The following is a 72,089-nucleotide window of genomic DNA, read 5'->3' as shown; positions in this document are numbered from 1 at the left end:
TGGTCTGTGCAGTGTCATGTATGAGGTGGTTCTGGGATGTGCACAGCAAGCCATGAGGTTATCACTTTCTCAGCTCTATATCTTCATCATCTTCTTTGGAAGCCTCTTATGAGCCCTGAATGTGTGCCTGTCTCTTTCTCTGACTTCTGCAAAGCTGGTTTCTGCCTCAAAAGATCTGGGAGATGAGATGATGGTATCAAACAACACAAACATTTTAATGCTGGCAAGGGTCCACATCAGACTGAGAAAACAAGGCTGTTGTTTCAAGGGTTGTTTGAATTCTTGCTTCTTCACCCTCTCCCTGCTTAGGTCCCCTCAGGTGCATTAACTGTACCAATAAAAATCTGTTTTGTCTGTTGTCCAAGCTATTGCTATGTCACCATATTTTGAAAAACTACCTCTCAAGAAAGGTGAAAAGTCACCAAAAAAGTGTAAAAGGCTCAGAAAAACATGTCTTGTGCTGGATCTCCACTTGCTTGCCCCACCAGGGGAAGGTCAAAAGGAAGCTCAAGAGAGGTAGAAGTTTGTCCTCAAGAGAAAACACCCAGAGGCAACAGAGCCTCGTAGTCTACCTGAGGTCCAAGGCTGGAACCTAAAAGCAGACATATTTCATTTCAAAATGAGGCCCAGAGCTTTAACAATGGGAATGATTAAGTGTTGAGACAAAATACCAATGAAAGTAGTAGATTCTTCCTCTTCAGATATTTTCAAATTGTGAGCAGATGCCTGCTGGAACAGAGGTTTTAGCCAAGCACAAGTTATTGGGTTCCTTATTGGAGTATGCAATTTTATGGTCCATATTATATGGAGCTCAGAATAGATGATCTTACGGCCCACTGTGAATTTTAAAATCTATGAAACAGGTAGTTCTGGATCGAAAGGAGACAGATTTCCTCTGGATTTGTGTCTTGAGGCTGACTGACTTTGCTTCCTAAGAAGACACACAAAATATGATTGAAGCTTTTCTCCTTGAACAGACGCGCTGTTAAAAATGCAGACTTCGTTTCCAAGTTGAATTTGTCTGGCCTCAGTGTGATTGTTTATGGGTCTGCTTGACTGGCTAGCAAGTCTTGCTCTCAGAGGAATCCCAAGCAAAGTCTCTTTGGCCTCTGCTTTCCATGCAGTGTAGTTGAACTCAGCCAACGCAGTCGAGTACTATTATAGAAGGACAGACAGATATGAGCATACAGACATGCCCACAGTCTGGTAGAGAGGAGCATGCAATAGCTTCATTTCTTCAAGCTGAAAATAGAGGATAACGGAAGTTAAAATTAGATGAAATGAAAATTGATTTCTAAAGATAGAAGTGGATACATGGAAGAACATCCTTAGTCAAAGCAGTTGCCTCTGGTAGTGGCGGATGACTCCAGAGATCTTGTCATGTCCTTTGGGGTTACAGAATACATATTTGTGTCAACCTGATTTTATATACTCTGGGATCTGTAAAGTGCAAGAGTCATTCAGTGCAGAAATTTGGTCCCTACTCAGTTTTCATGAGGGACGGGCAGCTCACCTTCTAGAAATAAAAGCTCACTAGGTATTCACTGTCCACACTGTCTGAGCCAGTTAGGATTCAATTAAGAGCATTTCTAGGCTGTATTTTAGGAGCCAGTTTGTCAAGATCCCCTTGGGGTTCTTGGGATAAACCTTTCTGTCTCAGTGTCATGCTGGGTGGAATAGCTTTGCTCTCTGAAGGAATCCATCTCCCTGTCTTCTTGCACCCACCCTCCCACAGGCACAAGGACTAGCTGATTTTTGGTATGTAGCAATAACAATTTGTCAGGATGCCAAGTTCAAAGCCTCTAACCTGCTGCCAGTGAGGAGCCCAAGAGTGAGGTCACAACTCATCTCAGACTTCTGACCTCCCAGTCACATCCGCCATTACTGGATCAGAGAAGAGAAGTAGAAGGGCTTATTTTGAAAGGTTTTAGGTTTCAGGTGAGGTCAACAAAAGATTTGCCCAGATGGAAGAAATCAAGGGGACAATATGGAGCATATTAGGGAAGATGAAAGGCGTTGTGTAAAGCAATCTCCTCCTTAGCCTAGAAAAGAAAGTCTCACTACCAGTTTAACATTCCGTTAATGACAACGAAGTCTGAGCCATCAGGAGAAACCAGGCATTGTCCTACAAAAAGTACAGAATCATAAAGTATCCCAGGTTGGAAGGGACCCATAGGGATCACTGAGTCCAACTCGAGCTTAGAAAATCAGTGATGTTGCTGGGATTTTCAAAGGCTCCTACCCAGAGTATTATCCAACCTCTTAAGCCATTGTGATTTAGATGGTTTTGAAAATCACATGAGTCTCTCTGCACTTTGAGGATGATAAACTCGTTCTGTGGGCTCTACTACTACTGCTGTGTACTCAGAAATTTTGTATAATGTGAGCCACATGGAAATCAAACCTGTTTGCACAGCCAAGGCATTCACACAGCATCCAGGCAGGTTCCCAGCCCAGCAGCCACCTAACGGACCTGATATCATTGGTTCACTCTGCAGAGGTTTGTCCACAGCCAATTATAGTGATCTGGACATTTCTCTAGCAGGAGGTGAAGCATCCTATCAGAGATGTGACTGTGCTCCTGGGAGATGAGCAGAGTCATCCTCTCCCCCAGGCTTCTCCCTGGTGTGCTTTGCCTTCATGTGCTTTCCTGCAGCTCATTTCCACCCAGACTTGACCCATTCTTTGTGTCCTAGCAGTGTTGGAGCACTGGTGAATCCAAAGGTGGGAACATGCCACTTGTATTAAAAGAAAATTATGTTGGTGGTCATATCTATATATCATCTGTTAACAAGGTTACACTGATAGATGACTTTTTCCTGAGATAATAAGATAAACTGCGTGGAAAAAAAAGAAGACAGAACACACTGATGGTTGTGGATGTTGTAGAGTCTCCCTCTATGGAGATATTCATGATCCATTTGGATTCCTATCTGTGCAACCTATGTGTACCTGCTTTAACAGAGGGGTTGGACTCAACGATCTCTTGAGGTCCTTTCCATTCCCTGCAATTCTGTGATTCTGAATACGAATAAGACAGAAGTCTTATTGATTCAAGATAGATGAGACGTAAGTAGTGATGAACATACAGATCCTGGAAAGGGATCCCAGCCTTGAACTTAATTTGCTGCTCTGTATCCAACATACCCTGAAGGGACATGTACCATAGGTCCATTTTCCATTCCCTGGCCTCTGTGCACCAGACTGATCTGTACGTGTCTCTGCTCATTGAAGGAGAGTTGAACAAGAAGATCTTTCAGGGTCCGTTCCAACTGGAATGATTCTATGATTACACAGCTCTCTGACAATTTTGTTAAGTGTTTTGGACACAGGCAAATATGGGGAGATGTGCTGTCACTTTCTCTGAACATGGTGTTATCCAGGCTTCTCTAGCTCATTTTCAGTGTAGAGGCAATAACTGCTTTTTATGGGACTCTCGTATTTGTGTTGCCTTTATCAGTATAAATGCAGATGTTGTTACAGGCATAAATCAAATTAAAGTTTTGACTTCTCCAAACAAGTTCAAACGTGTATCACAGCCATCCTCACAGCCAGTTGTGCTGTTTCTTGGAGTTTTCACAGGTCTGGATAAGATAAATCAAATCTTGTAACAGGCGGAATGGGATATGCATGAAAACAATCTTTCATATGCAAGGAACATTGCAGGTGGTTTGTGCTCAACTCCTTCACTGAAAAATGCCTCCCCCCCCAGTAGAAAAGCCCACCATGTCTCAGGCAGACGACCACTGGACTTACACCAGCAAGATAAGCATGTTTGCTATTGCAGTCCAAAGAACCTTCAACCCGCTGTAGAAATAAGACTACAAATTATCATGACGACGAGTTTTAGCAGGAAATGTGGGTCGCCCTGTCCAAAAATAACAGCAATAGCACAGTGAAAACAGAGCATGGGAGGGGAGTATTATTCGAGATGTGGATTTTTTAATCCCATTTTACTAATCTTATTGGATTTCAGGGGGAATATTAGCAGCACGAGGCACGGTTTTTCTTCAGGAGCTGTTTGAAGAGCCATCTGAATCTCAAATATTTCCCCAGCCAGTGGCACACTGCTGTCTTTCCTACATATCTTGTATTAGCAATGAGAAAGGCACATATTATTATATGTGATTATATGATATATGAGATTTCAAGTACTTTTTCTGAATATCTGATTTCTCAGGAAGGAATTGTGCTTTGCACTCTACAGAAACGCAATGAAAAGATCATTCCTTCCATCACTAACTCATCCTGTTGCACTTGAATTCACTGCTTCCTTAAAACAACAAAAGCTGTTCTTTACTCTCTTCCCATTGCCAAACAGTTGTTTGCTAAAACACTGTCAACCACTGAAATGATAGCTGTGATACAGGAGATGGTGGAAGAAATCCAATCATAGATAATGATTCAGCTAATATCCCAGTGCAGAGTAAGAATGGCAGCTGATGTTCCCCTGAAGTTATGACCCTGGAGGTGTTCAAGAACTGTGGAGATGTGGCACTGATGGGCATGCTGGGGTTGGGTTGGGCTTGGGGATCTTAGAGGTCTTTTCCAACCATAGTGGTTCTATGATGGTACGATTCTAAATCTTCATTGATCCTTCTCCATTCCCTGCTGCACTGATCAATGAAACAATTCAAAAATATTGATATTTCTCATTTTCCTTCATATCTCTTAAGATGAAGAAGTAAAAGTAGGGTTTCCTACATTCCAGCTCTGTATTTGTGCGTGGATTTGGCTGAGGAAATAATTTTCACTCTTCATAGAATGGCAAGCAGGGAAAGATTTACATTTTCCCATTAAGAAAATAAAAGCAAGTTACTGAGTTTTTCTGAATCAGTTTAATTCAAATTTTAAGAAAAACAAAGCAGAAATTAGGATCTGTCACTTTTCTTCTCCATCAGATTTGATGGATGACGGAAATGACAAAATAAATAAAGAGATCCGATATGATATAATAGAAATACTGACAGAACCAATCCTTATCATGCTGGTTACTTTGCAAACACCTTTAACACTCTGGGAAAAAAAAAAAAGAAAGAAAAAATAAAAAGACTACTATTTTTTTTAACTCATTTTTCAAGTTCCAAAATGTTAATAAAAAAAAAAGTAAACCATAAATGCCATCCCTCAATCACTTTGTCTCCATGGAAAACCCTGAGCAATTCAATTGACTTTGTTGAGTGCAGCTTTTGAGTCTGTAAAATCACATTTCTCCTCCTCAAAGCAAAGAGTTGGGCTTAAAAATAGCCCCACTCCTAGCTCTGAAATACACAGTTTGGGGATTGTTTTGAATTCAAATCTGTTTTCTAGAAATATTACTGAACACAGATCGCTCTAAAGACACAGGAGTGGGAAGGACTGTGAGAAGTGTGCTCAGTTGTGTGTTACCATCTGTCTACCCCCACCGACAGCTCCATTTATAAAGGTAAAATTACTCATCCAGTAGCAATACATTTGGCATGAGCAAGAGAAACTCACGCTTCTGTAACCAAATGCCCTGGCAGGCAGCAAAGGTATTGGGAAGGCTCGACGGAGTGATTTTTGCTTGGCTTCACTTTGGCTCCCATCTCCAGTTCATGCTGAGCCCATATTAAATGGAGCAAAAAATATCAAACCGTTTTGTACCCGGAGTGTGTTTCAAAGGAGGCAAGTGTTCACACTCCTGGGTCATTTCCAACAAGCTGTGCTTACAGTTAGGTCCCTTCTGATTTTGGCACAATTGCCTGTCAGCTCCTCCACCAAAAACTAGTAGCCCATGACTGATGGTGTATAAAATGAAAGGTTGCCCTCCCTTCTCCTTGGTGTTCCTTGCTGAGCATGAGGCCAGCTGTAGATCCTTTTGTTCTGGGCAAGAATGGGGATTAATCATTTTTAAAGTGAAAGGCAGAGGTCCAGCAGAGTTTGGAAGTCACCCTTGGAGATAGCAAAGGTGGTTGTGGGGTGGGCTGTAGGAGCAGTGGGCAAGTAGGATTTTGTTCTTTTTCTCATGGCTATTTGCTTTTACTGTACAAAGCAGACACTGGGGTCTGTACGTGGCAAATCACAGCCAAGCTGAAATGAAAGTGGTTTCATCACCAGAATATCAAGTTGTGTCTACTGAGGATGAGTGTTCAGCACTGTCACTGTGCATTTCAAGGCACATTAGTTAATCCAGAGATCCAATCAATACATCTCTCTGTCCTGGCAGTGCTGCCCATCTGAACCTGAACTTTCTAGAATGAACTATTCAATGCTTTAGCTGCTTGCATCATTTCAGGCTTTCCAGCATGTGTCTGTGCTTCAACAAATGGAACAATTCAGGTTGGATATTAGGAAAAATTTCTTTTCCAAAAGAGTGGTGATGCACTCAAGGAAGTGGTGTCACTGTTGAAGGGAGGTGTTTATGAGCTGTGGAGGTGCAGTACTGAGGGACATGGTCAGTGGGCATGGTGGAGATGGACTGGGGTTAGACTTGGGGATCTTAGATGGGATTTTCCCATCTTATTGATTCCATCATTGTATGAATTTGATTTCCTGCCAGTCTTCATACCTGCTGTTGCCTGGGTGGCCATAACTACAACCCTTGGGCAGAGCATCCACGAGTGTGTTCCTAAGTGGTGGAAGACATTACCTGCCCCCTCTGTGCCTCTTTATATCTTGGGTTAATACCATGAGGTCAAATCCTTGTTGGTTTTTTTTTTTGCATGATCCTTCCAGGGAGTAGGTGGACTAATGTGGGTGACCCATCTAGTGATATTACCATCACAATCTTGTTATTTTTTCTTGGCCTGCAGTCTGCGGGAGGAAAAAGCTCCAATAAACCAAATTTGATTCTCATCCTGCTCATCTTTGGGATTTTTCATGCATCAGGTTCCTTCATTTAATGGGATGGGACCGATTCGTGGGAAGTTTTGGACTTCACCTCAAGAAGTGATTCAGCCTTTCCAGTCCCAGGTCAAACAGCTGCAGCCTTCTGTGCCAGTAGTATTAGCTCACCTAAACCAACCTCCCACCCCCAACAACCAGCAAGTGCAAAACAATGACATTTTCTGATTAAAAAAAAAAATAGCATTCAAAAACATCTCATAAACCATAAAGCACTGCATTATCGTCCTCTAATTGCAGTAACAGGAGCTGCAAATGTTTTAAACACTTTTCCATACACAAAGTCAAAATCCTTCACAGCCTACAGCGATTGCAAAAGTCAAATATGGAAAGGCAAGTTGTACATATAGTACCATTTAAATTGTAGTTTCAGGTGCTCCTAGACTTCAGCATTGCTGTGATGGTGTCAAGGTATCCAGGTTGGCCATGGCTGCATTTGTACCAACCATGGGTGTTATTTTCATGGCAAACTCACAGGTTAATGGCACAGAGGGCAGAGTTCTGTGGGAATACAATTAAATTTGAAAACTATTGCACGTATTTGGGCTCTACATCTTGTTTGGCCACACACAGGCCTATTTAATGTCTTTATGGGCCAGAGTCCGCTGCGGGGACAACCCCATTGAGATAGCTGGTGATTCAGGGTTTGCAGTTGCACAACCAAGATTCAAGCCTGAAGGCAGCAATCTAATCTTGCACATTTGGGATATAAAAACCTAGAGAAATGCAAAGCAATAGCTAATAGTGGCCACTCGAGGTTTTTATGTTCAAATGTGGAAAAAAAGTAAGGGTACACCAAGAGCAAAGTTATTGCTCCAATATGGACTACCTCAGGTGCTGGCTGATCACATGCATCCATACTCTGCAGCGCCAACTCCATCTCTTCATGCAGGTGCTTTTCCTTTTGGCTGTGCTCCCCAGTGTAAATCAGGCCACGGTCTGGCTTGGTCCTGGTGTCAGGTATCTGCCCAGAGCTTGGTTTCATCCCAGCTCCTGGAAGTTAACCATAAATAAAGATAGACTGACACAAGAAGCAGCAGGTAGACTGTATTTTTCCCCCAGACTCTTGTGTGATAAGTCCTTCAAATACTGTTTAAAAAATCCCTCCTAACTACATTAATTTTAATTTAAGTATCTGGTTGGGAGACTATCAGAAGACTAAGAATTGAGATAGCAATGGGTAAAGATATTTTAAAACCCAATTAAAATGCATTTAAGTTTCTATGTTTTGACTGCTGTTTTGTTCTGCACCAGTGTGATGTGGGTTGGGAGGCTTCTTCCAGGGAGGGAACCCTATGTATGACTCAGATCTGGGAGGGAAGACAGCGCAGGACGAGTTTCTCTTTTCTGTTTTCTCTTTTTCAAAGTGGTTTTTGTTTTTGTTTGTTTGTTTTTCCCACTAAGACGAATCACAGAATCACAGAACGCTAGGGGCTGGATAGGACCTCTGAGGATCATCCAATCCAAACCCTATGTGAAAGCATGCTCCCTACATTAGGTTGCAGGTTCCCTAGTGTAGGTTGCAAACCTACAGCCACAACTCTCCTCCTTTCCCAACAAACCATCACACCCTCCATGCCCCAAAGGTAATGAACTCTATCTTTCCCATAGGAAATACCATTTGATTACCTCTTCCTTTCCTTACTAAACAACTAGCACTTATTATTTTTTTCCTTTCAGATAATTAGCACATCTTGTTCAACCCCAAACTCTTGCAAATGAAGTGTAGCCATCACATGATTCTCTTGCTTCTATTTCAGAGCTGCAGAAGACCTGCTTTCATGGAAACCTTGTCTACTAAGCAGTAGAACACTGGTGTAATAGCAAAGATGCCATCTGCAGGGTTTGATAACAGCTGATGTTTGGGTGCCATGCTTATACTGTCACGTCACCCTGTCTGTCCTGTTGGATGGAAGCTGTGTAACCCTGCCAGCTCTGCAGTTGCTATTCAATGGCCCATAAGCACACTTGCAGGAGGATTTATATGAAGCTGGCATCTAATCTGTAAGGGGTCTACTACATTAGGAGAGTTGAGGCTTGAGTAATACCATCCCAAAATACCTTCAATTGGGCTTTCTGGATCTGGGATCTTTGATCATCACAGAGCAAAGAGGAAAACCTACAGCTTTGAGAAGGTAGGATTCTGGTAAAGATGACCAAAACCAGTGCCAAACTAATCTAGGATTGAAGGCAGTGCTTTGCAGCACTGATCCACCTTCAATATATTGTCCTCAACACTGATCACCACTGACTGTTCCCAAGGAACTTATGAGAGACTCCATCATCATGGGAATTGCCCACTTTACAAAGTTACAACAAGTCTGAGATGCTTTGTAGCTCCTAGGCAAGAAGAGCTCTATCTGTTCCAAAATGCTGACGATCTCTTCAAGGAGACAGTCACTTACCTCTAAACTTTGCTGAGATCTTGCAATTAGATGATAGGAATGTGAAAGAAGTGTGGAATTTAAACATCTGAAATATCTTTGCAAATTCCTGCCCCCAGGCAGGTGCTCAGTCAGGTCTCTGTTGCTACTTGTCAATTGGATTCTTTCTTGAATTATTTAGTTTCTGAAGTTCAATTCCATAGGTTAAATCCTCTCAAGGCTTTTAGTGGCTAGAGTAGATAGGACAAGGGAAAATGGTTTCAAACTAAAAGAGGGAAGATTTAAGTTGGATATGAGAAGTATTTTACGATGAGGGTCGTAAGGCACTGGCACAGATTGCCCAGAGAGGTGGTGGATGCCCCATTCCTGGAGACTCAGAATCAGGCTGGATGGGGCTTTGAGCACATGATCGAGCAGTGGGTGTCTGTGTTCACTGCAGGGGAGCTGTACTAGATGACTTTTAAGAGTCCTTTCGTGAGAATGATGATCCTATGATTCTATGAAATGGAGTCCCACAAGAGTGGCCTGTGCTGATAAGGAATAGAATGAGGCAGCAAGCCATGAGAAAGTGGTAAGCAGGACTGATAAGAGGAAAGCAGGAAAGGAGAAAATGTCCTGAAATGGAATAGGTTGAGTCACGGAGGTTTCATAAATAACCTGTCTGAGTTTGTTAAAAGAGTCCCAGGTCCTCCAGGGTGGCATTGAGAAAGTCTAGGGCCATGTTGATCGCTGTGACTGGTGGGCATTTGATAGGAAAAAGTGAACACTGCAGCAGCTGGGGTCAGGAGCTGCTTCCTCATAGGGATTTCCTGGGATCTAAGTCCCGGCTGCTCTGTAAAACATCACACTTACACAAAGATCAGGTACCTGACCAGGCATCCTGACACATCTGTGTCTTTGTAGGGCACAATCCTAAGGGAAGAGTGATGGTGACAGTGCTTTCTTGACCCACCAGAAAATGAATTGCAAACCAAAAATCCTGTATAATTTCAGGAACAGAAATGGAGCGACGGGCTCAGGGACCTCCACCATTCATGTGGTTAAAGTGCAGTTCATAGAGCCACAGGATATCCCAAGTTGGAAGGGACCCATAACGATCATCAAGGCCAATCCCTCGGTTGCTCTCCAGACCTTTCCCCCTCTTCTCAGCCCTCCTTTGGGTGCTCTCTAATCTCTTTATTTCCTTTTGATACTGTGGCATCTAAAGCTGCACCCAGAGCACGAAATGAGGCCGCACCAGTAGAGCAGAGAGGGAATAAGGGAGGAAGATAGCACACACCTGAGTGGTACAGAGAGCAAGTGGTAGATGCAAGAAAGTTAAAGAGCAGGTGACACTCATTTCCTAGCAGTAGCCCAGGGATAGAACAGAATAGCTGTGAGATGATGGCTTTGCCAGCCACAGCTTTGCAGTGCTATAACATTTTTGCAGCTGAACAATCTGGTATTATGGGTAGTTGTCACAGATGTAAAAGTTAAACCTCCTCACAGCCCTTCTCTCTAATTCAGTCTCATCCTTGTTACCTTTCAGGAAACTTCTGCTTTCTTCTGTTTATTCAGCTAGCTTCTGCTGCATGTGTTTTACAAATGCGTCCCTGCCTAAATGCCAGCTGTGACTATTTGGGAGATTATTGGCCTCAGGAAGAAACCAAACACACTGCTATCCCAGCCATGGCTCTGGTGCATTCTTAGCATGGTGGTAAATATTGAGGTAGATAATGAAAGCATCAGGAATTGAAATAATTAGTTTCCATGTAACAAAGAAAATAGGGATTTCTTAAGGGAGATAAATCTTCTTCCTCTAGTGCAAATCTGATGTAAAACTCCAATTGTGCTCCTGCAGGGGATGTTGATTTCCTTTTAATGTTTTGTGGTGTTTTTTCTTAGAGGGCAGTGGTAGTGTTTCTGAACACAAAGTAAAAAAAAAAATAAATTAAAATACTTGAGCTTTCTTTTCAGAAGAAAAAAAAACAACAACAAAAAAAAAACAACCCAGAACATTCAAAAAGAAAACCAAACAAAAACAGTGTAGATTTTATTTTTTTTTCCCATTGAAAAGACACTTCTAATGTCCTCAAAAGGACTGATAAGACAATATTTGTCCACGTCTGCACTGGGGGTTTAAATCAATATTTGCTGGTGGTTAGAAAGAGATTCCTGCTATTCCTGCTGTCCTGCTATTGATCCACACTTGCTTATTCTGGATTTTCTTGCAATTCTTCTGACACATTTGTTCCTTGCCAGAGCCTGAGACAGGACATGGGATTGCTCAGGAGTCTGTTCCCAACAGGCAGCCCCCTCTTCTTAAACACATTTTGCACAGCTAAGAGGTCAAGACAGGGTTCTGCTAGAGAGAGATGAGTAGAAATTTGGAGAACTGTGGTTGTGCTCAGACGAGAGTAGAGCTCAGTTCACACTGCTCGTGGGTGAACTGCAAAGTCTCATCCCCACTTGCTTCATGGCAGACCACCTGGCTGGTTCCAATGGTTGGACTGGGCACTGCCCCATCCCATCTGCATGCTCTCAAGTCTACAAATCATAACACTGAGGCAGTCCTTTATAGATGGTTGCCAGGAAAGAGTTCCACATTTCTAACATCCTTGTCCCTGGACTATTTCTTTCATCTGCCACATCTTTCAGCACCATCTTCTTCCATCATAGTGGTACCTTGGACTTCCCATGCAGAAACACATGTGTAATTGTGAGAGCTGGAAAAGAATCAGACTGGACACACTAAGAGCTCATTGCAGAGGATGTACTTGAGACACCCACCCTGAAAATCTAAGAAAAATATCCACTGCCTATGCCCCCTTGCTTAATGCTCTTCATCTGGAGAAAGTTAAAGAAATCCCAGACCTCTCTTAATAATTTTGCAAAAGGTCAACACTGATTTATTTGGGAGAAAATAGCATGCTCCTCACATATGAGTGATTTTCTTCCCATCATTTGAGTGCTGGTTGGACTGTGCTTAGCTGTGAGCTACAGCTTGCTCCTGTGTTTACACACAGTGAATATGAACAGGTACATACTAGATGTACTCATGGAACTGATTTGTTTCCCCTAATGAAGACAAACCAAAAAGAATGTTAATTGGTATACAGCAGCTGTGGGAGGTGGAATACAGCCTTGGTATGGAGAGATGAACATACAGAGTTTTGAGCCCGTATATACAAGACAGTGTATCTCCTACGTTGAAATATAGGGTTTTAGGACCTTGCTAAGAAATGAATGCTCCACCTGGCATGGGTAGGGGCAGGCAAATGTAATTCAGAAGCCACAGATCTCCTTGAGGTAGGGTGTCAGACTACACTGTAGTATCTCAAAAATAAAAGTGTCAGCACATGATGAGCCCCTTCTTCTTCTTTGGCTGTGTTCAGGATAGCTTGGTGCCATTCAAATCCGACCAAGTGCCCTCTTCAATACAATCCTCATACATACATTTTCAATTGATTTAGACTATCAAGCTTGATCTGTGTCTAAAAATATCCAGCTAATAATCGACATCTCCGTGTCTCTCAACAATCCCTGTATAAAACAAGCTGGAACACCTTGTCTGAGGATGCACCTCTTGAATATTTCTAATTTGGCAGGCATGAGGGAACCTCCTTCGTTGTCATTGCTGTCTTGAAGCATGTCTTCAGTCTCGGATCAATGACTGCATCTGGAGGTAACTCTTAGGGTTTGCCCATAGGGTGGATGATGGATGTGATGGAGTCTTCACATTCAGCTTGCCCTTCTCTTAGACTCTGGGGGTAGCCAGTGAAATCCCCACTGAAGGTGACTGCACAACATGCAATATCCCTGCTGCTCCCATGAGTTATGGTGCTGGTATATCCATCATCAACATACTGCACGAAGGAAACAAGACTCAGATTTTACTGAGGACTGTAAGTACCTGGTGGAGATGGACAAGGGCTGCCTCTGATCCCTGACTGTGTCCCACTCACAAGTTGTGAGCTGCTTTAGGAAGGTACACATAAACTCAGCGGGCCTGAAACAATACTTCCCTCTTAATGAGGTACATCAAAATTGGTTCAGGCCCAGCTTCGTGTCTGTACAGGAGTCAGTCAGATGAAGAGAGACACAGGTCTGCAGTGCCATATTTGAAAGAAAATGCTTCGTGATCCCAAGCTGAACTGGAGCCAAGGGCAGTGGAACTCATCCAGGACGTGATCCATGAAGGTCAAGGGATGGCTTTGTTGGCATTTGGCTCCGTACCTCATGCGCCATTTACTCTCCTCCTGGTTCACATGGGTGAAACTCAGGAGCAATGAGTTCACACAAGACTTTGTGTAAATAAATGCAATAAGCTGTATGCAAGGAACCGCCCTTGCTCTTCTCCGACTCCAGCATGAGGCTCAAGTCTTCAGCCAAGGCAGATCAATGAGACTCCGTGGCATGGGAGACACTGAGAGTTATAAAGCATCTGTGTCCTAGGCTCGAGTTTCTCAGCAGTGAGGGCTGAAAAGGACTTATAAGAATTTCAATCCATTTATCTTGCTGAGGCGGGATTGTTCCTTACAGTATATTTTCTCTTTCTCTACCTTGTCTTCTTTTAAAAACAATGGGACATTCCCCAAGGTGCTTTTGGGGGAATTTTTTTCAGCTTGCCTTGTCATGGCTTCTGAAACAGATGAACAGAGCAGTGTCAGTGGCTGGGAAATCAATCAGGCTCCTTAGGTGTGGAAAGAAACACGAAGTCTGATCCCATCCAAACCCATCAGAAATACCAAGCCTGCCTCATTGGGTTAGCCTAGGATAGATATTGGGAATGTGCTGGTGAGGCTGCCAACTGATGTTTGTGCAAGATGCTTCCTAAAGTGATGAAATGGCTTTGCTGTGCTCTGCAGGAGACAGCATCCCACCAGTGACTGGGACCTTTTAGGGAACAGTGCTTTACCATAGCAGCAAATTGCATTATCTCCCTGCTGCTGAGTTTGAAACTAGTGATTTTCTTTAGTGTTTTGGGCATGGTCCAGCTGTCCCACATCCCCTGCCTGTTTTCTCCTGTTATGGCTTGGTGTTGAGTGCCTCAGGCTAAGGGAAAGACAGATTTTATTATCTTTTTGCATTAACAAGATCAGTGTGGGCACTATTACTGCTAACCCTGGATAAAGCAGTGACCATGAAAAGCCTTTGCAGTTAATGGAGAAAGAAGCCTTCTTTCTACTCTGCATAAAAGCCTGTGCCACAGATCTATGGCATTCTTGTAAAAATCTGTGCCAAATTCTGTTTGCTTTGGGGTGACAGGGATTTCAGCCCTCACTATTTATTGTTTGTGCTGTTTGCACTCAGACAACTGGCTGCAGCTCTTATTTGGGCAGAGGAGGGTGAACTTGTGGTGTTCACATTGATAAAGTGTTGAGTCTGAAAAGGTTTTGGGAATATGGGGGTGCCAAGCAAGAAAAAAAAGACAAATGAAATTGTCTTAGGAGGTCTGTAAGCTAAAGTATGACGAGAGGAAAAAATGGCTATCCAGAGGGTTATAATAAACCAAGAGGTTTATGGGGAAACAAGATGGATGCAGAAAGACTGTGGGTTTTGCTCCATTATATCTATCGATAGTTGATTTTACCCTCCCACAGCCTCCTTGAGTCTGCAGCAACCCACAATTCTTTCTCATGCTCAAATGCCACTTTGTTCAACAGTCAAAGGCAACTTTCTTGTGACCCTACTGTATGCTGCCCAGCAAATCTGGAGGGCAGATTGAAATATGAAACAAAGAAAACATGACAGCAGGAAATGAAGGAGGAACAAACCTACCCGCCTTGGAATGGACAAGTCTGAGAGTGACTTTTCAAAGGGCCACGTGAGATGACAGCTTGCATTGGGGGTTGCTTTTCAAACATTACAAGAGAAGGCTCCAAAACTGCCAGAGAGTAAGTACAGAATTTGTGCTGAAATGAGAAGACTTGAGTTTGTGCTGAGATAGGAAATTATGGCACAACTCTTGCTGAAATACCCTATTTTTTTTTTCAGACCAGTAGGCTGAAACATTTGGAGAGGCAGATGCATTTTTGGATGCTTGTCAGCTCTTGAAAGGCTTCCTATGGTTCTCTGCAGCCCAGCTTTCTTTTAGAGGCTTGCTTGGAAAAGTTATAATGGAAGGCAAAATTTCAAATCAGTGAATTTCTGCTGCTCATGTGAATATATAAGTTTGTGTATGCTCTAATAATGTGGGCATGCAATGCTTTATTATGATACTTGAGAACCTATTTGTGCTGAAATCGTCTGAATATGTCTGAAAAGACCTTTGGGGACTAGAATATCTTGGGTTAAAAGCACTCCCTGCAGGAACAAGTGGCTGTGCTGGTGACTGACTGTGTAGCACATGGGGATGCTCATTTCTAGCCTGGAGTCTTTGCTGCATCAGCTAAATGCTGGCCAATTGATGTGATTCAAAGTCTTGGCTCCCAACAGCCACAGCAGGGCCCTGGTGAAATCCAAAACTGGGTAATGAGAATGCTGTTAGTCACAAAATATGACTCCTGCAGACCCAGCTGAGCTTGGGCCATTGTAGGAAGCACCATGACTGCACCACATAGGAGCAGCTGGTGCTTTCTGAGCACTGGTGGGCAGGTACATGTCACTGCTGCGGGACACAATCCCCTGCACCATGCAGGTGTATGTTGGGTCCCAGCTGAGCATCCCACTGGAAGGACACAAAACTCTGGCTGTGATTATAATGGTACAACACTGTACTATGATCAAGATATAATTGTAGTTGGGTCTCCTGCTCAGTTCCTGATTTGTGCAAATATTTGGAAGAGTGTTTATCCCATCTCTTTTTCTGCTCTCTAGCTCAGTTCTCTGGTCCCATAGGTTCTCTGCCCCACTCCCTCTAGGTAATTCATTACTTACCTCTCCATGAGCCAAGGAGGCTTCAACACTAGGGTGAGCCCATGGTGTATCCCTGGGGCATTCCTGCCACCTTCTGATGGTGAAAATTTTCCTTTGTTTCCTTTGTTTCTGGCTGAGAGATTAACTTGATTTCAGGACATGGTTTTAATGTGGTGCATGAAGTAGCCGGAGGTCAGTGTTTGCAGCTTGCATGTTTTAGCAGTCATATTCAATGATCAAAGCATCAGGAGCCAGGCATGCAGGGATTTACATACAGCGTGTTCATTGCTGGCTTCTCCAAACTATACTACACACACACTTTCAGCTTTGTCTTGCCTCTAGTATCCTTGAGCATATGTTCCTTTTTCCTCTCCTCTCCTCTCCTCTCCTCTCCTCTCCTCTCCTCTCCTCTCCTCTCCTCTCCTCTCCTCTCCTCTCCTCTCCTCTCCTCTCCTCTCCTCTCCTCTCCTCTCCTCTCCTCTCCTCTCCTCTCCTCTCCTCTCCTCTCCTCTCCTCTCCTCTCCTCTCCTCTCCTCTCCTCTCCTCTCCTCTCCTCTCCTCTCCTCTCCTCTCCTCTCCTCTCCTCTCCTCTCCTCTCCTCTTTCCTTTTTCCTTCCCTCCTGTTCCTTCCCCTTCTCTTGCCTTTCCCTTTGCCTTTTCCTTCCCCTCCTTTCCTACTCTGAAGCTGATCAGGACAGGGAGGTGTCTTTTCATGGGTAGAACACATTACCTCTCTGTTAAGGACATTTATAAACAAGGGTAGATAAGTAAATAGCAACCACGAAGGACTGGACAGAAATTCTCTGCTTAACCTCAAAGCTAGGTGCAAGTATTATTTTGGATGGAGGCAGCCCCAACCAAGTGCCTAACTGAGCACCCTTCATTTATCCTAACACAGGAAAACAGAGCCTGGGCTGGGGATGCTCCAGACCCATTGTGAGCTAAATTAAGTTCATGACGAAGCCTTCAGATATGGATAGTCTGGTGCTGGGACAAGAGAGGAGGTGTGTCAGGTTCCATCAATCCATGTGATTTGTGTATGTTCCTTAAAGTTCCTTCAGCTTTACAGAATTTGTTGTTCTGGGGGGATGTTGAGATGGGAGGAGAGATTTCTGGCTTATGTGGCTCAAGTGGAATAGGATGACTTCCCAAATGCTTCAAGACAGGAAGGTTGATTTTGTGCCTGAGGTGGAAGGGAAAGGGCAGGAGAACAGACCCTCAGCCTTCCCAACCACTTCATCCATTTCTCTGCTTTCTTATCAGAAAGCATTGATCAGCTCTGAATTAAGAGAATCAAAGGGTGCTGGGGCCAGTTTTAAAATTAGAGCTCTAAGGAGCCCTTATCTCCAACTAGGCTTTATCAGACGGGTAGGCAGGCCTTATCCCCTTCTGTAATCCCCTCTTCTGGAGGCCCTTGAATGCCAGTGACAACAAAAATATGCTGTGTTGAAATCATCACCCAAGGAAATGTGAAATATCACACGAGAAGGGGTGGGTGGAAAATGTGGCAGTGCGTTCATCCCCCGTCCTCAGCTGTGGTCATATTTCAACAACAGAAAATTGCTGCAAGATCAGACTGACTTGCTTTGCTATAGTTGTTTTGGGGAAAACAAAGCATATTCCCACTCTGGCTGCCTTGCTGTCTGCAGTGTGTGTAAGGATTATCTTGCTGGTTGCCTCCTTCAAAGAGCTCATTAATATCACCAGGGAGAATTTTTTTTTTCTATAATAATGCTGATGTTGTTCCAAGTCCAGTTGTATCTGATTCTTAATGTTTTACTTCAGATCAGGTGCTGGAAGTGTTTGATGTGGTGCTAGCCACAAACCAAAATGTTTTCAGCAGAGGGAGGCCTGGAAGGGATAAATCCTACCTTGAGATGAGGGTCCTGCATGGAAACCTGAAACACAAATGGCCTGGAAAAAGATGTATTTAAGCCTTATGCTTGACCCTGAGGCCACAAATCCTGAAAGCAAGCAACTCTTCCCCCATACACAGGATCACAATAGGGGTTAGATTGGAGGGGACCACTGGTCCAATCCTACTAGGGAAGGGACACCCAGAGCAGGGTGTCCAGCATCATGTCCAGATGGCTTTTGGAGATCTCCAAGGAGGACACTCCAGAATACCTCTGGGCAACTGTTCTGTTGCTCAGTATTCCCTCCCTCTTTGCTGGGATGCCTCTAGTTTTGCTCCATGCACCCTTGCACTAACAGCAAAGGGGCAAGAGGGCTGTGACTCCAATCCCAAGATCATGGTGAGGATCAGAGCCCTTTCTGCTTACAGCAAGGCCATCTCTTGCCCTTTCCTGCTTGACTCATGGGAGGCAGGTCTTTGAAGGTGGCCTTGGTGTCCTTCCAGGATTTACTGTAGCTGAGGTAACACATACACCCTTCAGCTTTTCTCCAGCTCTAAGTTGGTGATTGAAGGTGAAAATCAACCAGTTGATGAGCTTGCCTGAGCTTTTGGAGCTTAACTATCTCTTTCAAGCTTGCTCCTCCTTCAGATAGGTCAGCAGTCCATCCTCAGACAACTTATCAGAGCTGGTAGACTTGATGATGGGAAGATTTCCTCCTCTCTCCACTGAAACATGGGTTGTGGAGCAGTTGTTTGCTTACAGAGCAGCTCTTGGATTCAGTAACTTGAACTAAAGTGCTTTCTACAGGCTGTTTGCATTCACACTCCCTCAGCTTCTATATTTTTAATGAGCTCTTGACATTTTTACTCTTTCCATCTCTGCTGCAGGGATGAGCCTGTGATCTGCAGCCCACACACTCTGCAACTAATGGGACCAATTTCCAGGTGTCCCACAGATAAAGTGGCGTAGGAGCGGTAGGATATACATCCATAGACCTCCCCCCCAACCCAGAGCCTTCAACACGTGTATCTTGTAAAGTATGTTGTACATTTCTAGGGCTTCATAAACAGCAGCCGTTGGCTGCCAGAGAAGCTGAGCTGAGTAATCTCTCTCCCCTCCTGCTGCCTTTCCCCTCTGTGTTGTGATCTGATTGATAAACCAGCAATATACAAGGATAAGCATTTACTCTGCAATTCCTCTTAATCACTTTGGGTAAAGGGTGTAGTTGGCTTGGTTCCTTTACTGTTTTTTTATTTGTTTCTGAAGAAGATGTTATTCTGTTTACTCTCTTCTACTTCTCCCCCACTGTTTGCAGCATGGCTTTTGCCAAGAAGGCTCAGAAATGCTTCTTCCAGTCTTCATGAGTAATAATCTTATCAAGACCCCAAGGAGAACAGGGAGAAAGAAGCAGAGGGAACCCACCTTGGCTACTGTAAACAGCTCCATCAGCCTCCATCACTGAAGGACCTACTGTGGTCTCATCTAGCATTTGAAGATCTAATATGGTCTTCTCAAGCTCCCACTGCAGTCAGCAGCTGAAAGAGTGGTCTCAGCATTGCAGATACACACCTTTGTCAGCAGATAATATTTTGAGACATTCTGCTAAACATGGGCCAAATAGCAGTGTCTGTGGTCCTGCCAAGGAAATCAGTCCTTGAGACTCTGCTGTGCCATCCATTTACACAGGTTGAAATCTCTCTGCAAAACCTGTGCCTGTCCCAGAGAGAAAGAGTAGTGGGAAGGGCATCAGAGCAATATTTTGTGTGTAATTTCAGCAGTAAGGATTAAAGGAGGACATGAAAAGGGCCCTTGCACTTGTACAGATTTCTCAGAGAGGTTGTGATGTCTCCATCCATGGAGATCTCCAAAAGACACCTGGACATAGTGTGGGACACCTTGCTCTGTGTGGTCCTGCTCAAGCAGATGGACACAGAGATGCCTCCACCTTCAGCCATTCTGTGATCCTATGATTCTGATTTCCTACAGGCACAGATCTGGCTGAGGTGGGAGGTCTGCTGCCAGCTCCTCAGAGCCTTCCTCTGGAGGACAGCCAGGGATGCTGGTGGGTCCAGGCTGAAAGGAGAGGTTAGCCCCTTTGTAGAAGCTTTTGGAGCCTTCTGTTGGAAGAAAAAAAAACAGCAAATACCTAGGAAGACAAAAAGTGAGGCTTTTCTAAATATGCTCAAAATGTATGAGACCTATACTGAAGTTCAGTGGCAGATGGGAGAGGATTTTCCTGTGCTCAGAGATGCAATGGGAAGGTGCACAGCTTGATCCATCCACAGACTGGGGGCAGTACTCTGCACCCATGACCTATTTTATCTGAATATCTGTATTAGCACTTATGCCAGCTGCAATGTTTATAGGTTCATAGGTTCATAAGGTTGGAAAGGACCTACAAGATCATCTAGTCCAACCATCCTCCTATCACTATCCCTACCCAACTACTACTAAATCTACTAAATCTACTACTATGTGGCAGGGATGTAGCCTGAATTACTCCAGCAATGGGAAGCTACAAGTGGCAACACTTGGCACAGCAGGCACATACTTGCAGCAAAGAGGTCACTGCAAAGAGAGAAGTGAGCCCCATACAATTTGAATGCCAGTTCCCTACAGAGGAGATGAGTCTTTGTTTTCCTCATAGGGTCTCTATAAATGATCCCCTTGAGCACACAGAAGGATTCTGGCCCACCCCACTCAATAGGAGCCATAGGATGGTCAGTCTTCATGTGGGAGCCTGTTTGCAGAGGGGCATAACATTGGCATCTCCTTCAAACACATTCCACTCACTCCAGCCTCCTTTTCAATGCCCACTTTGAGCTGTAAAGAAGTTAAAAACCTTTGGGCACTCTTTCTGGAAAGGATGTGCTGAGAGGAGTGGGCTTCCAGCTCCCCTCCAAGACTGAAGGGACCTTCAGACAGTATGGGTTTGTTTTGTTTCAAGGCTCTGTGTCTGGATCAAACCCAGGTGAGGCAAAGACAAATATGCAAAGTGCATCAGGACAGAAATGAAAGTGGCAGTGGGTCATGGCTTTCTTCACTCTGGGTGTTGTAAAGCATCCCTCAGATTAGTTTGCAAGGAACCCCACAGTTCATGGAACAAACTCCAGCCTGAGTATTTGTTGGCTCTGGCTGTCCTAAGCTATCTCATTCACACATTGCCAGCTAGTTTGGACAAAAGACTCCATGCATTTTCAAAAGAACAAAATATCTGCAGTGCTTGAGCTTTCTAACCAGGCTTTTTAAAGTCACAAGAGAGACAGTGAGGGTTAGGTCCACTTGTGCATGTCTCTTGTGAAGGAGAGGAGAGTAACAGGGTTGAAGAGGTAGTAGGATGAATAGTGAAGGGGAATGGATGTTGTCCAGCACCTGAGATGGGATGATTTTTTTGCTTTGCTTTGCTTTCAATATCCCTTTAGCTCTTCAGCTGGGAGGCATGTGTGAAAGGCATTGCACAAGGCAGGAATCCTTTTAGCATCACCAAGTCTTGCTTCCCTTCACTCTCTGCTGGAAGGAATATCCTCCACGTGATGCAGGTGAAACCTGGACTTAGAACTTGCTGATGATTTTGTGGTGTCCTATGCAAGTCCTGAAGTAGCAGATTTCATATATAGAATCTACACGGCTATAAATTCAAATCTGCTGAGAAAGCTAGCTATAAGGGAAAGGCTGCCTGCTAAGCTGATAAATATGCCACCTGCAAGGGTGCAAGTTGTCCCTCTAAGGCATAATTCTGTAGAAAGCTCCTAACACCTTTAAATGCATTTACCAGTTGTCCTTTCCAAAATATATACTGGTTAATCATTGGATCACAGAACAGCTTGGGTTGGAAGGGGCCTTAAAGCTCATCCAGTTTCCTCCTTTGGGATCAGGTGTCCAAAGCTCCATCTAGCCTGGACTTGGGCACTGCCAAGGATGGGGCAGCCACAGCTTCTCTGGGCAACATAGGCCAGGGCCTCACCACTCTTACAGTGAAGAATTTCTTCCTAATATCTAATCAAATCTATCTTTTTTTTTTCAGTTTAAAGCCATTACCTCTTGTCCTGCCACTGTACTCCCTGATAGAGTCACTCCCCAGATTTTCTGTAGATCATTCCTGTACTAGAAAGCCACAATGAGGTCTCCCAGAAACCTTCTCTTCCCCAGGCTGAACAACCCCAGCTTCCTCAACTTCCATTTGTAAGAGAGATGCTCCATCTCTGAGCATCACCATAGCCTTCTCTGGACCCACTCAAAAGCTCTGTGTCATAGAATCTTCAAGTTACAGAACGGTTTGGGTTGGAAGTGACCTTAAAAATCATCTAGTTCCACTCACCCCTTCTGTAGGCAGGGTTGCTACCCACTAGCTCAGGTTGCCCATGCCTCATTCAACCTGGCCTGAGCACCTCCCGGGTTGGGGCAAAAAAATATCCTTGTACTGGGGTCCAGAGCTGAACACAGCACTGCAGGGATATCTGAGAACGGAGCAGAAGGGACAATCCTCTCCCTCGTCTCGGACTGGAGAATCAATTTCATTTCTAATGAGAGCTCCCTGGATTTTATCCTATTCCTTAGTGCTTTGGATATGGACTTCAGTGTGATTTGTATGTGAAGAGAGGAGAAGGAGAGAGATCCTGTGTACTGCAGAAAAAAAAGGGTTGACTGTTTTTCTGTGTTGCTGAGCTTTGGTGTTGGACATGGGCAACCAGAGCCTGTCTCATATTTGGGACCACCTGGTATTATGACCACACTGACGGAATGTTTCTGGGGTAAAGACAACCTACCCAAGTGGAAGCACATGCACTTGGAGAGTGGCTGCTCTTGTCAAAGACTACAGGAGACTGTCTTCACCTTCCAGTGATGGATAGGGCATCTCAGACCTTAGACAGAACCCCATCCCTAGCTGATGTAGGGAACCTATTTTGGCAGGGGGGTTGGACTCGATGATTTCTTGAGGTCCCTTCCAACCCCTATGATTCTATGATCCCCTCATCATCCCTGCACAAAAACCTCATCTCCCCATGTGAAGCATGAAGGATGGATTTCTGCTCCTTGCTGATGTCTTTGTCCTGGCAATTGCTCGTAGCTGCCTGCAGCTTTCTCATGGCAGCCTACTCATAGCCTCAGCCCTTTCATTTCTTGTTAGCTATCCGTATTCACCCCTAAAACAACTCCTATCCACTTGCTCACCTTGAACTACAAGAACTCATTTCTTGTTCAGGCACACAGCATCATAAACAGAGACACAGTAGAACGAGGGGACAGCAGCATGGGGGAAAATGGCTCTCTTCAATGAAAGACAAGATGTATCCCTCTCTTACACCCCCTCCACATGCCCCACTCCCTCCCTCACCCTCTGCTAGGTCTGGATCAGAAGCAGAGCACGTCTCCCCATTCCTTTCCAAGAAACAGACCCCTGCAGAGGTGAGGAGATTAACACCCCTGGGCTGTGCCAAACGGCAGGCTGATCCTTCAGTGTGGGTCATACCCCATGGGACTGGAGCCAAAAGCAAACCAGTCTGTCATTGCAGAGTATTTATAGGAGGGCTGAAGCCACCCCGCAGCCTCTGCACAGCTTCCCCACCCTTCTCATCCGCTTGCTGAATGCTTAAATTTGAAACAGTTGTTCCGTGTTGTTTTATGGCTTACAGGGGTATGGCAGGCTGTCTCCCTTATCAGTGTAAAACGGGGAGCTGTCAAGTGGGAGGGAATGCATGAGTGGTTTGGATGAAGTTTTTCTTTTCTTCTGTGCTTCTGGTTCCCCCCAAGCTGGCTTGGTTTGCAAGTGGAGACACCAGGAATGGGTTGTAGTGGGATGCTATCGGCGTTGATCCAGGGAGGACTTTCTGGTCCAGTGAGCCTGGTAAGCAGTGACATCATTCTCATTAATGTTGGCTCTGTGGAGCTGCAATTCATCAAGCACCTCGCTGGAAAAGTTTTGGGGTCCTTTACGAAGTGGAACTGAAGGAAATGCCTGAGCTGCAATCGTAAACAATATAAATTGCCGTGAGTGTATCTTTATCATCTATATCTAATGCAAATGCTGACTGTCTCCAAGGCAGTAAAACATCACCCTCAGAGGAAATAATAACAGTTGTTTTGTATTACCTGCAGCGAATGTTTCCCTTAAAGCTTAATATTTAAGGAACTACGTAAAATACATACACATTTTTAAACCATAATTTTAGCACCTAAAGAAAATACATCTAAGCACTAAGCAGTCAATCCCCTGTACTCCAAAAACATTTTATCTGAATGGAAAATATGGAGAATTATGATCATATCTCTGATAATGTCCACAGAGGCACTGATTATTGTTACCAAACGAGCTGGATCTCGGGAGCTCAGTGCTCATATCATGAAATATCAGCACACAGTCCTGGGCTCAGCATGTGTATGTGGGTGTATACGCACCTATGTTTAATGTAAGGAAGGTACTAATGGAGTGAATGAACTATGATGTGCAGATATGGATCTGAGATGAAGAAGTAACAGAAGTTTTAACAAATGGATAATCTCCAGGCTTGCATATGTGTACACAAAGACATGCAGTTGGTAAGAAATTGGAGATGAACCTTATTGCCACATCACATTAGAGAGGCCTGAGTAGACTCTTCATAAACAGGTCTGTAAAGATCAGGAGAAAACACGGACATTCCCCTGCAGCAGAAGCTTGGATGCAACGTCAGAGCCACGACTGCAATGGAGATACAGAAGTGAACCTCCCTCAAGAAAATAAATAAGCGTAACTTATTTGAAGTCCTTGAGTCAGGTTACTTTAATATGCAATTCTCATGAAAATAACCAAGAATGGCTTAGAACTGTTCTGTTTGGAACAGACCACAGAATCACAGAATTGTAGGGGTTGGAAGGCACCTCTGGAGATTATCGAGTCCAACCCCCTGCCAAAGCAGCTGCCAGCCCAGGTTGCACTTCCCTCTACCTGCTGGGTGTTGGGATATCTTTATCTGTAGCACCACAAACATCAAATCTCTCTGAGCTGAGTGTACCTAACTCATTGGTTGTGAGCCACTGTCCACAGTCTTCAGTCATTCGTGGCTGAGGAAATGGAAAAACCGCTGAGATCAGGGATGCTCTGAAAACAAAGCCTGAATGCTGCTGGTCTACATTACTTCTTTCTTTTAATGGATTTTACTTTTGCTTTTTTTTTACAGGACATCAAAGTCCTCTGATAGACAGAGATACTTGAGAAGAAGAGAGGGCTTATCTGGTGAAGAGGAGGCTCAGGGGAGAACTTATCGCTCTCTACAACTACCCAAAAGGAGGTTGTAGTGAGGTGAGATTGGCTTCTTCTCCCTTGTAACCAGCAATGGGCCAAGTGGGAATGGCCTCAAGTTGCACCAGGGGAGGTTCAGGTTGGGTATTAGGAAACATTTCTTCTCTGAAAGAATGAACAGGCACTGGAATGGGCTGCTCAAGGAGGTGGTTGAGTCACCATCCCTGGAGGTGTTAGAGAAACATCTAGATGTACTGAGAGACATGGTTTATTGAGGAAAAATTGGTGGTAGATAGATGATAGAACAAGATGATTTTGGAGGTCTTTTCCAACCTTGATGATTCTATGGTTCTACTTTGCTCTGAGGTGTCCTCAATGAGTTTGGAGAGGGGGAAGTATTTACATACTTTTGGAAAAGAAAACTGAGGAGAGAATTCTGATGGGGATAATGAGGTGGAGACAGATCAAAGAAGTCTTGAGCACACCCAGGTTTAGGCTTTTGAAGGCAAAAGACCCCAGTTCAACATTATTTATTCTGCATCCAAAGAGGAATGGCAGTCCTTCAAGTACAGAACATGGATGCCACATTGTTAGATGGGAATAAATACCAACGTAAGTGATGACCTCAAAGCTGCCATGTTCTCTTTTCTCTCTTGTTCCACCAACTCACCATAAATGACGCATCTTATTAAGGTCATAGCTTCATCTGGAGAGCAAGTATCAAGGGTCTGAAACCCACCAAGAGATGTAGAGAATCAGTGTTTGTAAGTTTGTCCTTGTCTGCAGAGAGGAAGAAATGTCTAAACTGAGACAGGTAAGAACTGGAAACTGATGGAGGACAGGGAAGAGGGGAGAATAAAAAAACTGGAAAAAGGAGAGAACTTCTAACCTATAATCACATTGTCTACGCTGGTTGAAATCCAGGTATAAACGATGCGCATTTCCCTACATTTCACTTTTCAGAACATTTCTTGAAGACAAGAAAAAGGGTTAGAGGAGCGGATTTTATTCATGATTAAAGTTTGCACAGCCTGACTTTGAGTTAAAAAGAACTAAAAATAAAACAAGGGAAAAAAAAAAGAGTAATGCTATACTAATTAAGGCAAAATTGAAAATGATTGGTGTGCACTGGCAAGCTGCTACTCCCAGAAAGAACTGGACTGACATCTCTACAATCACTCAATGAGTAAGCACTGCGAAAACACTATTTGGCCTGGAAGGAGCTAATAAGTGCGTAGATAAAATCTTATTTTGAAAGCAACAACAAAGGGCATGTGATTTATATCTTAGTTGGTGACTTCATATGTTTTGCAGAGTTTCTCCAAAATATATCGGAATTCATAATTCATTTTTATAACGCATTACATTAAAATAATAAATGTCAGGAAGTTTTTCAAGAGACTGAAAATTCTGTAAGCAGTGCTGAGTGATCAAAGGAGAATTTTGACAGGGAGAGACTCCTGTTGACTTCAGGCTTTGGATCAGGCCTGACACTGGCAACAAAATGGACAACAGTTAATAAAAGTGTGCATGTTAGAGCTTGGGTAATTTGGAGCAGCTAATTGCAGTATCTCAACACAAGCTGGGGGAAGATGCATGCTGGCTGAATCCTTACTGCTGCATGTGATGGGATGCTGTTGCTCATCCACATGGCAGCAGCCACGGATGAGCCAAGACAAAGGAAGTGATAGTGGAGGCAGAAGAGAGAGCAGGGATTAGAGGACTGGAGGAAAAACAACTTTCAGGGAGAGAAAACATTCCAAAACCTACATTTATGCAAGGAAGAAGATTGTTGAGTTAAAAGTAGTATATCATTTCTGGAGTTTTTCATTTCCTACATGTTAGAGGAGTTATCTCTGTGTTTCCATTCTTTTTCTTAATGGAGGAATATATGACGTGTTTCTCACTCAATGTTGTATTTCATATTTTCATGAATGTTAACAAAAGCACGGGACAAAGCCAAAGAGGTTAGATAAAAAACCCTACCCATCATAACCTGGTGCAGCTGCTTCATATGTTTATAAAACTCATGCCAGTCAGGTTTGTGGACCACTAATGCTTATGTTATACTGGTGCTGGTGGGCACTTGCATTATCGAGCAATCGATGAACTTCACCCCTTTGCAATCTAACTTCCACGAGGTGCCATCTGTCCAACAACAGTCACCTCTGTATCACTTTATAACCAAGAAAGAAAGACAGACAGCCTGTATCTTGGTGCTATTTAGACAATATACCATCTATGGCTTGCCTTGAAAATGGTTTGTGGCTGGATCCTAGTTTGTACAGTGTGAAAAAGAAAACTCAGGTTTGGGGAATCACAGGATAATGGGTTGGAGGGAAGCTCTTGGAGGGGATTCTCATCCAAAGCAGATCCAAAATGGCTGGTTGCTTAGGGCTATCTCCAGAGAAGATCAGAATATAAATGGAGATGGAGATCCCACAACTCAGTTGTAAAGCAATCAGAGCTCATTTGCTCCTCACACATCTAGAACTCCACTCCCAACCATCCTGGTGGTCTTGCTGGGCTTGTTTCCAACCATCCCTGTGGCCATGCTGGGCTTTATCCTAGCTCCTGGTACTGGGGAGCTTAAGTCCAGGGCCTAGATGTGATCTCAGGGTCAAAGTCAAGGGGAAGAATTATATCCCTCAGCCTGCAAGCTTTCCCTTTGCTCATCTACCTCTGGATGTAATCATCCTGTGCTGCTAGTGTGGAGACATTGTAGTGAGGACCTCATAGTCCACCAAGGTGCCCTGGGTCTATCCAGATAGATAGATGTGGCTTGTTCTGCCACACGGGTTATTCCTCCTGATTACTGAACTCTACACTCCTCTTTGGTGAACTTCATGAGAATCCTGCTAATCCTATTTTTCCTCTTAATTCTTTGAACAGCATCTTCTGCGTTGCACCCCTTATCAGTGTGTTCTCAGCAGGCTTGCTGAGAGGGCATGCTGTTCATTGCTGGAGAGCTGCTTGAGCTGCCAGGTAGCTCCACAGTGACATCCTTTGGAAACGTGCACCACCTCCTGCTTGATCAGCTGGGCTGTACAGCCTTAATAGTATAGAAGATTCCATGCAGTTTCAAGTCGTCATCCAACCTTTAGATGTGAGATCTGGTACTTCAATATCTTGATGATTTACAGCTGGGATTGAGACTTTGTCCAAACTTTTACTCTATTTGTATAAACCTTTCATGCTGATTGAGAACTCTGCAAATGAAGTCTCTGACTTTTATTTACACTTTATGAAAATTGAGTTGTTCTCAAGTGACCCTACATCTCACCTCAGAGTGGTGAAAATTCACAGCCATGGAGCATGGATTCATGCAGAATTGAGGGCTCAGTTTGTAGATCTGAATCTACAGATATTCAAAGAGATTTTTCCCAGTGGAAAACAGTCAAATGTGGATGATAAAAGTGAGTGAGTAATGTACTGAGAGCATATCTTCTTACTGCATTTGCTCAGAGTGTCTGTTTATGATGAATGTAAAGCAGACCCAACAGCAGAGTTCAGTTAGGAGTGTGCATTTATGTGCTGGGATTTTATGTCTAACATGGTCTGTTAGGCTTTTGAAAAGGAAAAACATAAAACCTTGCCTGTTTCTTTCAAAAAAAAAAAAATAATGCATTACTGGACCACTCTTCATGTTTTAAAGTACTGGAAAAAAAAATAAAAAGAGGAAATTATTTCTATTATTTGTATTACCTTAAGCCCCAGGAAAAACAGACACAATTCCATCTCTTTGCAAGCAAATACAGTTTATGTTGAACTGAATAGCCCAAGAAGGTGGTGTTATTCATTTCTCCAAACGCGTCAGCTAAACATCTTGCTGAGGTTCCTGCACAAACCCTGCAGCAAAGCTGGAGCTGCAGGCAGAACTGCTCCTGCCAAGAAAACAAAGACCGTATCAGCTGGATGGTTAGGTGCCTGTGATGTGTGAGGGATAAGCAGAGAGCTGTGAAAAGATTTCCAAGAGGGAACCACATCAGTGTGGTGGGCCAGTGCTTCCTTGGTGCCTGAAACCTCCAGCTGTTGAAATTCTGGAGTGAGAAAATGGGCAGAGACACTATTTTCAAATTTTTGAGGGCTGGCTTTGCAGCTTGGCACATCTTTTCCTGGAAACAGTTAGTGGTCATAACTGACTCCCAGATGTGTGGCTAAAATAATTGGCTTTTATTAATATTCAGAAATAAGAATCCAGAAATAAACTGGGAAAAGATGTTAAGGACAGACTATTGCAAGTTTTCTTGCTTTCTCCCTTGAAAATGCTTGTGCAGGTCTCAGTTGGAGGCATGTTCCAGGACACAGAATCACAGAATCGTTAAGATTCCAGAAGACATTGAAGATCACTAATTCCAGCTGTCACCCCATCCCCACCATGCCCACTAAACCAGTCCCTCAGAACACCTCCACGATTCTTCAGCTCCTGCAGGGCAGTGACTCCACCACTTCCCTGAGCTGTCTGTTCCAGTGCATTGCCACAAACACATTTTGGGTTGGGATGGTGTTTCTTGACTTTGCTTGGGCTAAGGCCTGCACTACTGGCCTGTGAATATCTCAACAGCTTTAGTACATCTCTCCACTGCTGTGCATGACTGGAAAGTGCCACAGTGACATATATATTTTGACTTGGTCTAGAGGGAGGGTTGGAACTAGGTGGTCTCAAAGGTCCCTTCCAACCCAAACCAGTCTATGATTCTGTGCCAGGAGACAGAGAGGCTACAGTCATACTAAAGTGACCAACTCACTGTGATAATTTAGAGTAAACGGTACTCCTGAATTGTAGATTGATTTTATGAAAGCTTGCCAACGTTTGCATTTCATGTCTCATGAGAGCACTCCGAAGAGTGCAGAGCAGGAGCTACAGGTGAGCTCGTGTCCTGGGCAGTGTGAAAGAGCAGCTCTCTCCCTGGTGGACTGCACTACAGCTCGTGACCCCTTCCAGATGAGGCAAAATCTCCTTTGCAACATGCCAGAGAGAACCAACACCACAGAGAACATGGAGAAAGTTTCAGGATGTACAGATCTGAGATGCTAGGACCAAATACAGCCTTTAAGATAGCAAGAAGCCAAGGGAGAGCCCTCCCCAGCCCAGATCACCAGCCTCCCACCATACGTTCTCATCCAATCTGCTAAGCTTTGCTAGAGGAGGCTGTATTTCACCAGTGGATGGGGTGCTTTCTCTATGTCATTTCACTTGCTGAAGTTCTGTAGGATACTTCTGCCTTAGATCTGAGAGCTGGCATTATTAATAAAAATTTATCGCATAGTTCCCCTCTTATTTTAAACAAGGTCTTTTAACATCTCTTTCACCTTCTCAGCCCTTGGAGCGATTTGCCACTTGTCAGGAAGAAATAGGAGATGAAGCAGCTCTTCCTCACATTGCAACTGTCAGGGAATTCCAGAGATGGACAGAAACAGTGCAGGAATTGAAATAAATCACTTCCATCCAAAGCTCTGAATCCCACTCTCTCCTTAATAATAAAGAGATTTACTTCAAGCCTTTCCCAATAAAACTCTGAACGTCTGTGTGTGTTGTAGGTCAAAGGAAAACATATTTGAAACCTGAAGTCGGAGTGAGAAGTAAAACCTTGTAAATTTGCCTCAGATAACTTGTAATCTCATCCTCAGCTATCTAACCTCGCTAATTTATTATGTCTTGCACCAGTTGCTTTTGGGATTAGGGATATATTTGTTTCCAAATAAAAGCAAAAGGTTTTCACTGTGCCTGCGCGAAGACCCCATGTAGAGCGGGTCCATGGTTATATACTAAAGACAATACCCTGGGTGTAATCTCAAGCTGAGAAAGTCAGCAAGCATGGCCAGGGGAAGGACCCCTGATTTCCAATAACCTTTTCTCAGCATGGGCCAATGTCAGACATGAATTACAGGGACAGATGGTCCCTTTATCTGTCCCAGAAAGGTCATCCCTGAATTCATATTCTCACCTGTGTTCATTACAGATTACACCACATCCAGGGTGCTTCACAGCTGTAAAGTCAGGATCTGGGAAGTGCCACTGTAAAAAATGATCATTTTATTATTTGATTGCTCTTGAAGAAGCTTCAGATGATGTAATAGCCAGTGACTCAGCTTCCACACGGACAGTTTTAACCAGATTAATTAGAGATGGAGTCATAGAATCATAGAATAACACGAGTTGGAGGAGACCCATAAGGATCATCAAGTTCAGTTCCTAATGAACTGTGTTAGAAACTGTTGTTTTCAGGAACATGCAGCAGTAGAAAAAAAGTGAAGTGCAGCAGTACTGAGCATGCTCTGGACTTAATTTTCAACCTGATTTCCAAAGGAAACAACATTTATCTGATCCTGCATTGTGTGGGTGTACTTATTCCACTTTCAGAGCTTTGATAACTCTTGTCAATTTGTGCAGCAGAGCAAAAGAGGGCTCAGGAATGTGAAGTTTGTGCAAATTCTACAGCAACTGATAAGAGGGATAATCCACCAGATCCTGCAGAGAAAGAGAGACAAACTCAAATGTATCACTAAACACCGGAGAATCCATGTTTAAAATATTATTTTGGGTATGCCTTTGATGGAAATAGTTTCAACCAGAGCTTGGGGCTTATGAGATGAGAACTCAACACCAGCTTCCATGTGTCCTACAGATTGTGGAATGGCTCCTTTTAACAGGGCAGCAGCTCCAACAAATTACATTTCCATCTCTCCCCTGTGCAGCTACCTTTGGATGAATCTGGGCCAGACTCAGCCTCCTGGCCATGGGAGGAATCAACAGTAGCAGCAGTTGGAAATTGAACTGGCTGCCAGCATTCCTTCACCCATCAAGCCTCCTATTTGGAGAGGTCTGGGAGAACTCAGAGAGCCCCTTGCCACTCTCTCTACCATTTCAATGAGTATGAAGGCAGTGCTGGGATTGAGAGCTTGGTTCCTCTCCCTTTCTGGAGTCACCTGAATTTTGATCTCATACCCCAGCATCCATTGCAGCACCATCTATCTCATGCTCCAGTTTCTTATTTTAGCACATCATCATCACAGGAGTGAGCTGAAGATCAGACTTCCAGTGGACTCAGAAGGACCCTGTATACAGGTAGCATTTGATCTGTTCTTCTGTTGATACTTTTCTTTCCTGAAAATGCCCTTCTGGGTGCTGTGATGAAGAATCATCCTCCATGCTGAGCCTGACAGGGCTGAGCTCTTCACTGGAAGAGTTGGAGAGTGGATGAGCAAAAACAATGTCTAAAATCACAGCCCACATGACACTGAGAACAGAGGATGCCCTGGGGAAGGAGGAGAAAAAGAAATACAAGAAAAGAAAAGGAACTCTGGCAAAGGCAGTGGCTACCTGCTTTCAATTTACTCTTGAGAAGTCCTCTCATGACATCAGTGGGGGCCATGCATACAGGGAGCTTCAAAAGTGTTTATGGGATGATTTGTGTGGCATGATGATTCTGGAAGCATTTTAGGAAAGGTATGATGTTATTGAAGGATTTTTTTTTTCTTCAGGTCCATTTGGACGCTTTTTAGCATTATATATCATCAAGGAATGAGCCCCAGCAGCTGCTTGCTATTGATGCAATCTTTATGTTGATCTTTATGATGATCTTTAGGTGCTAATGAAGTCTATGACAGAGTAACAGAGGAGTAGGCAACAGGAGTTCAGCAGGTTGGAGTAGCAGGCCAAATCCTGCCATCTGCCCTCTCCTTTTCCATGAGTGTTCTTCAGGGATCTGTTGAATCCTCATCACATCTCACCCTACAGACAAAGAACAAAATCCTGGAGAGCTCCCACGGAGTCAGTGCCCACATGTGAGCTGATGTGCCTCAAACCCAGTGCCTCAGGCTACCTGCAAACTCAGGAAGACTTCTTTGTATTCTCATGCTCATCTTCCTTTATGATGGAAGCCTTGAATTCTTTGCTTTTGAGGTTTTCAGTATTTCCATCCACAACATCAGATTTGTGTCTGGGTTGATGTCATGGAGATCATATCCATCATCTCCTTTGCTTGGATTATCTGGCAGCATTTAAGGGGGGAGATGACAACTCACTATCCTCTTCTGACCAGAAAGCAGTGAGGGGAAAGAAACACTGGAGGAGCTTGCACAAATTCTAGTGTTAAACTCATCACCTGTGCCTCATTTTCCCACTAAAAAAGGGAAGAAATAAGGACTTACATCTTGTTCCAGGAAAAAAAAAAAAAAGGCCCATCTGATATAGCCAGTGAATGAGTTCTGAGATTCTTCATGTCAGCTAGATGTGCTTGTAGACCTTCCAAAACCTTTCTCCTGTCAGCACTTAGGAATAGGGTACTGCTGCCCAGAGGCTCAAATACCCAACAGGAAACAGGCTCTATCCTGAAGACCTCAGACTTCAAGCGAGGAAGATATGTACCTGGGTAGCATTGCCATTACTTTGCTCTGTTGAGAGTGGTGGAAGTACCTTAGGGAAGTGGTTCTTCTGCAGATTTTTTTCTGAGCAAAAGAACATGGGCTCAGTGCTGTCCAGCTAGGACTGAGGAAGTCTGACCAATGGGTCTGGGTATTTTAGGGATCTCAAAATCCTTGATGAAGATTTAGAGTCCTTCTGATCAGATGGATAGCCTTTCTAGAGGAGGGATGAAGGAAATTCCCCAGAAAATTCCAGCTGCCTGGTCCTTTTTTGTGGACCTTGAGAATCTCATGTGCTCCCTTTGCCCCAGGAGAAACTTTTCCCAACGAACAGCCAAGTTCAAACACTGCATGAACACCCATAGCCTTAAAAGTGAGATCTGCTTTGTTGCGTCCAGGAAAGCTGTGAACATTTTAGCACAGTCAGTCCCAGTGCCATAATTTCACTTCCAGACTGCTAGAAGCAATAATTATGAGAAAATCCTAGCTTTTATTCTTTTATTTACTTACCTCAAACTAAGTTTCTATCCCTCCTGAAAATATAAAGTGGCCATATTCTAAAACTCTTAAAACCCAACAGGCTTTATCTTAAATCTCCTGATTTTTTTAAAGCAGTCACATTATTTTTAGTCTCTGATCTTTCTGCAGAAACCCCTCTCTTCCCTCGTGTCTCATGAGATAGTGGAAGTTTCTGGTGAGGTCTGAGTGGGCAAAAGAGGTTAATGTCACCTTACTCAAAGACAAATCAAGCTGCAGAGCCTAACATCTCCCTCGTATCTCATATCTATCCAGTACACCCCAACATCAGGCACACTTGGAGGTAGGTTCTCCCCTGATGAGATGCTCTGGAAAACCTCATCCGTTGGCCCTTGGAAGGATATCCTTGGTGATTTCCCATGCCAGCCTTCTTGTGACACTGGCTAAGTCTGAGCCATCTCCTGCATGGGAAATGGAGAAATCAGTAAGATTTTGTGCCAATTAGAGACAGTCATTTAATCCAATCACTGCATGGTTTAGTTTGGAAACTCTCCCAGTTCCAACACTGTGTGATGGACAGAGATATCTCCCACCAGACCAAGCTGCCCAAAACTCTCTGCACCACTCGGATCCAGTCCAACTTCCCAAAAAATGTTTCTTCTGCTTCTTGTGCACCTCCATGCAGAGATTTTCAAACACAGCTATGAGTCTAACTCTGACCATGCCCTGTGTTCAAATCACAGGGCATAAAATTATGTGGTCAGGAGCTGGAATGGGCTACGCAGGGAGGTGGCTGTCACCAATCCTATTCAGCAGATGTGTAGACGTGGTACTAAGGGATATGGTTTAGTAAGGAAATATTGGTTGTAGGAGGACAGTTGGACTGGATGGTCTTGGAGGTGTATTCTAACACTGGTGATTCCATAATTATATGACTGGCAAGTCCAGTAGGACTCAAGAGGCTTCAGCTCATCAGTGGAGGATCTCTGAAGTTCCTGGGCTGCTGCTATGTGTCCCGTGAAAGCAAACTGAGAAAGGTGAACCCATCATCAGTTAAACATAATTTGCTGCATGGGGATCCGCATATGTGCTGGGATCACTTTTGGTGCAGGGAGAAAACAGGGTTGGGAAGGTCAGTCTTGGAGTCTGCTATGTCACGGCAGTCCTGCAAAGCCTCACTCAGCAGAGGCAGCTTGTAAAATCCCTCCTCCTTTCTGATGAAAGCTTCTGCAGTGCCTCTCAACGCAGCATTTGAAATCTCACTCATCTCTCTCCTTTTTTCTCCCTTGATGATCTCTCATTCAAACCGTCACGGTTTCCCTGCCCTGAGCTGCTATATTATCAACATGTACAGTAACTCACAGGCGACCTTTGCCCTTTCTAACACTGTAGGGCCAAGAAAGCTGCAGGGAAAAGGAACAGGATCTTGTTCTGGTTCATACATCAGCCACAAAACCATCTGCTGAGCATGGAGCATGGGAGTTTTATTAGCCGTGTGATACAGCGAGCAGAAAAGGATCTGCTACGTTGCCACATGCCTGGGAACAGGAAAAACCCTTTCCTTTCCTTGGAGGAATTCAAGCAAGCTCCATCAAACTCCCTCTACTGAATTCCATTCCTCTTCTTCCTTTTGCTGCAGGACCACTGACAAGCTCTTTCACCCCCACGGATCTGAATGCCAAGGGAAACCAGTGGGAACCATATGCTAAACCTCAATGAAAAGCATTAGGCAACGTTCTGGCCCCACCAAAGGCAACAAGATTTTCACCACTGCTTCCTGCGGAGCCGTGATTTCCCTTTTTTGCTGCAGTACACCCTGCTGCTTCAGTGCTCAAGCAGGACTTTTATTTTCCCTGGAGCCTTTATCCTCCATGCAGATAGAGAACAGAGCTGCAGAAGGACTGCCAAGCTGAGAAGCAGGTATTCTGTGGTTTCAAATCCCCAGTGCTGTGTATTTCATAAATTCCCCTACCGTATTTTTATTACTAAGGAGGCTTATTGAAGTGCCAGCTAGAGCACAAGTGAGTGTGAAGAGCAGTGCAGTTGGACCAAATAAAACCCCTCCCAGGAGGATTTACATCAGGATACCCAACAGAAAGGTAGAATAAAGGGAGAGCATTTGAATAGCAGGGATAGTTCTGAGTTAACCTCCCTTATGTTCTGCTCCCCCACATGTAGCTCCTGATGATGTTTTCAGGGACTTCAATTCGTGGCTGGTTCCTTTCTCTGCCCCTTCCCCTGTTGCCATATTTCTGGTGGCCCATTGGTACAGATTCACCTTCTGAACCATTGGAGTGAGCAGTGTGCTGAGATGTCCAGGCACTGATTGGGACTGGAGAAACACGAAAAGCTAAATAGATGATAAGGACCTTTTTGAAGAGGCCTAATCCAGGCTTTTCAACAATGACCCTGGGATTTCCTCCTCTTCCTACCAACTCGTTCTCCTCTGCACTCAATGATCTACCACCAGACCCAAAATACCCAGTTCAGCGTCATCTTTCCAATACTCCCTGAAGTTCCATCACTCCAGCCTCAACAGTTATCTGCTCTTTCACAGGGCAAGAAACTTTGGTGAAACATATGGCTTTTATGGTCTTTTTGCACAATCCTCTCCACCCTGGTTTCCCAGAAGCACTAGGCCTCACCCAGGATTTTAGTCTCTTCATTCTTCATTGGGAGGTAATCATTCTTCATTGGGAAGTCCTGAGGACAGAGGTTCTGGTGGACACATACTTACCACTGCCTCATACCTACTACAGATTTCTAGGAAGGGAGTTTAAAGAAGCACTGACTGGATAACTGAAGCCAGGCTTGGGTCAGATTTTCAGCTCAGCTCAAATCTTTTCAAGTATCCCTTTTTTCTTTTCTTTTTTTTCTTTTTAACCTTTCAAAGATGGTAGATGTGGCTGGGACAGAGACTGTGGAAAACCAGGAAGACACTCCAGCAGGTTCCTCCATAGGGACTGCAGGCATACACCCTCCCTAGAAGACAGTCTCCTTTGAAACGTGCTGTTACACCATTCAAAATTCATATTACTTTCAGAAAAATGCCGAGGGAAAGAAGAGGTCTATAGATCGACATTGTAAGCTTTATGAGGTCTGTGCATTGGCATCGTAAGAAAGATAAGCATAAGACTGTAGGGATGGTGTGAAATGCTCCCCCTACACGTAAAGAATCCTCTAAATCCATAGCTATTGAGGCTTTCTTGGTACATTTTCCATTTTTTGTCATAGAATCATAGCATCGTTTGAGTTGGAAGGGACCTTTTAAAGTCATCTAATGCAACCTTGTGCAATGAACAAGGACTGCCACAGCTCCATCAGGTGCTCAGAGCCACATCTAGCCTGACCTTGGGGACATAACATCCACCACCTTTAAAGATATTCGTTTGTCCTCCTATTAAGCCTTACCAGATTTGCAGCCTCTGCTTTGACTACTTCCACCACTTATCCACTTCTAATTGTGACTCTGCTCACAGAGTAGCTAAGACTTGCACGTTAAACCAATATCCACCATCACTTCCCAGCCCCTACTGAAACTACTGCCTTCTAGAGAGTGAAATCATGTCCCCCAGCCCCACATGGTAAATCAGGTCCATATATGCAATTTCTAAGCACATGATGTTATATTTCACCGTGTGGAAATACTAGCAGTTTGTGTATGCTCAACTTGTCAAACCCAGAATCTGCAATCTGTCTTCATGTTTATCTTTCTTGCTTGTCTCAGTGTCATTTACCACGCAGAGTTGGAGTTGGACTCAATGATCCTTCTGGGTCCTTTCCAACTTGGGATATTCTATGATTCTATGTTTATCCATAGCAATTACCATGCTTTTTTCTTTGCCATTGGTAAACATATTAAATAAAGTAACTCTACAGACAAATCCATATAGAGTACAGCTATGAAATGTATCGGGTCAAAAATGTACATAAACATTTATAGAACTGTTTTCGTCCTATCAGGCATTTCTATCAGTTTCAATGTATGTCGTGTTGATTAGCCAGAGGTAACGATTCCATTAGAGAAACTTTGTGCTGTAATTCACAGGATTCCTGTGGAAATATTCTCCATCAGAGCTGTCATTTCTTTTTGCCTATCAAAACGCATGTGAGCTCGACTTGATGAGGGCTATTTCCTATGCTGATAGGTGTTAATGTTTTTCAGTGGAGTCCCAAGGGGATGACTCCATTCTTCTGTCTGCGACTGGTGTCAGGCTGATAGCCCAAAATCACCCACCTTATCTTGTTGGTTTGTTCTAAAACTGTTTCCTGTTCCCAGGATGCAAATAATATCTCGGTTCAACAGCACTTATTGATCTTTGGTTTCGTAACTCTGCTATACCAGTTATACAGACATCAAAACCCCTGATTTTACTAGCTATTATTTTACATGACTTTTACTATATTGAAAGTATTTACTCATCATCATATACTCTCTCTGTAATCTGTACTTCCCCCAGGATGGAATGCAATTGTTTCCTGAAGATACTTGCTGCCTCTGAGTTGCCATTTGCAGGTCTGTCTTGTCCTTTCACATTCATCAGTACCCATCCAAAATCATAAACCAAAATGATATTATCGTTCTTTATCATGCTAATACATTAAAAATTGATATTTACTCTTCCATCTTTGCCATCCTCCTATTCCTCTGCAATGCCTTTATTTTCCCCAGCAATCTCTACAATTGCTAGCTTCTAATTTTTACCTTTAAGCTTCCCCACTTTTTACATATTGGAGTTTTATTATTCTTTTCATAGCTGCATTCACTTCCCTTGTAAAGTAGCTTTTAAAAAACCCAATTTAGTCCTCTCTTTCAGCTGTGGGCTTATGTTTTTTTGGATGAATAGTAGAATATTCTTTAACAGTTTCCAATTTTCATCTACATTTTTAAATTCTCCTTACCAGCCAGGTTTTCATCTGTTTTTTGAATTGAAAGAATATACCTACAAGAAGTTTTCAAATCTCCTTTCCTTCCCTTTATTGAAAGAAAAAACAAAGAAGAGAAACCTGAGATTTGTATCTAATCCCATGACTCCAAAGTCTGGGGTTTTAAAAACATGTAATAAAGGTCCAGATAAAATCACAAGGATTGGCAACACTCTCGTATTGTATTTGTCTGACTGCATTCCCTGGCCAGTCCCTAATAACACATTATCATAATTTTTTTAATAGATGAAAATAATGATTTCACCACAATTTTGAAATGTGAAATCTGGGGAAAGCACGTTTGTTTATTTGAGCACTTAAGAAATCATCCTCACTATGAGTCTAGCTTGAACTGATGTCTCTAGGAGTCAGTGCTGACACTCATCACCTGTGAAAACCAAGCAGTTTACACTCAGGACAAATTAAAAGTACTGGCTTTACATTTTCCTTGGTCAGTGACTCACCATCCAAGGCACCCTCATCCAAGCAGAATACATGGTTTAGTTCATGATTGAGAGAAATTCATTCCAAGGATGAGACGTGCTGAGTCTGATGAGCTTTATGCTTCCCATCAAGAAGCACAGAGTTTGAGTAGAAGTTTATAAAGATGTAGTTTTGATGCTGAGAACGATATCTCTGTGGCATGTCATGATCAAGCTATTAATTTGGTGCAGTATTACAATAATCCACTTGCCCTTTTAGTGTCTTCATTCCATATATGACTTTTACTTTCTAAATCGGTCATGTTGCTAATGAACTACTGAAATTTTTGTGACCTTTCTATAGGGAACAGAAAAAAGAGAAAGAGAAGAAGAGGAGATGAGGAAGAGAAAGATGAAGGGAGGGGAGGGGAGGGGAGGGGAGGGGAGGGGAGGGGAGGGGAGGGGAGGGGAGGGGAGGGGAGGGGAGGGGAGGGGAGGGGAGGGGAGGGGAGGGGAGGGGAGGGGAGGGGAGGGGAGGGGAGGGGAGGGGAGGGGAGGGGAGGGGAGGGGAGGGGAGGAGAGGAGAGGAGAGGAGAGGAGAGGAGAGGAGAGGAGAGGAGAGGAGAGGAGAGGAGAGGAGAGGAGAGGAGAGGAGAGGAGAGGAGAGGAGAGGAGAGGAGAGGAGAGGAGAGGAGAGGAGAGGAGAGGAGAGGAGAGGAGAGGAGAGGAGAGGAGAGGAGAGGAGAGAGGAGAGGAGAGGAGAGGAGAGGAGAGGAGAGGAGAGGAGAGGAGAGGAGAGGAGAGGAGAGGAGAGGAGAGGAGAGGAGAGGAGAGGAGAGGAGAGGAGAGGAGAGGAGAGGAGAGGAGAGGAGAGGAAAAATATAAAGTTTACTGAATGAAAATCACTTATGGTCTAGTTGTTGTCCCCTTGTGCTAGAACTGATATATTGTGGAGAATATTTCTATTCTTTTGGGCTCTTCAAAACTCAGATTCAACTTAAAAACAGTGTTCTACCAAAAAGCCTTCGCCTCCTGCCCTGATTTCAAGTGACACTTGCAAAAGCAAGGCACAAATTCTGCAACATGGGATGGATAGCTGCAGTCTATCAGCTGGACCTTGAGGCACAAATCACCAGGTCTGCAGCTAATACCACTCAAGTGATGCTCTGTGTTCTTAGGCATGTGGATGCCTAAGAACATCACAGGCAAAAGAAACCTCCCCTTGGGTCCAGAGAAGAAGAAAAGATGGGAGTGACACACATGCCTAATTTAACTTCAGGAGCAATATTTTTGGAGTCTTTGTTTTTCAGTGCTTGAGAAAGTGTGACACATTGCTAAGAGCATGTCTGGAATATCTCCTCCAGGCTTGGTCAGCCGTGTCCATACATGAGTCATTGAGACCAAGCAGGTGCAGGGAAGTGCCAGGACATGGTCAAGAGGATGGAGAGGTTGTCACCCAGGGGGGAGGGGGAGTGCTGCAGAGTGGGGTCTTTTTTAGCTCAAAACAACAAAGGTGGAGAGGGGAAATGAGTGCAGTTGCACGTGAGAGGTAAAAATAGCTGGGAGCAAAAAGAAACACTGGAGTGAAAGAAAAAAATGTTGGCAGAAGAACAAGTAGGTTTTAATTGGCCTGGAGTAAATTTAGTCTGGAAATTAGATGAGGTTTCCTAAGCATCAGATCAGCAAAGTCCTGGAACAGGCTTGTGGGGGCTGTGAAAACAGAGCTTGCTCAGATGATAAATAGGTTTAATTGCACTGGGGGATGTAAGGACAGAGAGTCAGCAGGCTCAAAGTCTGTGCACTTGTATTTCTAGAGAGATATTGGAAACGTAGACCCAGGAACAGGATTATAGAACCACAGAATCATTAAGGTTGGAAAAGACCACTAGGATCACCAAGTCCAGCCATGAACCCATCATCTCCATACCCACTTATAACCAAGTCCCTCATGCCACATCTCCATCTTGAACACCTCCAGGGACAGTGATTCCACCACCTCTTTGGGCAGCCTGTTCCAATGCACTACCACATTTTCTTAGGAGAATTTTTTCCTAATATCCAACCTGAACCTCCCATGGACTAGGACCGTTGCAGCAAGGTAGAGGTGCAAAGACAGTTTGCAGAAGAAGAAATACACCATCTTAGGGAACTGCTTGGTCCATCTTCCTTGTAAGCTCTCGCCACTGCTCTAAGTTGATTTCTGCCTAACCTGAATGATTGTGAACCACCTGCCAAATCTGTGCTTCCATCCCTTCTCAGCCTGTGAGCCAGGTGAAATGCAGACACATGCTTTTCTTCTGGGAAGGAGATTAAGCCCAGGAAAATCACCACCCAGTTTGCTAAACCGCAGAGATCAGAGATCTGTTCCTTCTGATTTGGATCTGCAATGATAAACATTAAACTGAACATATCAGGGTCTGGTGACAATCAGAAGAGATGACATTTCTATCTGCAGGAAGGAAAAAAAAACAACTGGGAAAAGCCTATAACAAAGCCTAGCACCTGCATGAACTCAGGAATGATCCATTCATTTTCTGTAAAGAATATTGTGATGCATTTTGCAGAAAAACCTGTATGACTCCAGTACCAGTATCTCATGGATGCTGATGGGATCTAGCCCCACAACTCACTAAGGCGATACAGTTCATATTCCTGGGAAGACTGTTGTTTTATTATGCTAAATTATGCTAACTTTCCCTTTTCACACTGCAGCTGACTAGTCCAAATTCCTTGGTAAATTTTGGTCCAGGGGGCTGTCCATGAGGGGTAAAATAATGTTATAAATAATCCCCATGGAGTGCATGGGTTATAAGACATAAAGAAAAAGAAGCAGAGATGCTGTTGCAACACCAAATCTCAACTGAGGTATCCCTGTTCCATTTCCATTCTCCCCATTCAAGACACCTTTCCTTTCCTGGTCGTTGCTCAGGTCCATGCCCACCTGGATGCAGGACTTTAGTGAGACCATCTGAGTTAGACAGCCCCATTTCATAGAATCATTAATATTGGAAAAGGCCTCTAAGATCACTAAGTTCAACTATCAACCCATTCCCACTGTGGCCACTGACCATCTCCCACATCTCCACGGTTTTTGAACATTTTCAGGGACTTTGATCTTCCACTTCCCTGGGCATCCTGTTCCTTGATTTGGCTGGGTCTGGGTCTCTCCAGAGCTGTTGAACAGAGCTGTGGTTTATGCAGACTTCATACAGAGGAGAGCTGTGAAGGAGTCTGGTTTTTAGTGGCTCTGTGTGTCTTTGATGTAACTCAATCTCAGTGTGCTCCTCTCTCCAATGTCTGACTGAGAAAGCTACAGAACTTTTTTCCAGAATCTCCCCTCTGTGCTGTGTTTCTATCCCGTACACTCTGGAGCAGCAGGTCCCTGGAAAAGCCATTGGAAAGCAAACCTGCTCTGGTGCCTACTATAAAATTTGGTTCTGTTCAGATTAACTCTGAATTCTAGACATTCAAAACCAACAGGAATGGTTTAAAAGCTATTTATCTGCACAGCGATGAAAGGACAAAATTCCTTGGCAAGGCTGGAGGCTCCCTTTCATATCTCGTATACTTTAACAACCACATTTACAATGCCTGTAGTACCTTATTTTTTACATTCTGTACTTGTTATTTTCCACTTCTGCAGCAGTCAGAGCACAGAAACCAATGCTTACCTTTGCAAGGAAGCTGAGACATCACTGAGATTGATCCATTGAATGAATTGGTAACGCTCAACCTCGTATCTCTTCATCCACTTTGCTCCACACATGGATAGGAGCTTGCAGACTGACTACACCTTCATTTTACCTCTTTTTTAACCATATCTGAGTTTTCTACTGATCAGGTATATCCCTAGTGCAGCACAGTTGGCTTTTTAAAAAATACTGCTTGAATACTGACTGGGCTGCTATTACCATATAAGACATAACATTGAAGTGAGCTCCACCACTGAAGAGCTTATCTGGCTCTGGATCAGTGGCTCTACAAAACTAAAAATAAAAACCAAAAGGATTTCCTTGCAATACAGGGCAGTCTTTGCACTGAACATTAAGGATATGTTTCTGGAGGTTCATTGCCTAAGATCACGAAGAAAAAGAAAATGCAGAGGAAATAAAGGTGTTGAATACCAAAATGAAATACATTTATCCCACAATTATCCAATAAATGGAGTCAGAAATGACTAAGTAATTTATTTTTCAGCACCTTTTCCAGAACCCTGTGTGCTAAAAGGCAGCAGCTGCCCTCCTATGAGCTGAGTTGTTCCCCATGAGGAGAAGTAAGGGGTTTACACCCAATCAGTATTGGAAATATTCCTGTCCTAGGTGTGAATATAGCATACAGGAAAACTTAGTGCAGGTCTGGGGACAGCCCATTGCTACTCCTCTCCCATGCCTTCTTGGAGGAGAATTCATCATGTTTCTAAGCCTCAGTTTCCCTGCATACAATATCATCTATTTAGAGAGTTTCTGCAGGGTTTTTAGATTCTAGTGAACTTTGGGCAACACAGTTGAAAAGTTCCAACAATTCCTTTTAGTGAAGGGACCACTAGTGAAGGGAAAGGAAGGGGAGAGGAGAGGAGAGGAGAGGAGAGGAGAGGGGAGGGGAGGGGAGGGGAGGGGAGGGGAGGGGAGGGGAGGGGAGGGGAGGGGAGGGGAGGGGAGGGGAGGGGAGGGGAGGGGAGGGGAGGGGAGGGGAGGGGAGGGGAGGGGAGGGGAGGGGAGGAGAGGAGAGGAGAGGAGAGGAGAGGAGAGGAGAGGAGAGGAGAGGAGAGGAGAGGAGAGGAGAGGAGAGGAGAGGAGAGGAGAGGAGAGGAGAGGAGAGGAGAGGAGAGGAGAGGAGAGGAGAGGAGAGGAGAGGAGAGGAGAGGAGAGGAGAGGAGAGGAGAGGAGAGGAGAGGAGAGGAGAGGAGAGGAGAGGAGAGGAGAGGAGAGGAGAGGAGAGGAGAGGAGAGGAGAGGAGAGGAGAGGAGAGGAGAGGAGAGGAGAGGAGAGGAGAGGAGAGGAGAGGAGAGGAGAGGAGAGGAGAGGAGAGGAGAGGAGAGGAGAGGAGAGGAGAGGAGAGGAGAGGAGAGGAGAGGAGAGGAGAGGAGAGGAGAGGAGAGGAGAGGAGAGGAGAGGAGAGGAGAGGAGAGGAGAGGAGAGGAGAGGAGAGATTATAAGAACTTGGAAACGGTGTTTTAACCAGCAGTAAAACTATTAACATCAGTAAAATGTGTGAGAAAAAACTGCTCCCTGCAGAGAACAAGTTTCACACTGAAATTTATATGAAATAGAAAATAAACCTGAATTCTAACTACACAGCCACAGCTCAGACTGACCACACTAGATAATTTCCAGTAAAACATGAGATATCCCTGCTGAAGTAGTTACTTCAAGAACTAAGGTGAGCAGACTCTGAGACCCCAGGGAGTTAATTATTCCTCAAATCTATATACTTATTTTATTTGTGGATTTAAAAATCATAGCAAGAGTTTGCAAGCTCTGTACTGCTCTCTACATAGCTGCCCCAAATCCTGCCCATTGTCAGTGTCACCAGACAGAAGGTAGAGAGCTAAGCTGGCAGCCTTTAAGAGCCACTCCTGAGAACTTAACCCTTTGCCTGAGAACTGTATCTAATATAAAAACATAAAATCATAGGATTATTAAGATTGGAAAGGACCTCTAAGATGACGGAGTCTGAACATCAACCCATCACCACCAGGTCCAATGCCAGCCCTTATAAAACCTCTCTGCTAAAGGTTCTCCCAACAAATCATACCTATGTCTGGACAAGAAAATCAAGGTGAATAGAGGTTTGATCCATTTGGAGGTACAGTGATGGTGCTGGATCAATGTTCTGGCAAACAAAATCTCCTGGGGAGACACTGTGGCCCTGGTGCACAGAGTCGTGACCTGCTCAGGATCAGAGGGCTGCAGGTCAGTAGCAGATGTGAGACTGCCATTGATACCAACAGACAACTTCAGTTGTCTCTCTTGGTGGGAACATATTACGCTGATGTTCTCTGTTCTGGCTTGTGCCTCTGTGCAAATGGGAGCAAATGGGTTTGCATGCTGGCTTCCATGTCCTTTGTGAGCTTTCCCTAGGTTGGAAGCAGAATATGGGCAAAGGGAGTAAACACGTATTTAATCATACAACCAAAGAATGAGTTGGACTGGAAGGGACCTGAGGGCTTGTCCAGCTCCAACCCCTGTCATGAACAGAGACAGCTCCCATAGACCAGGTTGCCCATCACAAGGGATCTGTGGAATGTGAAAATCAGCTCTGCCCCCCAAATACACCCAGGTTGTGAATCTGCTGCTGTAACAAATTCCCTGGCTCAGTGTATGAGGCAAGGGAAGGGAAATGGAGAGCAGCTCAGAGCTGCAGAATCACCTCCGAGTCCCTCCCTGCTCCTGCTCACTATAAGAGCACAGTGACCCCAGCCAACTGGGGCAGACCCAAGGGAGACATAACCTTGATCTGGGAGAGGTGCACAGTTTGTGCATTTATGGCTATTTCCAGAAATGTATGAGTTAAAAAGTGCCAAATGCAATGGAAAATGTTTTTAGGTTTGTTTTTAATTACTACACATAAATATATGTGTATATGTATAATGGCACATCACATAAAACTGCCTTAAAAACATCCCCCACAAAGTCCTCAGACAACATTAGGTGTCACTTTGACATTTCCACTGTGGGTTTTTAGAAGAGTCTTCAAGAATTAAAGGTAAACTCTCAAAAAAATCTGGATGTAAAAATAGTTCAGATAAACCTCAAAAGACATTTGACAAATATAGAATGACCAGGGCGGTAAAATGAATACATGCAAGAGAATATAAAGGGGTTTTATTTTCCTTAATTTCATCTGAACAGCCCATTATGTCTTTTCCTAAAGCCCACGGACTTGAAAACCAGTCACAAGCTGAACTGAAGTGGTTGGGATATGTGATCTATAAACATTAGGGTAGCTGAAGCATGAAAGCAGATGATGTGAGGTTAGGTTTATGATACTGATGCTATCTCCTCTTCTTTCAGAATTGCCTGGAGTTATGAGATGGAGCCTGCTGGACTGTATAAATGTTACATAGTTTAGTGAGTGTATGAAAGAGGAGTCAGTCTCGAGAGCACATGGGTACAGGCTGCTGTTCCTCCTGAGTGCCTGGGACTGCAGAGCTGTGAAACAAGCAAGAGGGGAGCTTTTTTTGGAAAGATGCAGTGATTCAGATGATATTTGCCAGGTGTGGCTTTAAAGCCTTAATTAAGTTCTCACTGTGGTCAATAGGACCTTTATCATAGACTGCAGTGAAAGTCAGACCTTCAGTCACCAGCTCCTTTTAACTAGGGATGTGCAGACTGTTTTCCTATCACTGCTTTAATGAAGGATACCCTTGAAGTGCGGTGGTCCTCTGGGTACTGAGGGATACATGATCCGTCTGCCCACATTTTGGAGCAACAAGTGCCTTTGTGGGGACTCCCAAGGAGCCTCCAGGTGTTGAAAATGGATGATGCTCCCTTCTCAGCCAGTGTATCAATGGAATTATGCTGATTTCCAGCAGATCAGGCCCTGGCTGCAGCCCAGCCTCCTTGTCTCAGGTTTGTTGAGTATTGTCACGATTCTTGAGGCTCAGTTCTACAGCTCATTTTGCTGGAGACAGTACAAGCATCAAGGACATCTTTTGTCCCAGTGTTTCGTGCCATCTCCACCTTCATTAACTTTTAGATCCCCCACCATGCCCACTGGCCATGCCCCTCAGTGCTGCATCTCCACTGTTCTTAAAACACCTCCAGGGATAAAGACATCAGCCACAGTGATGAGTAGGAGGGAAACACTGCAGAAGAAGATTAAAGGATGCATACGTCATTCCATGTGTATGCACAAGTGTGTGCTTTTCTGATTTTGCTCTGAGAACCATTACTGACCACTCCTCTACAGCCACAGTCCTCAAAATAACCTTCTCCTCTCTGCTTCACATCCCCTCCCTCCTCCCATAACAACTGCTCCACACCTCACATACTTGCCTACCTCTCAACTCACTTCTCCAGCCCTAGGATTAAAGTCGTTATTTCACCTTCCAGGGCCTCTCTGCTATCGCTGTGTCCCCACTGTCCACCCTGACTCTGAGCCTTGTTGGCTTGGAATCGTTTCCTCCATATCTTCTGCTGTTCCTGCAGTGAACTCCCCCCTCTCAGGTCCTCCCACCTAATTCAACTCCCTTCTGCACATGGGCTTCCTCCAGAAGGCTCAGCAACACTAACCCCTCATCAGTTAAATGCCCCCTCTGTCCCAGCAGCACGTAAGTGTGGAAGGACAGATTAAAATCAAGCTAAATAAATACCTCATGTGGACTTCCCAGAGTGCCTCTTCTTGTAAAACCAGAGAAGTTGGCTGCTGAGCACTCTAGGGCAGGCTCTGCCTTATATTTATGTCCTGTAAACTTTCAAATCTATCGCTGGTGCTAACAAATAAATAATCATGATTAATCGCTGGTCATCTTGGGCCCGATCCAGCTCTGATTACATCAGTGGGAACCTTTCCATTCCCTGTGTGGGAGTTGGATCAGACCAGCAATCCGTCCTTTTGTTAGCTCAGCGCCATCCTCAAGTGGATTTTATCTTGTCTGCCTGAAGGTGTTTGCATTCCGACAGCTTTCCCCTGCTTTTCTGAAGGTAATATAAAAATAACATCTCAAGTATGGAGATGTACCTACCAGGGACCTCCAGCAACCAGTGTTTGGGATCTGTGGGATCGTCATGTTTCACGTTTTTATCCACTCCAAGAATTTTGGCAGTGTGGAGCGGGTGAAATACTGTAGCCTGTGTAATAAAAACTCACAGTGACAAGGATGGAAAGCTTTGATAACACAAAACCAGCCCAGGTGATGCTCTCTTGAGATGGCAATGCTGCTCAGAGAAGGCAATAGAAGGGGAAATGCTGATGCATCCTCACAATGTGGCTTTTATACCCTCTAATTATATGAAGGCTGCATTTGAGATAGACAATGTGGAGCACAGGGACTGTGATTTATTTTGAAAGCATCAACATTATAATTCTTATCCATTTATTTATAGCAGAAAACAAAGGAAAAAGCAACTCCAGGCAGTAATGACTCTCAGCTGATGCAGCTCAAGCAGCTAAAACATTACAACATGCAAGATCAGGTGGCAGGATTTAGATCTATGCCCCTGAGCACATTCAGATTTCTGCCATTTGGTTCAAGGAGAACATCTTCAAGTCTTAAAAGGAAAATCTAATAATGAATCCAGCAGGCAACTGAAAAATAAATCATGCTTCCACGTGCATGGAGGAGATCCAGAACATCATCCAATCCTCCAAGGCACCTCTGTCCCTTTGGTAACATGGCAAAAGGGTTCCCTCTGTAACAAGATACGCTCTCCATCACCACCCCAGCAATGAAGCAACATCTCACGTTCAGCCAGACACCTGGCCACCTCCTTCCTCCTCTGACCCCTTGATGAACACCACTATCTTCATTGAGAAGCACTTTCCAAGATTTTCACATGGGGCAGAATTATTCCTTATTGAGTATTAATCCTGCTGCTGCAGGAAATGTCTGTAAATAATATTCTTTCCTAAACTGAATCAATTGCCTGGGAAAGTGCAGGCACAGCTCATGAGGAAATCTAAAATATTTATATGTAAGAGATAGCGGATCATCTATTTACTACATATCTCCAAAAGCATTAGGAAGAGTCTATCAGGATAAGCTGATATTCCTTTTGTTGGCATTGAAACCCTCCTTCAGCACTGAAGATGTCAATGAATCGTCCACATGAAGAAGGATGTGATGCATTCTCCTCAGTTAGTTAAAAAATATCTCTGGTTACCCAATTTATGGGGTTGTACAGCTCAGTTTATGGGAGTAAAAGCAATGCTGTCGTTACACCAACTCTAATACTTCTCAGATTGGAGAGATGATTCGTGATCCTTGAGGATCTCCATGACCTCCTTGGAGATTCATGATCCTTGAGGTCCCTTCCAACCTGGGCCATTCTGAATTCTGTGATATTAGGAAAAAAATATTTTCAGAACGGGTGATGATGCATTGGAACAGGCTGCCTAAGGACGTGGTGTTGTCACTGACCCTGGAGATGTTCAATAACCATGGAGGAGTGACACTGAGGGACATAATGTACGTGGTGGGGAGGGGTTGGTGTTGGACTGGGTCTTATCTGTTCCAACCTTAATGATTCTATTATTTTGCTTTCATCCCTGCATGACACAAAACTGATGAAGAACACTGGTGGTGCCAATCCCTAAATCTGGAAGCGTTTCCCTGATTGGCACCTGAGCCTGGAGTGGTGGAGGTATTCCTGCTTTACTGCTTGGAGCATGAGGTCTCCTGCATGGGCCATGGCCCAGCATAAAAATTTGTAGTGCTGCAGGAACACACATTCCTGTGTGCCGTAGCACCTGAAAGGCCTCCCAAAATAGATTTTGTTCCTGTGTAAGAGCCCCTCAAAGAATGTTTCCATCCTGTTTACAGAAATACTGCAGGACTTAAATACATAAACAAGCAGAGGGATATGGTTTTTCATGGGTAGTCCTCTTAAGTGGAAGCACAGTAGGCTTTCAATTTAGATTCCAGGGAGTCAGAAACCAGGAAAGCAGAGATGGCTCCACGACACGAATTGGAGCAGCTCTCAGCCAGACCTCTCTGTGGAAGAAATGTGCTGTTTCAGAGTCAGCAGACTTCAGACAATCCTGGGAAAAGATCTGCTGCTTTAGCTTCCAGTTTTAGCTCCATCTTTCTATAAAATCATAGAATCAGAAGACAGTTTGTGTTGGAAAGGATCTCTGGAGGTTATCCAGTTCAGCATCCTCCTCAGAGCAGGCTTGATTAGGTTTCTCAGGGATTTGACCAATGAAACATGGAAGACCCCCCAAGATGGAAAAGATGGAGATTCAATCAGGAGCAATCCATTTGCTAGATGGGTCCATGCATGGGGACTATTTTTGATCTGTTCAGGCAGATCAAGGAAAAGAAAAGATATTTTGCAGGAAGATCTCTGTTTTATAGACCTGAATATCCTAGGGGGAGTCAGTAAGGTCAGGTTAAGTTCCAGCTGTGATCATCACTGGTTCTCACCAGGACCAAGGTACATGCCACTTCCCCAGATTTTTCAGCACATGCAGCAGTGGAAGGAGATTTTTAGTGGCCTTTAATCCACTTCTTTATCTTTTTTTTTTTTTTAATTGTAAATTAATCTGAGGTTAAGAGGGACCTTTTCCTCATCTTTTGGGCAACTGCATTCCACATCTACTCCATCATGCACCCTGAATAATGAATGTCTTCATCCGAGGGGTTCTACTGGAGGTAAGTGGGTGGGTGGACTGGATGATCTTGGAGATCTTTTTCAGCCTTCATGACTGTAAGATTCTATTATCTTCTCTTCCTCAGGGAAATCACTGTTGCCAGCCCAATCCTTGAGCTGGATGTTCAGAATGGAGATTGGGTCTTCACAGAATACAGAATGATGCATTCACCTGAAACCAATGGGTGCCAGTGCCAGACCCTGTGCATTTTCTTTTCTCCATAAAGCTGTCCTGTACAATCTGTGGAAAACATTTTAATTTATTTTTTTTGCTGTGTCTCACATCTGCTAGAGAGGATGTTTGCACAGATCTTTCATTTTCTTGTTTTTGCTTTCCCCGAAGTGTTGCATGATAAAGCTTCAGGATCAGCCATGTGCTTTGCTTTAAATTCAACATGCTCATTAACTAACTGTGCTGGCAGGGAGAATCCTGAAGCTTGGATGGAAACAGGACACACTGTCATGCAGAAGGGGAATTCTCAGGACAGCTCTGCTTCTTTCCCCTCCTTGCAGGAGCAAGGACTCTGAAATGCTTGCTCTGCTCTTGCAGGGCTGTGAGGTGTCTTTAGATCAAGCTGAAATACTGTCTCTTGGCAGCAGGCAATAGGCAGTGGGGTTTGAATGCTGGCAATTGCTGTGAAAAGGAGGAGTCTGCAAAAAATGATTCAGAGGAAACAAGAAAGCAGAATCAGAATGAGTTTATGTCTCACTGCTTGTTTCAATACAGCTGGTGCCTGCAGTGCCGTGGGGTTGCAGCTTTAGGGATATGGCTACAGGATGTTCTTGGAGGGGACGTGAAGTCACCCAGGTTCTCATCATGTTTTGGTGAAAGACAACAGTGTCTGCTCCCTGTCAAGCTCAGATGCTACTACATCTAGTTGGATGATCAGGATCTGGACAAACTCTCTAAGGAAATGTTTTAGCAGAAAACTGTGCAGACTGGAGAAAATCAAGTTAGTTTGGATGGCTTGGCTTGCTCACTCGCTTCCTTTCTCCCTCAGATGCTGTCATTCCCCTTTCTCCATGGAATTGTCTGAGCTGAGCAGGTTGTTAGAGCTGGATGGATAATAATTACATCACTGCTGGGGAGGATTTTCTTATTCCAGAATTTAGTATTGTTCCTCATTTTGAATGGAAAGTTGAAGTTTTGGAATTTGGCTACAAAAACTAGGTTGGGGATGACATGGTGCCCAGCCTAACTCTAGAAGTAGCAGCTTTGTGCCAGCCTCTCTTCAAGGAATTTCCATAGCTTGCATCTTGGGAAGTGAAGAGCAGGTTGGGAGGCCAGGGCCAAAGCATTTCTGGTTCCTCAGCTTCCTCTCAGCTGGGCTGCAGGGAACTGGAGATGTGCACTCCCCAGATCCAAGAGAGAAAGCTATCAAGAAACCAGCCTCAGTCTCCATTCACCTTGAAATTTTTCATCACCTTAATGAACAACAAAACTAATGCTGATAAATGAAAGTTATACTTCAGTACTCCCATTAGGAAACCAACATTTCCTCCCAGCCATCTCCAGTAAGCATCCCCTCTGCCCATCATCAGGCTGTCACAGAGACCACTCATTCACAAGGAAATGAATGAAGAGATGGATCTGTCCCAGCAAATGCAAAATCACTGTCTCGATTCTCATAAAAACTAAAATCATTTCAAGGAAAAAACACATAGAAAATGAGAAGACCTTAGTTCTCCCAAGGACTTAATCTCTGGGCCATTTAGTCCACTATCAGATTTTACTTGGTGCTGTTCACTTGGAGGAACAAACTGGGGAACATTTTTAAGAATCTGGAACACATTACTGAGGTTAAATCTTTGTAATCAGGATGAAAATAGGAAGCAAACTCAAACATTAAATAAACTAAACACTCAAATTGCTCTGTGAGTCAGATATATGTCCTAAGAGGAGCAGAAATATTTCAGGAAAACTGAGGGTTGTGTTAGAAATGATTGTGGAGAAATAACAGGGACAGCCAAGAATGAACCAAGTTTGGGCTCATCTGAGTCTTAACTAAAGACCTGCAAGAACTTGGATCTGAGGAAAGCCAAGCTGATGGATGAGGTAAAAGCTATGCCAGACAATGAATTTGTTGTAGTTTGAGATGCCAGACAATAAGTTTTGCATGGTCTCAGCATATAATTAGGCAACAGTTTTATGGTCGTTTCTCCCAGCAGTTGGAGCAGCGATGTTTCATTCAATGTATGGTTCATAATATGTCTATATTGTTGAGAATGAGATGTGAAATAACTTGTAACTATGTAAAAAAGGAGTGAACTGGGCAAATTCACAGCATCTTTGGCTTGATAAACTTACAAAGGAGCCAAAATATCTCTCTGAAAATTCTTTGCTATACACATGAATGTTTCTGGAGTAAGTGGATATGTCTGTTGTTTAGTCTCTCTCTTCAATCTTTATTAACTAAAGATGACTGAAAACAGGATCTCAGACTTTGAAAAACTGTGCTTCTGATGCTACATCTCTAATACTGTTCTTTTGGGCACCACCATTATTTCCACAGCAAATACCTGTAATGGCGTAAGGAGATTGTGACTTTGGATGGAGAATTAATAATAGTAGGAAAACTCCGAAAGGAACCATTTGATTTTCTTGTGCCATAAAAGACCTAGTTTCGAGAGAAATAAGAAGAAAGAGCAGAAGGAAATGCATGGATGCAGAAAGCAAGTATCTCTTTCTTTTCAGGTTTCAACAGGATATGAGATTCTTCATTTTCTGCCTGGAAATATTTGTGGAATATTGATGATCACAAACGCATCATTGAAACCAGTCCATGAGGCATAGGATGAGATAGGACCTCTAGGTTTAAAAAGTCTGGTTCCTTGCCATCATACTCAATCACGCTATTTAAATCCATTCAGAAAATATTTAAATCCATTTCCATCTGAAAATGTATTTATTTCTCACACAGCAATTATTTCTTTGGAAAGTTGTCCTGGATCCTCCCACTTCTGAAAATGAGAAATGTTCTCTTACTTTGTAACCTCACTTCATTTGTCAAAAGGTTATGGCCATCTGTGTTTGTACCATGCTCTCATCTAACTTAAGTACTTCTTCTCCTTGCCTGTAGCTCACCCCACCAAGAATTTTATTTTCTTAGAAACAAAGTATTGCACACTCTTCTTTTACTGGATGCATAAAATAAGACCAGCTCATAACAAATTCAATGTAGCATAAGATTAAATCCAATTCATGGTTTTCTATGACTGCTTATTATTATACGGGTATCTGACCAAAACTTTCACATCTGAACAGTCTTCAATATTAAGGCAAATTGGATCTAGCTTTGAATTCACTGCTTAGATTTTCCTGCCTAGTAGCCTCACATCTTAATATAAATCCTGTGTGCCCAAACCCCAGAAATAACAATAAATGGGCTCCTATGGGAAACATGAAATGCAAAGGTATACATGGACAGACTAACACTACCATTCCAATGACATTTTAAGTACTCCGCTGCCAATTCTTCCATGAAAAACCACTGCCTTTCCCAACAAGTAAGTTGGCTTTGAATTTCAAATACACAACATCATAGAATCATAAAGGTTGGAAAAGACCTTTAGATTCAACCATCAACCAATCCCCACCATGCCCATTAAGCCACGTCCCTTTGTGCCACATCTCCATGGTTTTTACTCTGTCATTCCCAGAATGATCCCCAAGGCTTGAGTTCTGCTCATAACCTGGATGCAGAAATGATCTTTAGCTTCAAATGGTTGCCTGTGAACCACGAGCTGCTCAGCCAGGACATCACAAGTCCTCCAGAACCTCCAAAAGCAGTAGCTGATCCATCCTGCTGCAGCCAGCTGACTTTATAAAGGCAATTTTCTTTACCAACTAGTATTTCAGTGCTTTGCTTATCTGCTCAATTCATTGGGAAAAGATAGCAATTTTCCGTGGTCTTCCCCTTCTGAGAGACCATCAAAACATAGGTTAGATAGACTAGTCAGGCAGAGAAACAGGAAATGCACATAATCTATCTTACATGCTGCTTTTAATATGGGATTAATGGTGTTTTCAGAAACATCTATTTTCTCTGATTAGGATGTGACTCAACTATGGTTCAGACATGTCTCTTAGTTCTCTCCTCTGAGGTATCTTTCTAGGATCTGGGCAAAGTTATTTTGTGGCTTTCCCGCCTACTGAGTGAGTCCTGAGCCATGCAGAAATCTGCCAGTAGTGTTAATGCCACTTTCCATGATCTAAACAATATGAAGAAAACAATGTTAAATATGTACTAAAACAAGCTATCATCGAAGATGCATAACATAGCAATGTGAAGCATAAGGAGATCCTGTCAACTGTCTCCAACACCTCTGAAAATCAGGCACCATATGCCCCCAAAGTGATGCACATCAACTCAGCTGTCATTTCTGAACTCACTGGCCTATGGCCCAACTCTATACCGTTTGGATTGATGAATCCAGCCAAAATCATGTAGCAAATTGAGGATTGGCATCCTTAATGTGTATTCATGATGTATTACAATGACAGAGAGAACAGAGCAGATTACACAGGCTTTGCAGAGCAAGACAATACAGCCAGGAGCTGTTGAGCAGATAGTGACAAGTAATTATCGTAGTTTGGAGTCCTTCTTTGGGCTAAGGAGATTTCCTACCATCTGGGACAGCTTTGAGAGAGCAGGAAGAGGCTTAATGAACGTTGAGTGGGGGAGTGTCGCAAGAAAGAGGGTTCAATATTGCAAGCTGCCCAAGCAAACAAAGAGAACAGTCAAGAGGGAAACAGAGGGGAGCAAAAGGGAAGAGGTGATGTGTGGGAGATGAGGGGAGAGGCTTAACTTCAGCATAAAAGAGGTCCCTCAAACCACAGCAGCCCACACTGCTCTTTGTGTAGAGACAAAGATTCCCTTCACAGCTCCTTGCCCATCCATGAAGCCTTGGGTGTCAGCAGAGAGCAGGGATCAGTGCCTGCCCCTCCATTCCACTGTGAGGGAGCTGCAGGCCACCATATGGAACTGCAGGCCACCATGAGGCCTCTCAAATTCAGGCAACCCAAGGGAACTCAGCCACTCCTCACATGTTTTTTCCTCCAGACCGTTCCTCATCTTCATAGCCCTCCTTTGTATGCTCTCTGATGGCTTTTTGTCCTTATCCTCATCTTCATAGCCCTCCTTTGTATGCTCTCTGATGGCTTTTTGTCCTTATACTGTGGTGCACAAAACTGCACACAAAGATCTTCCCAAGAGTGGTACCAAGTCCACCCTGTTCCTGTGGGACTTGATTAGAAATAACACATTTTCTCTCTCCTCACAGAAGCTTTCAAACCCTCCACTTGCACATGGTTCCATTTTATCTCTCCATCAACCATTCATGGGGAGAAAGATTTCACTCCAGTTTGGCACAGTGCAGTCCCAGACCTAATCCCCCTGCCCTTCACTCTGTGATTTATGGGAGCAGGCCAGTCCTGCAACCTTCTGCTTCTAGCACTGCACCTGCACACTGTGGCTAACTGCCTTAGGTGCTTTCCTGCAGTAACTTACGAGATCTCTTTCCCATGCAGTCCAGACAGCCACACCTTTCCATTAGCAGATATTTCCCTTTCAGGTCCTTTGCTCTCCAGCTCATTTTCTGACTGTTCTCAGCCTTTCTCCAGATGCTGAAATGATCTAAACTTCATGGTAACAGGCTGTGCTGTGCTTGTAGTGTGCTCAGTTGCCTAATGCAGCATCACATTTGTCTCTCTTTTCCATTTAGCTGCATTGTTGCTGTTACAACATCAAAAGAAATACCATAGCTGAACTGTGATGTGGATACACAGTGAAACTCCACCAGCACCTTCTTTCCCATCAGCAGTAGTTTTGGTCTTCAGTTTCTGGACTGATTTTATTCAGATCTTTTTTTATTTTTGTCTTACCAGATGACCATAGCAGCTAATGAATTATGAATTTGAGTTGAGACCTTAGCTTCACAACCTGTTACTAGACTGCATGTCCTGGCACCTCCTTAACTGAAGTAACCGATGACACAGAGAATTTGGCCCTGAAAGGCATAGAAAAAGAGAATCAGAATCATTAGAGTTGGAAAGGACACTTAAACACCATCTAGTCCAACTCTCCTGCAATGATCAGGGATGCCTCCAGCTCAATCAGATGCTCAGTGCCCCATCCAGACTGACCTGGAATGAAATGGGACATCCACTGCTTCTCTGGGCAACCTGTGCCAGTGCTTCACCATCCTTACTGTAAAATTTTTTTCCTTATTCCCAATCTATGCCTTCTTTTTTTAGTTTTAAACCATTTCCCTTTGTCCTATCACAACAGATGTTGCTAGAGTCTGGCCCCTTCTCTCTTATAGCCCCCTTTTAGATAGTGGAAGTCTGCTCTCCAGTCCCCTCCAGGCTGCACAGCCCCAGCTCCCTCAGCCTGTCCTTGTAGGAGAGATGTTCCATCCCTTGGATCGTTTTTGTGGCCCTGCTCTGGATACACTCCAACAGATCCACATCACTGCTGTACTGAGGACTCCACATCTGGACGCAGTACTCCAAATAAGATCTCACCAGCGCAGAGCAGAGGGACAAGATCACCACTGACCTGCAGTCCACGCTCCTTTTGATGCAGTCAGGATGGCATATCATGGTACAGAGATGGCAAACCATGCCACCTGTAAATGAGAATACACCTAGTTATATTCTGTCCCCAGAATCCTCTGCTTAAGTCTACATTTGTGAGTTGCATCCGCCACACAACCCTATGAGGGGTTATACAGATTCACAGCTCCTTGCAGAGCTTTTCACTGGTCTCCTGCTGGTATTGGGCACACTTGCAGCTGGTGAAAATCACTGTTAGAGTTACTTTGTCAGCCTGTCCAGTGCTGTCAACTCCGCAAAAATTAACCCAGGTGAATATCTCAGCCAAGTGAGCGTGTGGTGTGGAGTTGGCATATCTTAATATGCAACACTTGAGCCTTCAAACACTTTCATGAGCTGATGCCTCACTCCCTTTTCCCTGTAAAATGTCAGCCAGGCCCACGGCTGCAGCCTGGCTCTGGCTCGAGGCGATGTAGATCATAGCCTGGAAGCTGAAAAGCACCTCAGAATAAAAGCTTCTCAGATTGTCTGCCAGGGCCTCGTGCAATGAAATACAGTTCAGCTCATAAAACGTCGAAGGTATGTCAGTGTGAAGAGAAAAAAGGGAAAAGTTGGAAAAGAAGCATTGATAGCAGCCAGGAAAATGTAACTCCTTCTACTTAATCTTTCTTTGCTCCTTCTGAACTTGAAGCTTTCTTTCATTGGAGGAAAAAAAATAGGAAGAAGGTTTATAAAGGAGCGGGAGCAAATAAGTCTCCGTTGGACACATCTCAAGGAATCGTATGCATCAAGTTCTGAAGTCCTTGCAACCCTTTAACACCCTTCTCCACATGCTATCTGAAATTCCCTCACTTCTTTTTCAGCTGCTGGGACAGCAGCTGTGAGCTGTGTTTGGCCATCTTGCAGGTATGGTAGTATTTTCTCTGGGCTATGCAGGAGATGCACATTCTGTGGCATGTTTCAAGGGAACCCAAATTTTGGCTGGGGGGTTACAGGTTATGAGGGGTAATGGTGAAGGGAAAAGCAGATCTCCTAAGCACACACAGCCAAGCGATCTCTGCCCTGGGGAGCTGGATCAGAAGTGAGTGCAGCTTGTCCTCCTGCTTTGCTCCTCAGAGCCTCAAGCAGAGATCACATGCACTGAGTTGACTGTGACCCCTGAAATGTTCCCCCACAGAGTCTCCTGGGCCAACAGATCTCAGAGCTGCCCTCCTCCCCCTCTGCCCACAACCCCACCACCCCACCACACTCAATGCCCTTAGTGATGTTTCACCAAGCATGGCATCCGCTCAGACGATGCCCACCACCGTGCCCAGCTGCAAAGGGTGAGCAAGGAGGTTTTATATCCCTTCCTGTCACCTGAATTCAACGCACAACTGCTTGACACGAGACCAGGAAGCTTCTCCCAGCACTGCATCCCAGCGGCTGCTTGTTCTCTACGGGCCTTGGCCTGGCTCTGCTCCACTAATGTTCTCTGTGTCATACCAAAACCATCAGCCAGCACCAGAGCATATGTCTACCGAGACCAGCAAGCAGTGGGTCAAGAGTGCACCTAGGAGACTGTGGTGTAAATAACTGACTCCATCTGCTTTGGGTCAGAACAGCTCCAACTCATCAGAGGGAACCAAAGAGACTCCACGGGTGGGGAAGGAGCCTTCTGTGTCCATCCGGAGAGTTGGCACTGGAAGAAGCCAAACAGGCTCAGTGTTTATGCTGTCAGGCTCTGAGGTATTCATCTTCATCCTGAAACACATTCCTCACAGAACACTTCTGTGCTTCAAGCTTCATCACTGAGAGAGCTAAGAAAATCAAATCTGGGGAGGAAGATGGAGAGACGTCCTGTTTTGCATACTGAGCATTGCTGGTGTTCAGGACATATAGGTACTAGACAGAGGCTCCTCCTTCTTACCCTTCTCTAAGGTAATTTTGCACTCGAAGTGGACTTCAGCTTTGAAATTCAGGCTTTTTTCTCTCCTTCAAAACATTTTCAAGAGAGACTTGGTATTTTGGATGCCCCAACGATTTGAGGTTTGCCCAAAGAGGGGTTCCAATTGTGCCCCAGGACAGTGTTGAACTCAACCCACCCATTACATCCCACAGTTTTTCTTAATTTGGGTCTCTTTCTAAAATTAAGTTGCCACAAATTTCAAGTGAATTCTTCAAGTGTGGGCACAAGCACTGAGTTCATTCTCACGCACTGCTCCTTTTGTTCCACAAACTGAATATCTTTCAGCCCTCAGGCTAGCCAGTCCTTATTCATTTTTTTCTTTTTTAAATTAATTTGCTGCTTTCATGTTAGCCTCCAACAACTGTGATTCATTTTTCCTTTGCACCAGTGATGTTTACAGCTCCTTCCACCCAGAACCACCACATCATTTTAACTGTTATCAGCGTAATGATGGAGGCAGAACTTTGGATGTGCAGAGGAAAAATCACCAGCATGAAAAAGTATCAGTGCATTCCCACAGTCCTGGGTCCTCTTCTGCAATTTGGGTGTAGCCCTTGGGAACTGGTCAAACACCACTGAGTGGACCTCCAGGCCTATCAGCTGATGGACCAGAGGGAAACCACAATCAGTGGAGAGCATACACAGAGCTCTGAATATCAGAGAGCATACACAGAGCTCTGAATGTCCCTTAGTGTGTCATTCAACCAAGTGAATTTTGGAGATATCATTTACCATCTCCAACAGAGACCAATGAAATATGTTCTTCTGGGTGTGATGTCACAAATCTTCTTGCTCACAAGTTTCTTAGCAGCACACAGTCCAAACTTTTGCAGCAGCTTTAAGCCTTGGTCTTGAGTTGTCCCACATGGTAGAAAGATCTCAGGTAAGAACATAATTTGTTCCTATTTCACTCTGTTTCTAGTTTTTTCCTCTATAGTGGGAAGGGTTAAGTGTCTTTGCCATGATGGAAGTAACTGAGGTACCTGGAAGTACTGTGACCAGTACTAGAGGGCTGTGTTCAGTTTTGAGTCCTTCGCTGCAAGAAAGTCATTGAAGCCTTGGAGCTTGTCCAGAGAAGGGCAATGAAACTGTGAGGAGACTGGAGCACAAGTCTTATGGGGAGCAGCTGTGGGAACTGGGATTGTTCCCAGGGTCAGGGGAGACCTCACTGCTATCTACAGTTTCCTGAAAGGAGGTTGTGGTGAGGTGAAGGCTGGTCTCCTGTCCCTCGTAACTAGTGATAGGACTAGAGAGGATGACCTCAAATTGTGCCAGGGAAGGTTCAGGTTGGATAATAGGAAAAATTTCTTCTCTGAAAGGGTGATGAGGCACTGGCACATGCTGTTTGTGGAAGTGATGGAGTCACCACCCCTGGAGATCCTCAGGAACTGTGGAGATGTGGCACTGAGGAACATAGTCAGTGAGCATGGTGGGCTCAGTGGTTGGATGTGGTAATCTTAGGACTCTATTCCAGTTTTAATGATTGTATGAGACTACGAAGAGATGTCCAGCCTGCTCCACCAAGGAGAACAGCACAAAACAGAGGAACATGAGGTGTGTAGGCAAATTTTTTTGCCTTGTGACTCCTGGGGCTCCTGGCTGCCAGCTCCTGGCTGCTCCTTACATAAAGCTTCTCTGAAATTTGGAAGGTAACAAAACTGAGAACTTCACAAAGCCACTGCCTCCTGCTAAAGAGGGTTTGGAAAGGCACCAGATACCAGGAAATGTTTAGAAAAATTCAGGAGACTATGAGAGCTATCCTGGGTGGAGGAATGGAGTTTTAGGGAGTTTGTGCTTCCTTCTCATGCATTAAGGACTGTGTGAGCCAGAAGGAGATGAGGAGCCCGATCTTCACCCCATCTGGAGTGCTGGCTGCCACGAGCTCCTGAAGAGAGATGTGGAGAAGAAACATTGCATGCTACAAACTTTACTGGATTGACAAATGTGGCAGCAATCAGGTTTCTTTGGGATGCTCATTCAATCCACAGCCCAAATACTGGCTGATTCAGAGAGGAAAACATCCATGAAACGTTGTCAGAGTCCATGCCTCTGACAATATGACAGTGCTGTGGTGAGAGGACATGTGTGATGGAAGATGTCTCTTCTTCAGAGCTATGCATTTCAATTTCACATGTAAGGGATGCCATAACTTAATGGGTACTCAGCGAGGAAGCAAGGCTGCCAAACTGAGCTGAGATAAAGCCTCAGGAGGTGGAGGAAACTGGGGAGAGATGGTCCTAGTGTGAAAATATTACCCTTGGAGTGTGAAACTAGGGAGAGAGGGGGAAAACGATACCAAATGGTTCCCCCCTCCAGGTCCCCGTAAACATCAAGGGATGCTTACATGAGGCTGGAAGGGGTCCGAGCCAAAGCACACTGAAGTCAATAGGAGGTGCTGCCTTGCTTTCTTTTAGTGAGGGGTTTGAAGGGCTACACAGCCAAATATTTCAAAACAGCAGCCAGAAAACTCCAGCCATCTGAGATTGGGTTTGAATTGTTTCTGGAGGTGTGACCCAAACCTCTCCATGGTTCTGCAATGAGGAGTTCCTTCATTTACCTCCTTGTTTCCACACTTTTCCCACTCAGGCAAGGACAGCAGGACATGGTAGGAATGCTTCTATAAGGTTGAAAGTGTGGATCTATTTACCCTGCAGATTTCTGCAACATGCACTGTGATTTGCACAAAGATGAGGTGGCCTGGGATTTCTGCATCCCTCTAGCCCCAGGACTTACATTTAGACTTTGTTGAAGCAATAAGGGCTGTGGAGCAGCCCAAGAGTTCCCAGATATATTATTGCCTGCTGGGTTTTTCCTCTTCAGAGTGTAAATACACCGTATGTCAATTTTTTGTCTTGTTTTCTCTCCAGCCCAAATCAATAAGCAGATCCATCCACCCCACTGAGGCGTCAGCCCCTGAAATGCATAAATCTTCACCTCATTTCAAACACCGCTTTTAGTGGGATATTGCTTCTATTTCACAACACTGCCACTCTTCTCCACTCCCACATGCCAGCTATAAAACCCTTTTTTATATTTCCTCTTCTCCATCCTGTGTATGATCCCCTGAGACACTGCAGCCTTCAAAGATTTTTCAGCTGGGATTAAAAAGACAGGGATGAAAAAGAGTAAATGCATTGGAACAGGCTGCCCAGGAAAGTGGAGGAAATACCATCCCTGGAGGTACTCAAGAAGCATGGAGATGTGGCACTAAGGGATATGGTTAGTGGCCATGGTGGGGATGGGTTGGACTTGATGCTCTTAGAGGTCTTTTCCAGTCTTAAAGGTTCAATGATTCTATGTTTCTATGCACCCATACCTGATCCACGAACAGCTGGAGCAGTGAGCATCTCTGCTTCTAATTTTCCTCTCCTGGCCAGCTTATTTCTGTGCCTCTCTGCCAAAACCACACTGGGGATGAACGGTGTTAACCATGGGTGATTTGACTATCTCCTGCGTGTGCATGCAGGATCCAAGCAGGCTGACTTTGTGAGCCCACCTCATTTAGCATGATTCACTCTGGCATGGATCTTCTCCTTCATCACAGAGGTCCAAAAAGAGCCTGTTGGCTTTGGCATGAGTTAAAGAGCCAAGGCTCATCACTTCTCTTTTGGTACCCAGTCAAGAAAACTGGATTATGCTCCTCTCATGTTTTGATAGAAATGGCAGAAGATGATTTTTTTCCTCAGAAACTTTTGGGTACCAAGTCAACCTCTCTGTCTGCATCCCAGGTCTCTGCAGACACCATCTCCATATGACTGGGGGTGGATCTCTCTTTTTCACTGGTGCCCATTCTCTTCAAGACACGTAGATGAGAAGTAGCATAAACTTTTTTGCCTCTCCTGCATCATCTCAGTACGGAGTTGTGAGCACAGCTGAAGTAATGCCAGCGAGTGGGTGAGCTCATGACAAGTTTCCATGCAAGATGTGGGATTAAAGCCCTCCAGCCTTTGATGGCAATAGCATCCCTGAGCCCATGCAGCTTTGCTCAGAGTGTAATGAAATGGGAATGGAGCAGCAGTCTGTACGCAGCGAAGGAATTTGAGACATTACGCCAAGGGTGGATTAGGGTTAAATGGGTCCCAGATCCACCCAAATATTACCCCACCAGAAGGAAAACTTCCCTGCCTCCCAGGACATTCTCCTCCCTATGAAAAGAAGTGGAATGGTCAAGAGCTTAATGCAACCACCTTAATACGTGTTGAAATAATGCAGATATGCTGTAGGTCTTTTCTCTCCTCCTCTTTCAGCTAGGATCTAAGCAGCCTGAGGTTGTAAAAAGCACCGTTTGATGCTTTCACAAAGCATTTTCTCTTCCCTGCCAGTGATTTCCAGTGGTCATTCCAGGATCTGGGCTCAGTTCCTGGGAGCACTCTGCCTGAAATCTTGTAATCCTGAATGCATTCAAGCAACCGAGCGCACAAATGACTCACACCTGTAGTAGATGGATGAGACAAAAGACACAACACTTGTCACCTGCAGATTTCTGATCCAGACATCCTGAAGCCTTAGGAAAATTTGGATCAGTCTTCTGTGCAGCTGTCAGCTGCCTCCATAATTGCGTATACCTACAGTCTTGCTGTAAATAGCTTGGCATGCTGGGGAAATTCTGAACTGCATCTGAGCATCCTGGGCCAGGCTTGTGTCATGGTATAAATTCTGTCTCTGCTTAAAGACTTTGCCATTTGGTTGCAGGCAGGTCACTAGTAAGCTTTCTGGTGCCTTGCACTTCAACATAATCACCCTACTCTCCTATTTTTAATTTTATTTTTTGGGGTGGATAGTAAGGGATTCCAGGGCTTCTCTCTTTTGCAGCTACAAAACTAATTTTCCGTGCTGAGAAAAAAATAGTGGAAGAAGACAAAAGACCCAACAACTACTTATGGGGGAAGGGATGGAGTTGGTAATGACTTACAGAGCTGTGAACCAGCAGCACAGAACAATAAGTCCCCGGCAGAGAAGTTTAAAATAAATGAAGTCCAGCCTACATTGGCCCAAGGGCTTGGAAATAAATGATAGAATCGGCCTGAGAGTGAAGTCTCATGACTGAAAATTAACATCTGATGCTGGCTCTGTGCAAAGAGCTCCCAGGGAGCAAAATTTCACATCCTTGCAAAGCTGTGAGTGCTGGTGGTTGCACTCCCCAGGAGGACATCTGCGGTCTGGGGTGGCCTGGAGACAGGTTGAGTGCAGGAGGGCTGGTGCTTCTCTTACTCCTGCTGCTATGGCCCCAGGGCATCAAACCCACATCCATGGGGTTTCATGGGTCACGGTGGTCCCCCGGCCCCAGGGTGCAGCTGAGCACATTAGTTGGCATCAAGGGACATCGCTCATCTGGCTCCTCCCCTGTAGGTTTTGCTATTCAGGCTCATTTTGTGGTAGCATGTTTTCCATTGTGGTTTTGTTTTCCACTGTTTATGATGGTGTTTTGTGTGTTCTGTTAAGAAAAGAAGCTGCATCTACAGCTGATGGATGTGAACCCACAATGGAAGAGTGTCCTTTTTTTTTTTTCCCTAAAAAGAGAGATCTGATTACTTTAGATTTTATTTTGGTGTTATGCAATCTTCCCATTTGACATCATTAAAGAGACAGCCTTGAACAACTTTAGCTGTGATTGAAACACAGTATTTTCTGGGAATAGAGAAGATGAGTCGGTTCCATGAGAAACCTCAAGGATATGTCAAGTCTAATGGTATTAAGGAGGACAAATAGGAATGGTAAGAAAAGGAATAGCTCCCTCTTTGCTAATGTCTTCCACCTGGAGACAGCTCCATCACAAACAGCTCTGCTGCAAGGCATCCTCATTCCCCTCTTAAAAGTGCAGAAATGAAGGGAGGGAAATCAGATTGGATACTAGAAAAAAAATTCTACTCAGAAAAAGTGGTAATGCACCAACACAGGCTGCTCAGGGATTTCGTGGAGTCACCATCCATAGAGGTGTTCAAGGAACATGGAGATGTGGAACTGAGGGACATGGTGCAGATGGTCTGGGGATGCACTTGCTGCTCTTAGAGATCTTTTCCAACCTTAATGATTCTATGTTTCAATGGTACACCTTTTCTCCTTTTACTGTGTTGATCTGTCTTAGTGAGTTGCTTAACACCACAAGTTTGCCCAGGTAGGAACAGGTAGAGTTTGATGGCAGGGACTCCAAGTAAATGCAAATGGCATGAAGAATAGTGAAAAGCTTTTCCTGTGTAAACTCTCCCCCATTGCATCCAAGGCAGCATGGGATCGAGGACACATGGTCAGCTTGGGAGTATAAGATTTATTATATTTGTTGGAGGTGAGAGCCAGAGACTAGCTGTGGCTTTCTTCTCCTCCCATGAGGCTGTCTGTCCTCAGACCCCAAACAGTCCCTACAACTTTGGGATTTTTTCCCCCAGTATTTCTCTCACAGCCCAGAAACACCATCAATAATGGGGTGTGTTCAGCCTTGATGCTGGGAGGCATTGACAGCACTGTGCCTTCGGTAGATGTGGCTTCACATCACACCCTGAGACTATCCAGAGGAGCAACATTTCATTCTCCAAAATAAAAGCAAAATTAATGACCCCCACTCGCATTAATTTTTTGAAAGAAATTCATGTGCACCCAAACCCTCTGAGAATGTTCTGTTTTCCATCTAACTCTTCGTGCAGTCATAACCAACTAAACTACTTTATATGCCCTTGGAATCTGGCCCAGAAAACGTGTGGTTTCTTAAAATATATATGTATACACTACTTTAATACCAGCCAATACCTTCTGAAATGTAGGTGGCCAGAAAGGCATTGGCCAATCTTTTCCTATTACATATTTCAGAAATGAGTTGACATTCGTATATAAATTCTGCATGAACTTCATGGGGTTTTAGTAGCAATATTGAAAGGGAATGTCAACAACCGCTTAGCTGCTAATACGGGCTGGAGATAATAACGAAGGTAGCTGGGCAAATTGTACTTCCAGGAAATTTTGTCAGTTATGCAAAAGTGGAACAGCTTGAAAAATATATATATAATCTTGATTTCTTTTCATGAAAGAAGTAGGTACTGTGAGGCCGAAAGGAAATTTGAAAATGGATGTATAGGGCCCTAATTTACTTTAATATTTCCTGTGTAAAGTCTTAAAGTTAAAGATTGATTTTTCCAATAAACATTACAAGCATAATGACCTGGAGGTATGATCACAGATCACGTACCAGATGGAAAGCAATGGAAAAATAGCTACTGCTTTTAGAATATGCTTTGTCTTTTTTTCTCTCTTTCTTTTTCTCTGAGTAGCTGTAGTAGGTTGAAAGAAAAGGATCAAACTCTGAAGTATGCAGTAAGAAAGTCTCCATTTACTGTGTATGAATAAAGATGGAAGAATTTGGCCCAGAAACCAACCCTCGTAGGAAAGGATGCTGAAAACACATATATCAAATTTAATTGAAATTTCAAGGGGATTTCCAAGACACAAATTGCATTTATAATTTGGTCCCAGCATCACAAGCAGAGTAATCATAAAGTTTTGCTCAAAACTTTTATTTTCCCAGCCAAAGGAAGTGTAACTCTCACTGAAATTAAAACTTCATTCAGAACCCTGACTTCAGCACAATCCTGCACTAAAACCGAGCAGGCATACTCAGACAATGTGCAGGAGCCTTGTGTCTGCACCTTCACAGAATGCAACACTTCTTTTTTTTTCTTTTTCTTTTCTCTCACCATTTTTCATGCAACAGACACAGTTTTTATACAAGAAAACACTAAGGGCTCAAAGGGGTGGGTTTCAAATGAAATTGGGTGGTTTTCTTGGACTCCTTAACATTTTTTTGTTTTTATTTAGAGATACAGATAGAGATATACTTGTATATCTCTAGCTGTCTATGCATCTATGTATGTATCTATCTACCTACCTACCTGTCCGTCCATCCATCCATCCATCCATCTATCCATCTATGTATATTCTTTTCTTTTTTTTTCTGGTCTGCTTGCATGTTTGCATTTCAGGCTATGGGAGATATCAACATCAAAGACTGTCCTTCTGGATTAGAAAAGCAAATTCTCCCTCAGTCCTGACTTCCAGCTTAGATACACTAACAAATGTGTGAGAGAGATTCTGTTTTCTAGCTGCCTTCGATTAGGAGCAAGCAATTTGGGATGGAGCAGTTAAACCAAGGGCAGGTCAGAGGGAACCTGCACCATGGGCAAACAGCCATCACCCAACAAATCAGCGTCTCCACATTTATAAGGCAACACTTGCAAGGTCACTGCAGGGAACTAGGAATCAGGATCTGTCCCTGATTACACTCTTCACTGGCTAAAGTTTGCAAATGCATCACTACGTTTCCATATTTCTTTTGCTCAGACTTCTGCCATAATGAGTCTTTCCTGAAGGAATAATTACCCGTGCTCCTGGGTGGATGCACAGGATGTATTCTTGCACCTGCAGCCACTGAGCCCCTGCTCCCTTCCAGCTGCTGCTGGTGTCTTTTAGCACCTTCTCTTTGGAGTTTGGAGGAGGATATCTTTGTCTCTGTCTCAGTCAGATGATTGCTGCCAAGACTAAAGAGCCCACATGTCACCACTCAGTGTTCCTTCACCATGCCATCCACTGTACCATGCTGGACATGTTGTCATCTCACAGAATCATAGAGTCACAGACTCATTAAGGTTGGAAAGGAACACTCAGATCACTACATCCAGCTGTCAACCCATCCCCACCATGCCCATGGACCATGTTCCTCAGTGCTACATCTCCATGGTTCTTGACTACCTCCAAGGATGGTGACTCCACCACTTTCTTGGGCAGCCTGTGCCAGTGCATTACCACTCATTCTGAGAAGAAAATTTTCCTAATATCCAACCTGTTTTCTACTGGGCACAGGGACCCTTTGTGCTGAATCTGACATACAGTCCTCCCTAGAGTCACCCAGGTGTGTGCAACCAGGAGAGCTGTGAAGGCACCTGTGTGTTGCACGTGGAGTGCTCCTAGGACATCTCTCCGTGTCTCTTTTGGCTTTTGTTGGGTTAAGTGCACAGCGTGACATCTCCCTCTACCTTGTCCCGCTCCCCAGTCATGGTGTAAAGATCAATGACTGTTGCTGGACAATCAAAGAGTGCAAACCTCATCATGGGAGGGGAGGAGGGCAGAGGGAATAGGTGAAAACGTATATTGTTTCCAGTCAGCTTAGAGAGTATTTAAAACATAACAATGGAACCTGACTCCCTCTGAAAACCTCCAAAGCACTTAAAAATGGGAATCCGGTCTCTCGCCCCCTCTCCGCCCCACATGCATGAAGCATATAACAATAGGAAGTCTGTTCCTACAGGTTCCCCTACAAATGACCCCTGGAAAGCATCAACTGCTTCCTGTAGGCTCCTGCCATCATCCTTTCCCCAGTAATATCTGCATCTGCTTCCAGATCCATAATCACATTTCCTTAATTGAGCTGTGAAGCAGGATTTACGTGACTCCATTTAGATTTCGTCGCTTGCCAATAAGGAGATAGTTATTTCAATTTAGACACAAGGAACATGAGATTCTGATCTAAAGGAGAATCTAATATCTGATAGTAAGTGCCTGGCTATAGGTGATACTTTAAGATGAGTTTATGGAGCCCCTGTAATTACATTTTCAATGCATGCTTTGTTGTGGTTACCAGGTAACTGCAAAGTGATTACATGAATATTTATGCTTGGCAGGTTAGACTTTGCTGATACACAGGATTAGCATCATTTTTTTCCTCCTTGTAATTCTTTGAGAGAATATCTGGGACTCACATCAGGATGAAGGCGCCTCATCAGTGAAAAAAGCCTCACTAATGCCATGCTCCTTATCTGAGATATTAATTTGCTTTTCCCTGAAGCATTGGTGCACTTGTGTTTTGAAATACTAATCGGTCTTTCCTTCCTCCATGATACATCCTTGGATAATTTACATCAGGTAGGAAATCTCTGATCTTTCTTTCATAGAGGTTGTGCAACACGCTGTGTGGGATCATATCCACCAAACCTACATCTGTATTTCTCTACGTGTTTGTGCATGGACACTTGCAGTGGTTTAGCCTGACCTCATAAGGGAACATATATATAGAAAAAGGACAGAGGAGAAAGTCACTAGGTAGGAGACAAGGGTGTGAGGCTGCAGTGTGTCATATTGCCTACGTGGTAAGAATGATGTAATGGGAGGTGAAGTCATGGCCCTTAATTAGAGAGAATTTGCTCATGCTCACAGTGGTACGGGAGAGTGTGAGCAGTATTGTCCTCCAAACTGCCCTTGTTCTGCAGGCTTGTGTCCTGTCCAGATCCATGACTGGTGGTCTCTCTGGGGAGTCCAGCTGGTCTTCTCCCCATCCTCAATGTGCTAATGCTACAGCAAAAGCTGTCTGGGGAAGGAGTCATAGGATCATTTGAGTTGGAAGGGACCCTTAAAAGCCATCTGGTCCAACTCCTCTGCAGTGAACAGGGACACCCACAGCTCAGTCAGGTGCTCAGAGCACTGCCTAGCCTGACCTTGAACATCTTCAGGGATGGGGTATCCACTGCATCTTTGGCCAAACTGTTCCAGTGCTTTGCTACCCTTATGGGAAGTTTTGGAGGGGTCCTTCTGTTTGTCTCCCACCTGACAAAATGAGCTTCAAGTGGAGCAGAGATGTAGGTTTTGAGAGCAATAGCATGACGTCCAGTGGCCATCCTGTCCGTCCCTTCTATTCTGATCAGAAAATGACAACCAAAACAGCTGCCTCAACCACAGAGCTTGTATTTTTCCATCCACAGATCACTTCTTTTGGGAACACATTTTGACGCAAAAATGGGAATGATTTGCAAAATCACAAGACTTTTGGCCTACCCTATTCCTTCCGCCCCATCACCACTCAGTAACTGCTAACAGATGCAGTAGGCAGGAGAGGACAGGCAGGAAGGATGCTACAGAAGCACCCTATCTGCAAAACTTCTGCTGACTATGAAGAATTGACTGTGTCCCTGATGGCTACATCTATAAGGGCCAGTGGAATACTGCCCAGTGCATGTGGCTAAGATGCTCTAGAACTTTATCTTCCCTTTCCCAAACTGTATGCTGGGAAAGGCCTTTAGTTGCAGAAAAGCCTTTGCTTTCCTTAGAGAAGGAATACTGAGGAGAGAAGCAGAGGAAAGGAAGCATCAGGTTCAGTGTTCCTGATTGAACTAAATAAATGTCCACCAGCAGGTTGGGTCTCCTCTCTTGTGTCCTCCAAACACTACATGAGCTCAGTGAGAATTCCTTGTAGTCATGGACCCAATTTTCTTCCCAGTGACCCTTTTCTAAATTTGAGCATGATCCCTTCAGCCAGGAGGAACAACCCAACCATGTTCCCAGGGCACAAGAGAGAGAGTAGGGTTTGAAATGAGCTTGGGCAGCAACTACCTTTAAATCTGACACCGTAACAGCAGAACCTATAGATGCATTACACAAAGCACAATACAGTTGCATTTAGTTACTATAATCCAGGCTTAATCATTCCAAGCTTGGGCAGGAATTTAGTGACCAGTGGTTTCAGAAATGACTTATTTTGCTGCTGTTCACAAGCTGGCTGCTCCTAGCACACAAAAACAGTCTACGTGCAAAACATGGATCTGTAAAGCAAGCAATGGGGCTGAGAGCTTGGGGTCTGATTTATTTCTGAAGGCTCTGCATGGAGCTTTCAGAGTGCAGAAACCTGCACCAAAGACGGAGGAAATGGTTTGAAGGGAGTCAGCTTCAAAGTAGAAAAGAAATCATTTGCTGAATGTTTTAGATACTGTTGATGTTCTCAAATTTAAGGCATTAAAAGAAACCATTTCTAGCAGCAGAGCTGTGAGCAGGAGCCGTCTCTTTGATCTGGATCTGCACACAGTGGGGTGGGGTCCATGAATTACAAGGAAACGTAATGCGCTGTCATTCTTAAATAAAAACACACTTGCTAATTAAATTGAGGCCCAGTGACCAAGTGACTGGTCTGTGCATTTGGAAATCTCAATCCTGTGCAGCTTGGGGTAAGTCACTTAACCTCTGTGTTTCTGAGTTCCCCTCCCCAAAGCTTCCCTGTCTACCGATGAAAAATTAAGTATGATTTACTCAAACTGCAGGAACATATTTCCCTCATCCTTCAGGGCTTGGACTCTGATATGAATCAGGTCTGCACCACCTGATGTAGAATATTGTTGGCTTCCACATGCCTGCGGGCAGCCAGGCTGCTGTCTGAGCTGGGGGCTTCCAGAGGTCTCCACTGGTCATCACAAAGTCAAATTTGGAGGCCCAAATGTTGGAGGATAGGGGTCAATAAAGGAGCATGTTCCCTGGAGACCATGAGAATACTTCATCTTTCCTTCCTCAGCTCCCACACCATGAACTTCCTCAAATGGTGTCTTGACTTGGCCAGGATCTTCAATGGTAAACCATCATGCATTAACCTAATTCATCCTGGATATATCAGACTGACAGTACTTGCACATCATCCCACTTGAAGTCCAGCAGCCCCCTGGAAACACAGGTTTATGTGGGCTGCTGAATGTCTGGGAATCCAGCAGATCATTTATAAAAGTGTTAGGTCATCATTAAAAAAACAAGAACATCAGTATCTTGCTCGTAAAATCAGCAAATTATGTCAGTAAGAAATAGAATAAGAGATTATCCCTGAAGAAGTAAAATGATAGATTACTAGTGAGACAACAGATATCAAGTAAAACAGACAAAGCAGTAGATTGGATTAAAAGTGGTGGTTGGACATGTGGGTTGTTAAGGGGGGTTGTTCAGTGCTGTTTTTTGCCGTTGGATTACGTAGGTTGAAAAATGTCAGCATATGCCAAATCCCATCCAACTTCCAGCACAGAAAATGCCTCTTTTTCTGTAAGAGAAGTCACTGGATGAAGAAGTGGAGCTTCACCACAGAGACAGCTTAATGACAAATTACTTCTTTTCAGCTGCAGTGTATGGTAATATTAT

This window comes from Cyrtonyx montezumae, unplaced genomic scaffold (assembly GCF_038088225.1).
Source record: "Cyrtonyx montezumae isolate F1298 unplaced genomic scaffold, pur_monq_1.0 scaffold_12, whole genome shotgun sequence".
Classification (NCBI taxonomy): domain Eukaryota; kingdom Metazoa; phylum Chordata; class Aves; order Galliformes; family Odontophoridae; genus Cyrtonyx; species Cyrtonyx montezumae.
This window is presented reverse-complemented; position numbering follows the sequence as displayed.